General features: G+C 48.0%; 3 protein-coding genes across 3 annotated transcripts; 1 reads left to right on the top strand and 2 right to left on the bottom strand.

Annotated features, from left to right (window-relative positions):
• Positions 1-16771: 16771 nt before the first annotated feature.
• Positions 16772-20191, top strand: LOC123104432 (formin-like protein 15). The gene is made up of 4 exons (XM_044526273.1): positions 16772-18177; positions 18315-18514; positions 18639-18883; positions 19205-20191. The coding sequence occupies exons 1-4, from the start codon at positions 17066-17068 to the stop codon at positions 20009-20011; spliced, it is 2364 nt and encodes a 787-aa protein (XP_044382208.1). The 5' UTR covers positions 16772-17065; the 3' UTR covers positions 20012-20191.
• Positions 20192-20454: 263 nt separating this feature from the next.
• LOC123104433 (acyl-coenzyme A thioesterase 2, chloroplastic) lies at positions 20455-24332 on the bottom strand. The gene is made up of 5 exons (XM_044526274.1): positions 23696-24332; positions 22060-22237; positions 21462-21949; positions 21085-21213; positions 20455-20960 (listed from the first exon to the last, which is right to left on the bottom strand). Exons 1-5 carry the CDS (start codon positions 24260-24262, stop codon positions 20817-20819), a joined length of 1506 nt encoding a protein of 501 aa, XP_044382209.1. The 5' UTR covers positions 24263-24332; the 3' UTR covers positions 20455-20816.
• Positions 24333-44755: 20423 nt separating this feature from the next.
• LOC123107437 (UDP-glucosyltransferase UGT13248) lies at positions 44756-46557 on the bottom strand. Its single transcript, XM_044529424.1, has 2 exons — positions 45822-46557; positions 44756-45601 (listed from the first exon to the last, which is right to left on the bottom strand). The coding sequence occupies exons 1-2, from the start codon at positions 46479-46481 to the stop codon at positions 44882-44884; spliced, it is 1380 nt and encodes a 459-aa protein (XP_044385359.1). The 5' UTR covers positions 46482-46557; the 3' UTR covers positions 44756-44881.
• Positions 46558-71661: the final 25104 nt, after the last annotated feature.

The following is a 71661-nucleotide window of genomic DNA, read 5'->3' on the forward strand; positions in this document are numbered from 1 at the left end:
ATGTGTGAATACATAAACAAAACAAAGTGTCCCTAGTTTGCCTCTACTTGACTAGCTCGTTGAATCGATGATGGTTATGTTTCCTAACCATAGACATGAGCTGTCATTTGATTAACGGGATCACATCATTAGAGAATGATGTGATTGACTTGACCCATCCATTAGCTTAGCACGATGATCGTTTAGTTTGTTGCTATTGCTTTCTCCATAACTATACATGTTCCTATGACTATGAGATCATGCAACTCCCGAATACCGGAGGAACACTTTATGTCATGGAGTTGACACGGCAGATGTCCTAGAGCAAGGACTTAGTCGTAGGGCCATCGCACTAGGAAGCTTAAAGGGGTTAATCGGGACAAAGGACACACGAGAGAGTTTTTATACTAGTTCGGCCCCTTACGATGAAGGTAAAAGCCTACGTCTAGTTGGGATTGATATTGCTAAAATTTCAATCTCCGAGGGGCTCAACTCGCCGGCTTGGTTATCGATTTGGTTGTTTTTTGCCCTAAGCCGCCACCGGGTCGTCCCCTTATATACATGGGTTGACGCCTGGTGGCCTACAGAGTCCCGGCCGGCTCATAATCATGTCCGGCTCGGTGACTTCCTTTACATGCCTTTCCTTACAAGTCTTTCCTTACATACGGCAGTTTACAATATTGGGCCTTCTATATGTTTAATAAACTATCATCTTGAATGTATATTGGGCTTCTTATGTAACCCGCCATTAGGGCTGACCCGGCCCCTCCTGGGTGGGTCATACTGATAGTAATATCCCCAACATTAGGCCCCAGGTTGACTTTGAACTTTGTTCTTTGTCAATCTTCAATACTTAGATGAAATCCATCTTCTGTCTGAAAAACTCTGTAACCCGCCCTGACGTCATCTTTTGAAAACACAAAAAACTTTCATGACGTCATCTTCCAATGAACCTTTTATCTTTAATGCTTCCCGAGAATCGAGGCGTCTATATAGCTGGATAACCATTATTTGGTTCTCCCTTGATTTTCGTGCCCGTCTGTTCGCACCTGCCCTTATAAATAGGCACGCGGCCGGTTTTTCTCATTCTCCCCTCTTCTTCATCTTCTTCGTCTCACAATCTCCGGTGCTGCTCGAGCTCCGCCACCGCTGCAACACTCATCGTCGTCCTCGAGCTTGGCCGCTGCATCACCCTGAACTGTCCAGATAAACGGTGAAGACCCTCCGCAATGAATCCGCATCCGTAAGTCTTGCTTTCCCAAACCTTTTAGATCTGCATTAGGGCTTGCGAGTTCATCGGTGTTCTTCACCGTTCTTCATGAACCTTTCTAGTAGTTCTTCCTCCGCAGCCTCTCTTGATCCAAAGAGGAGATATAACTCGCGCGGTAGTTGTTTTGCGTCCATTTTGGAGATGCTTCGTTATAGCTGACGAACCCATCTGTACTAGGTTTTTAGGTCTAGAATATTTTTTCTTTTCAGAACGGCCATTTGATCCAAAATAATAAGGACAGCTTGGTAAAACTTGTTTATGCCAATACTTAGGTGAATCTGCTTTCTGAGAAAATCTGTAGTCATGGCGGCTTACCTCTCCGGCTTTCTTTTCCTTATATGTCATTAGCCCTTAGTTAAGCCACTATTACTTGTTTTACATCTCCAACCTTTAAATGTTAACCTGACCGTGAACTGAACCGCCATGTTTGTTATTTCTTTTTCAGTTCCTTGCACATCATGTCGTCAAAGACAACCACCATATGTAATTGGGTCCCCTCAACCATAACTGAGGATTGTTTAAAAGAGTTCTTCCTCATTGGGTTTCTGCCCTCAAAAAGCATCACGTCTTATCGTGCTCCTGACCCGGAAGAAGAACGACCCAATCCAAAAGATGGCGAAGTGATTGTCTTTACTGACCACATGAACCGTGGCTTCTCACCGCCCGGTTCAAAGTTTTTCAGAGAAGTTCTTCACTTTTTCAAACTCCATCCTCAGGACATTGGGCCCAATTCCATATCCAATATTTGAAACTTCCAAGTGCTCTGTGAGGTATATCTTCAGGAAGAGCCGACTGTGGAACTATTTAGAGAATACTTCTATCTGAACCGGCAGAACTAGTGCACCAACGGCCTTAGATTAGAGCTTGGAGGCATCTCAATTCAGCGCCGGCAGGGTGCTGTCTTCCCCCTCATAGTTTTACCAAGTCACCCAAAGGACTGGAACCAAACTTGGTTTTACTGTCAGGACATCTCACCAGCCAACGAGAAGCCACTGCCGGGTTACCGCCCCGATCGTCTTGACTCCAAGTTCGCACTGCCAGATAAACTTACCGTTGCTGAACGCAAGAAGCTGCTTCCATCTATCAGAACAATCAACGCTTTGTTGGGGAACGGTTTAACCGGAGTTGATCTGACCCGCTGCTGGATCTCATGGCGGGTTATTCCATTAAGCCGTCGTTCAAAATTGATGTATGAATATGGTGGAGGCCCGGACGACTCTCTCCGTCATACCCCGGTTCAACTAACCGAGGAAGACATTGTCTCAATGTCAAACCTTTTGGTGAATGGGAAGTATGAAGATTGCAGTATTGTTGGGTTAAATCCCTTCTGTAAACTTAACCCGGTACCAGAAGTAAGGATATTCTGATCTTTTTTCCTTTGTATTTTGTCCAGCCGTATTGTTTATCACTGATCCTTCCTCTTGTCTTTGTAGGCCAATTCTGACTTTTGGAAAGTGAAATATGATCACGAAGCTGCCAAGAAGGCGAAACTCGCCGCCATGAACGCTAAGAAAACGACCCGGAGATCGAAGAAGAAAAAGAAGACCACTGCTGAAGATTTGATGAAACTTGATGACACATCTGACTCGGAGGTAGCTCTTGATTCCCTTGGCCAATTTTTTAACAATCTTATTGACACTGATCCTTACCAGGATGACACTGGGGCCAGTCAGGCCGGGGAAGCTGAGGTAACTATTATTTCCTCCGACTCAGAGCCCTTACCAAGACCCAAAGTTCGACGAGTGATCCGTAAAGTAAGGTTTTCTAACCCTTTAGCTCACTTGGATCCCAACTTTCATTTGAAAAAGCAATAACATGAAAGCCGCCGTGAAGTTGGGATTGAAGATGAACCAGATGTCGTCCTTCAATAGACCCCTCAGAAACGCCCGAACGAGGCTTACTTATTGCTATCTTTAACTCGTTTTAATGAATCCTGCTCCTTGTATTTCTTTTAACTCTTTTCTTTTATCCTTTCAGGAGGTGTCTCGTTCCTCAGGCGACTCTTCACAAACACAATTCCCGGCTTTCAAGACTGCTCCTGGGTAATCATAAATCCTCCTTTCTTCCGGGTTGCCCAATTGTATCTTTATGCTGACAATCCTGCAATAGTTTTCCTTAGCGGCCAGGCTAAATCCAAGAAGGCGAAGGCAGAAAAACCGACGGAAGACCCGCCAGTGCTGGCATCTGACCCGGCTAGGCCGTCTTCTCCATTAACTGACGCTCCAGAAGACCCCGCTTATTGTCAATGAACCAAATCCTCTAGAGCTGTCTTTTGACGAAGCCACTAAGAATCCTTCTACAGCTGGACCGTCAAGACCAACCGACCCGCCGGTCCACCTGCTCAAGATGTTCAAATTACTGGGAGCCGCTTTGTTGAGCCAGGGAACCCAATGGTGTTGGCTTGGTGCACAGCAAAGCAAGAGGCATTGGAGAGGCAGAAGGTTCGTTTTGACGTTACCAACTATGACCGTCTCAATGTCAGTGACATTTTATCCGGCTATCTCAGTCATGTACACTCCAGCCGCGAGTCTGAGATCGAGATGGTCAAGAAGCTTCAGTTGAAGTATGAGGTACGTTGTTTCCGGTTTACTAGTATTCCTTCAGCCCCCAAGTCTTCAGATTATGAGAGAAACGGAATAACCTGTAGACTTAAAATATAGGCCGAGACTTTTACCTCTGAATCTTTGCCTAATATTGATAGAACAAAACTTCACCTATAGTCCCCATGGACCGGTTCATTTTGATCATTAATGAATCGGTACTTTAGAATTTAAAACCGTCTTCAAAGTACTTAACACTCCGGCTTAACCTTGATAAACTCGCTGAACGGCATACATTAGCCCCCAAGTGCCAAGTGCTGTTACTTTGTAAGGGACTTGGGACTTTAAATATGTTTGTAGAGTCATAAAAATTTGATTTGGCATACATTAGCCCCCAAGTGTCAAGTGGTTTAGTCGTAAAGTACTTGAGACTTGAATCTTGAATTTGGATTTTTGAATTTGAAAACGAGTCTTGACTTATCTGAACGTTTCACAAAATGCCTTGTCTGAACTGAACTCTCAATTGATTGACGCAAAGACCCGGCTAGCGAGTCAGGAGTCAGAAATCAAGTCTTCCACCTCCAAACTGCAAATAAGCCTTTCTACAACGGAAAATTTGAAGACCAGCTTTGCTGCCAAGGAGAAGACTTGGGAAAATGAGAAAACACTTCTGACCGGACGAGCTGAGACAGTTGAAACAGCTCTGACAGAAATTTCAACAGAGCTGAACGGGTTAAAGGGCCGGGTGTCTCAGATGGTCGCTGCTACCTTTGGTAAGCTGCCTGATTTGAGCTTTTGTATATTTTTTGCCAAACCGGAGTATAATCCACCAACTGACTCTGTAAAAAATTTATGCAGGTCTGTGAAGTAAGAATCTGAGCCAAGACCCGTTGATTAAGCTGAAGGCAGTATACACTTTGGTTGAACAATTGTATATTGGCGCACAACGGGCTCTGGCTGCCATCTCTCCTGCTAATCAAGGACCCAACCGGCTCAGCGACGTCCTGAAGAAGCTGTCCATCCTTCCTGCCAGGTTCCAAGAAGTAAAACGCTCCTACGCATGAGCCGGAGCTTTGACTGCCCTAAGCCGCTCCAAGGCTTGGGTGCCGGACCTAGACCCGGTGGACGTAGCAAGGGGCTATCCTACCGTGAAGGAGGACGGGTCTCCTTTTGATCAGGATGACTTCATAGCCTGCGTCCGTGAAGTCCGGCCTCAGGCAACTAGTCTTGGATATGACACCAATGTGGACAAGTACCAGCCGGGTTTTGATAGTGAGAATAAGAAGATGGCCCCTCCCTCATATAAAGTAACAGACTTGATCCCACCAGTGAGAGAAAATACATTTACCTCGGAGGTTGACCCGGTCGGCCTGATTGATGATGAAGCCGAATTTGTCGCCGTGAACGGCTTTGATTGGTCAAAGCCCAACTTCCAGCAGACTCAAGATGGTGAACCAGCGAGGGCGGGACAATGATCATCTTCATGGGCTTATAAAGCCTTGTAATAACTTTAGTTGTTAAAACACCACATATTTGCTTATGCCATCGCGCATAAAATACTTATATCTGTGTTTCCAGCTGCCAATGTTTAATGCTTGCTTATGCATCGTTTAATTCTTGTCTCTGCAATGTTTGAACTCCGTTCCTGTAAATACAAGGAAAAGACTGGCACGGCAGTTTCGAACCAAACGGGTTTAAACACCTAATGTAGAGCCAATATATTTACCTCGATAAGAGCAGAGACAAATATAAATAAAGGATATGGGCTAATACAACCTTTTAGTTAACACATCAGGTAAGCGTGTATAAGTAATAACCATACCTTGTCCCTTTTGATCCTTAGATCGCCCAATTAAATAATCCGGGTGATTGAATTTGATAACTCAATGTTTATGAAAAGTTAATGCTTCTTGAATACTCAACGATCATTATACCTTAGTAGCTCATACCTTTTGATCCTTGAACCACCGGCTTGAATGACCCGGGCGGTTGTGTTGTCCAATAATTGAGCCGGTGAAGAAGACCATGCTAATTTATTTGTGATATTGAAACGACAACAAACTAAAAGGCAAGCGACAGATGACAAGCATAATTTTAATCTTCTATTCAAAAGGTTGGGGGTTTTCTGATTTGAATACAACCAATAAACCGGACCAAAGGGGTTAAGCTAAGGTTCGAATACGACCATATAGCCCCCAGTGGCTTTGGCGTTGCGCTGATCAAGAGGGTCCCGACAACTATGTTCTCTTTGGTTCGAATACGACCTATGTTTGAACAGGAAGCCCCCAAATGACCTTGAGAGGTTTTTAACGACCTTGATTCGAATACGATCCAAGTCGGACTCAAAGGGGTTAAGCTATGATTCGGATACGATCAAGAAGCCCCCAGTGAGTTTTGGCCTTGAGCCGATCAAAATGGTTACGACAGCTATGTTCTCTTTGGTTCGAATACGACCTATGTTTTAACAGGAAGCCCCCAAGTGACCATGAGATTTGTAGCTAGATTCGGATACGATCATGAGCTGGACCAAAAAGGTTAAACTTGATTCAAATATGATCAGCTCCTTAATAGTCTTTTATAAATAAGAAATAATAAAAATGCATAGTCTTTGAAAAGAAAAGAGACCGACGGTCTTACTTTATTGCTTATCATAGTATATACAACGTGAACGTATGTACATGATGAGAGCCGGTGGCTCAGGTGTAATATGGCCGAAGTTGAGCAATGTTCCATGGCCGGCGGGTCTCCTCTTCCGACTTACGTGAGTCTGCATGCTCTCGAACGTCAATGAGGTAATATGACCCGTTGTTTAAATTTTTACTGACCACAAAGGGTTCTTCCCAAGGTGGGGATAACTTGTGTGCATCTGAAAGATCCTGGATGAGCCGGAGCACCAAGTCGCCTTCCTGAAAAGTCCTGGATTTAACCCGGCGGCTGTGATAATGATGCAGGTCCTGTTGATAAATTGCTGACCGGGCAGCTGCTAAGTCTCTTTCTTCATCCAACAAGTCAAGTGTGTCCTGTCTGGCTTTTTCATTGTTAGCCTGAACATAAGCTGCCACACGGGGCGAGTCATGACAGATGTCACTAGGTAACACTGCTTCCGCTCCATAAACCATGAAGAAAGGTGTGTAACCCGTAGACCTATTGGGTGTAGTATTGATACTCCATAGCACTGAAGGTAATTCCTCTACCCAACAACCCCGTGTTCATTGTAAAGGAACCATAAGCCGGGGTTTGATCCCTTTCAAAATTTCCTGATTGGCTCTCTCAGCTTGACCACTGGATTGAGGGTGAGCTACAGAAGAAACATCGAGCCGGATGTGTTCTCGTTGACAAAATTCTTCCATAGCTCCTTGGGACAGATTAGTGCCATTGTCAGTGATAATGTTGTGTGGAAAACCGAAACGGAAAATCATTTTTTTCATGAACTGAACCGCCGTGGCTGCGTCACATTTACTCACAGGATCCGCCTCAACCCACTTGGTGAATTTATCAACTGCCACCAGGAGATGTGTCTTTTTATCCTTAGACCTTTTGAAAGGTCCCACCATGTCAAGTCCCCAGACCGCAAACGGCCAAGTGATTGGAATCATCCGAAGCTCTTGAGCCGGCACATGCGCTCGTCGTGCAAATTTCTGACATCCATCACATCTACTGACCAGATCTTCTGCATCAGCGTGACCTGTCAACCAGTAAAAACCATGATGAAACGCCTTGGCCACTAAAGATTTTGACCCGGCGTGATGACCACAATCGCCTTCATGGATCTCACGAAGGATTTCCTGACCTTCTTCGGGGGAAACACACCGCTGAAACGCTCAGGAAACACTGCGATGATACAACTCTCCATCTGAAATCGTCATAGACTTAGATCGCCGGGTTATCTGTCGAGGCAGGGTCTCATCCGCTGGCAACTCTCCCCGGGTCATGTAAGCCAAGAATGGCAACGTCCAATCTGGGATGGCATGAAGAGCCGCTACCAACTGCGCCTCCGGGTCAGGAATAGTTAAATCTTCTTCTGTGGGCAACTTGACAGAGGGGTTATGCAAAACATCCAAAAAGGTGTTAGGTGGCACCGGCTTACGCTGAGACCCCAGTCGGCTTAAAGCATCAGCCGCTTCATTCTTTCGATGGTCAATGTGTTCCACCTGATAACCTTTAAAATATCCTGCAATGGCATCAACCTCTCGGCGATAAGCCGCCATGAGAGGGTCCTTGGAATCCCACTTGCCAGATACCTGTTGAGTCACTAGATCCGAGTTACCAAGACATCGGACCCGGCTCAAGCTCATCTCTTTTGCCACTCGAAGACCATGGAGCAAGGATTCATACTCTGTTGCGTTGTTAGTGTAAGGAAACATTAACCGTAACACATAACAAAATTTGTCACCTCGTGGGGAAGTTAGCATGACTACAACCCCCGAGCCTTCCAACTGCCTGGACCCATCAAAATGAATAGTCCAATACGTGTTGTCTGGCTTCTCTTCTGGCATCTGCATCTCTGTCCAGTCATTGATGAAGTCAACCAGGGCTTGAGACTTAATTGTAGTACCCGGAACATACTTCAACCCATGAGACCCAAGCTCAATTGCCCACTTGGCGACTCGCCCAGTGGCTTCTCTGTTTTGAATAATGTCACCCAAAGGAGCAGAACTAACCACAGTGATTGGATGTCCCTGAAAGTAATGCTTAAGCTTCCGGCTCGCCATGAACACCCCATAAACAAGCTTCTGCCAATGTGGATATAGTTGCTTAGACTCAATTAGCACTTCACTGACATAATAAACCGGCCGTTGAACCAGATGCTCTTTGCCAGCCTCCTTGCGCTCTACCACAATAGCCACACTAACAGCTCGTGAGTTGGTAGCCACGTATAACAACAGCGGCTCCTTCTCAATTGGAGCAGCTAGGACCGGCGGCTCAGCCAGCTGTGTCTTCAGATCCTCAAAAGCAGCGTTTGCAACATCGCTCCAAATAAAAACATCTGTTTTATTCATCAACTGATACAGAGGCATAGCCTTTTCCCCTAACCGGCTTATGAACTGGCTCAAAGCAGCCACACGACCCGCCAGCCGCTGAACATCATTGATGCATGTTGGTTTGGCTAAGGATGTAATTGCCTTGATTTTCTCCGGGTTAGCTTCAATGCCTCGATTAGACACCAAAAAACCCAAAACCTTGCCGGCTTGCACTCCGAAAACACACTTGGCCGAGTTAAGCATCATTTTGTAAACCCGGAGATTATCAAAAGTCTCTTTCAGGTCTGTGACCAAGGTTTCCTCTTCCCTGGATTTCACCACTATATCATCCACATAAGCATGAACATTGCGCCCAATTTGATTGTGAAGACAATTCTACACACACTGTTGGTAAGTCGCCTGGGCACTCTTAAGCCCAAAAGGCATAGACACATAGCAGAAAGCTCCAAAAGGAGTTATAAAAGTTGTCTTCTCTTGATCCTTGACTGCCATCTTAATCTGATGATAACTGGAATAAGCATCCAAGAAACTCAACCGTGCGCAACCCGCCGTAGCACCAATGATTTGATCAATACGGGGTGGAGCAAAAGGATCAGCCGGACAAGCCTTGTTCAGATCGGTGTAATCCACACACATACACCAGGTGCCATTCTTTTTGAGTACAAGCACCGGGTTAGCTAACCATTCGGGGTGAAAGACCTCCACAATGAACTCGGCTGCCAAGAGCCGGGCCACCTCTTCTCCAATGGCCTTGCGCCTTTATTCATTGAACCGTCGGAGAAACTGTCTGACAGGTTTGAACTTTGGATCGATATGAAGAGTATGCTCAGCGAGTTCCCTCGGGACACCCGGCATGTGTGAAGGTTTCCATGCAAAAATGTCCCGGTTCTCACAGATGAACTCGATGAGCGCGCTTTCCTATTTCGGATCCAAGTTTGCGCTGATAATGAACTGCTTGGATGAGTCGCCAGGTACATAGTCAACCATCTTAGTGTCATCAGCTGATTTGAATTTCAACTCCGGCTCATGCTCTGTTGTTGGTTTCTTTAGTGACGTCATATCTGCCGGGTCAACATGATCCTTGTAAAATTTTAACTCCTCTGTTGCACAAATAGATTCAGCATAGGCAGCATCACCTTCTTCACATTCCAAGGCTATCTTCCGGCTCCCATGTACTGTAATGGTGCCTTTATGACCCGGCATCTTGAGCTGCAAATATATGTAACACGGCCGAGCCATGAACTTGGCATAAGCCGGCCGCCCAAACAGAGCATGATATGGGCTCTTGATCTTAACCACCTCAAAGGTTATTTTTTCTGCTCCAGAGTCATACTCATCCCCAAAGGAAACTTCCAGCTCAATCTTACCAACTGGGTTTGCCGACTTACCAGGCACCACATCGTGAAAAACAGTCTTGGATTGTTTAAGATTTTTGTCAGTCAATCCCATCCGGCAGAACGTCTCATAGTAGAGGATGTTGATGCTGCTGCCTCCATCCATGAGTACCTTAGTAAACTTGTATCCACCAACCTGAGGTGCCACTACCAAAGCCAAGTGACCCGAGTTATCAACCCGGGGCGGGTGATCCTCTCTGCTCCATGCAATAGGCTGCTCTGACCAACGTAGATAACGTGGAATCGCTGGCTCGACGGCATTGACGGCCCTCTTGTGAAGTTTCTGCTCCCTCTTGCATAAATTGGTGGTAAATACATGATACTGCCCACTACTTAGCTGCTTCGGGTTGCTCTGATAACTGGATTGCTGCTGCTGATTTCCTTGGCCGGGTTGCTGATTATATCCTCCTTGGTGACCAGGATAACCTTGACCTTGAAAACCTCCTCCGCCTGAACCGGCGCCCGGGCCCTGAAAGCCGCCTCCACCTGAACCGCCACCTGGGCCGTGACCCCGATCAAATGCATTTGAATTTTTAAATGCCTTCATGATCGTGCAATCTTTCCATAGATGAGTGGTTGGCTTCTCTCGAGTGTCGTGCTTTGGACAAGGTTCATTCAACAATTGCTCAAGAGTGGGACCTGACCCGCCTGACCGAGGGGGTTGTCTCCCCTTGCGCCGTCGATTTCCATCCTATGCATTAGTGTTAGCAACAAATTCATCAGCCTTACATTTATTACCTCCCTGATTCACCGGGTTATGCTGGTGACCCTTGCCGTTGCTGTTCTTCTTTCCCTTCGTTGCCTTTTCTTCATCAGACACCGGGTCCTTGGTAGTATCAGAATCAGCATACTTGACGAGAGCCGCCATCAATGTCCCCATGTCATTACAGTCACGCTTAAGCCACCCCAGCTTCTGCTTCAGAGGTTCAAAACGACAATTTTTCTCCAACATCAAAACTGCTGAGCCGGCATCGATCTTATCAGATAAATGTATTATCTCCTTGACCCGGCGCACCCAATGGGTTGTAGATTCACCATCCTCTTGCTTGCAATTGGTCAGGTCCACAATCGACATTGGCTGCTTACACGTGTCCTTAAAGTTCTGGATGAACGGCGCTTTCAACTCTGCCCATGAGCCGATAGAATTGGGTGGTAATCCCTTCAACCAAGTCCGAGCTGTTCCGTCCAACATCATGGTAAAATACTTGGCCATTGTAGCGTCACTAACCTCCAACAGTTCCATAGACATCTCATAACTCTCAATCCAAGCCCCCGGCTGTAGGTCAGCCGTGTAATTAGGCACCTTATGAGGCCCCTTGAAATCCTTTGGCAACCGCTCATTGCGTATGGCCGGTACCAAGCAAGGCACGCCTCCGGTTCTTGTGGCCACTCCTGCCTCAACCGAGGTTGCTGGATAAGCCGGAAAGGTTTGATGAGCCGCCTGCTCTGCCGCTATTTGAGCCGCTCGCTCCGCCTCTTGATGAATCCTCTCTTGATCCGCCAAGTTAAGGGCTCCAGCCTGCACCGGCTCATGCCTATATGGCCGATTGTGGCGTTGAGCATTACTTGACATCTCTGCGGACTCCATGTGCCTACTGTAACTCGGGCTCCGGCTTGGGCGAGGAGTTGAATGAATCCTATCTCGACTGTAGGAGTATGCATCCTGCTGGGCCAGAGGTGTCTGAAGTAGTTCTCTTACCCTCCGGGTTTCAATTGCTGCTGGCGAGTCGCCTTCCATTGGGAGAGCCACCAAATGAGCCGCCACTGTGATGAGGTTTTTCAAGGGGTTGGAGAAGTGACCCGGAGGTGTTGACACATAACGAGGAGGAGCTGTATTTACACAAGGCGGCTCCATGGCGCGTGGCTGAACTGGTGCGCCGGGTGTTGTGACCCGGTTTGCCTCCGGCGGGTGGCTCCCCCCAGCCTCGGGTGTATGGAACATGTTCCTCGGATCCAGCGTTAGAGGCAGACACGACTGATGCCTCCTCCTCATGACCTCGTTTGATGCGTTAAGATCCACCGAGAGCCGGAAAGTTTCTACTTGAAGTTGCTAAGCATGAGCATCCAGAGCTACTCGTTCTGCTGCCATCCGGGTTTCCTCCGCGGCTAGATTTTCCTTAGCTTGCACCATCTCCTCCCGCACGCGTGCCACTTCTGTGTCGTGCTGGGCTTTATCCGCCGGCTCTACCACAACGGTTAACAGAGTCGTCAGCCGATCCATGAGGTCCATTAGAATCTGAGCCGGGGGGCGCGCGGGGTCTCCTGACCCGGCTGCTGCCGACCCGGTAGCTGCTGCTGCCGATGCGTTAGAGTTCTGCCCGGGCTACGTCCCCGCCATGAAGACTCCGGCCCAGTTCGGCAGCTCAAGGGGGTACGGAATACTGCTACCATCAGAATAGCCCCCGAGCATGCAGTCTTGCAGTTGGTACAACGAGTCCGTCTCGCCGGTTGATGATGCAGTATCAGAGCAGATGGCCGTCTCCCCGCCTTCCACCGATCCTTCGGAGTATTCACTGTCGTGGATGCATCCTACGAAGGCATGTTTCATGACAGATTGAACACGGGTGGTCCTGGCGCGCTGAGCCGTTTCGATGAGGTTGGTGTGGACGTCCGGCTCAGGGCCTGACTCGCCAATCCGGCCGATGAAGATGTGAATTCCGCCGAAGGGGACCCGGTACCCATACTCGATTGAGCCGGCCTCAGGGCCCCAGCCTTCATCGTCGATGTAGAGCTTGCCGCGACGACTCTTAGTCATCCGGCCCACAGCGTATCCCTTGAGCCCTTCGAAGTGGCCCAAGAACTCAAATCCATCGTGCGTTGGCCCCACGGTGGGCGCCAACTGTCGTGGAGTTGACACGGCAGATGTCCTAGAGTAAGGACTTAGTCATAGGGCCATCGCACTAGGAAGCTTAAAGGGGTTAATCGGGACAAAGGACACACGAGAGAGTTTTTATACTAGTTCGGCCCCTTACGATGAAGGTAAAAGCCTACGTCTAGTTGGGATTGATATTGCTAAAATTTCAATCTCCGAGGGGCTCAACTCGCCGGCTTGGTTATCGATTTGGTTGTTTTTTGCCCTAAGCCGCCACCGGGTCGTCCCCTTATATACATGGGTTGACGCCTGGTGGCCTACAGAGTCCTGGCCGGCTCATAATCGTGTCCGGCTCGGTGACTTCCTTTACATGCCTTTCCTTACAAGTCTTTCCTTACATACGGCGGTTTACAATATTGGGCCTTAAGCCGACCCCAGGCCTTTGGGCCTTCTATATGTTTAATAAACTATCATCTTGAATGTATATTGGGCTTCTTATGTAACCCGCCATTAGGGCTGACCTGGCCCCTCCCGGGAGGGTCATACTGATAGTAATATCCCCAACACTTTGTGTGATACCAAAAGTCACAACGTAACTGGGTGATTATAAAGGTGCTCTACAGGTGTATCCGATGGTGTTTGTTGAGTTGGCATGTATCAAGATTAGGATTTGTCACTCCGATTGTCGGAGAGCTATCTCTGGGCCCTCTCGGTAATGTACATCACAATAAGCCTTGCAAGCAATGTAGCTAATGAGTTAGTTACGGGATGTAGCATTATGGAACGAGTAAAGAGACTTGCCAGTAACAAGATTGAACTAGGTATTGAGATACCGACAATCAAATATCGGGCAAGTAACATACGGATGACAAAGGGAACAACGTATACCGTTATGCGGTTTGACCGATGAAGATCTTTGTAGAATATGTAGGAGCCAATATGAGCATCCAGGTTCCGCTATTGGTTATTGACCGGAGACATGTCTCGGTCATGTCTACATAGTTCTCGAACCCGTAGGGTCCGCACGCTTAACGTTCAGTGACGATCGGTATTACGAGTTTATGTGTTTTGATGTACCAAAGGTAGTTTGGAGTCCTGGATTTGATCACGGACATGACGAGGAGTCTAGAAATGGTCGAGACGTAAAGAATGATATATTGGAAGCTTATGTTTGGACATCGGAATGGTTCCGGGTGAAATCGGGAGTATACTGGAGCATCGGGAGGTTACCAGACCCCCCCCCCCCGGAGGTGTATGGGGCTTATTGGGCCTTAGTGAAAGAGAGGGAGAAGAAGCAAAGGAGGGGGCGTGCCCCCAAGCCCAATCCGAATTGGGAAGGGGGCCGGCCGCCCCTTTCCTTCCTTCTTCCTCCTCCTTCCTTCTCTCCTAAAACCAAACAAGGGAAGGGGGAATCCTACTCCCGGTGGGAGTAGGACTCCCTTGGGCGCGCCTAGAGAGGCCGCCCCTCCCCCTCCTCGACTCCTTTATATACGGGGGAGGGGGCACCCCATGGACATACAAGTTGATCATTGATCTTTTAGCCGTGTGCGGTGCCCCCCTCCACCATAATCCACCTCGGTCATATTGTAGCGGTGCTTAGGCGAAACCCTGTTCCGGTAGCATCATCATAACTGTCATCACGCCGTCGTGCTGACGAAACTCTTCCTTGAAGCTCTACTGGATCGTGAGTTCGTGGGATGTCACCGAGCCGAACGTGTGCAGATTGCGGAGGTGTCGTACCTTCGGTGCTAGATCGGTCGATCGTGAAGACGTACGACTACATCAACCGCGTTGTCATAATGCTTCCGCTTACGGTCTACGAGGGTACATAGATGATACTCTCCCCTCTCGTTGCTATGCATCACCATGATCGTGCGTGTGCGTAGGATTTTTTTTTGAAATTACTATGTTCCCCAACACTCGAATAGTATCATACATATAGCATCGCTAATACAACTAGAACCGTAGCGAATGACGGGTATCGGTGCGGGCGGTGGACACCGAAAGAGAAGGAACCATCACAGGATCATAGCTCCAATGAGATCCCTGAAGAACCTGACAGGTATTGTCCAACCTGCCCTACAACGCAACCATGTAGCGATGGAGATGCTCGTCCTCCTTGCTGACACGGTGACGTACCACCTCCGCGGTGTTCGAAAGCCTTGGCACCGTCACTGGCCCACGCGACCGCCACCAAACAAGGTTCGAGTCAACGACAGGCTGACTCCTCACTAACCTGCGCCCCTCAGAAGGTAGAACCTCCCAGTACCAGCCCGACGAAGCCCAGTCTCGGACATGGCCCCTCTGATCAAGCAGGCCTCCTCCGCCGAGTCGACGACGAGGATGCGGGATAAGCATCATCGACGTCGAAGCGGGAATAAATGCTTGAACTAAAAAAATAACAACAAATTTCACATGTTCAAAATAAACCAGAAACTTAACTTAAAGTAAACTAAACTAAACCTAAACTAAACCTATACTAAACTAACTAAACTAAACCAGAAACTTGACCTAAACTAAACTAAACCTAAAGTAAACTAACTAAACTAAACAAAACCTAAACTAAATTATACTAAACCTAATTAAACTAAATCTAAAAAACAGAAACAAATAAAAATGTCTCACCTTGGAGCGGTCCGGCGGCGTAGCCGGGGCGGGGTGGCGGCGCGGCCGGGGCGAGGCGGTCCGGCGAGGCCTGTCGGGGCGGCCGAGGCAGCGGGGCGACCGAGGCAGGGCGACCGGGGCGGCGTGGCGAGGGGGGCGGCCGGGGTGGGGCGGCGACGAGGGGGGCGGCCAGGGCGAGGCGGCGACGCGGGGTTGGGATGAGGGGAGAGGGAGAGAGAGGGGCAGGGCGCGAGGGCGTTTTCATACATATAGTGCTAGGCTCTTTGTCGTCCGCTAGCTGATGGCAAAGAGCATAGCTAACGGATGTTAGAACGACTACTTTCTTTGCCGTCTGCTAGCGGACGGCAAAGTTTCTTTGCCATCAGTTGGCGGGCGGCAAAGAAAAGTGGTTGTTAGCTACCCCTCACTATCGGCTCACCCTGCCTCTCGAACGGCAAAGGTTCTATGTCGTCAGCTAGCTGACGGTAAAGATGGAGCTGACGGAAAACACTTTCTTTGTTGTTAGCTGCTTTTTTGCCATCAGGTTTCTTCAAGCTGATGGCAAAAAGGGTCAGCTAGGTGACGGCAAAGAAACGGCTGGCGAGAAAGTTCCTGAATCCAGTAATGGGCTAGGGTTGTAGTGCTGTCTTCGACTTAAATAGATGGGCTTGCTTCCTCGAGCAGCACGCCGGAGCGGCGCCACGCAATGCCATGAATGCATCCGCACCGAGAAACGAAGGAGACGTTCGTCGGACCCTCGATCTCTGCGTGTGACTGCATTGGCCCTTGCAGTCAGCCCGACATGACGGTGGTGCCTGAGTGCGACTGTGCCTCGTTATATCCGTCCCACGTATAGGCCGGATATGAGAAATGTCGGTCAGACCGGTCATTTGGTGTGCGAAGAGGTCGGTGGGTATGGGTCCGGTTGTAGATGCTCTGAGATGATCATCGGATACCGGTCCAGACGGAGGCTCTTGTCACAGTGACTGGCGAGTAAAACAATGTCACGTAGTACCACCGGCGGCCGTCTCCATGGGAACCAGCTCGAAAGCGCAGGCAGCGCACGGCAAAGCAACGACGAGGCAGTGCAACGCGACGCGATGCACCACATCCATCGTTTCCGTGTGTCACAGCGAAAGGCGCAAGAATCCAAAGCACACATTCCCACCAGTGACACCGCTCCGTGGCAGTGCACCACTACCCAGGCACCCATGCTCCCCGCCACCCTCCCCGTCTCTTCTTCCTGCGTTCACAGCGAGCCCGTTCACGAGCGTTCACTCCTCTCTCTCACTGACTCACTCCCCTCTCTCTTCTTCCCCAATCCCCACACGCTAGCGTGAGCTCAGCCCAGCTCCCTTCAGTCTCGCCGAGCTTGCGTTGCGTGGGTGATGGCGTGGTAGGTGGTAGGTGGCGAGCGAGCGAGCGGGCGGGGCTTGTCGTCTCGTCGACCCAGGGCGTGCGCCGGCCGTTTGTTTGCACGCGCGATGCCAATGCCAATGCCCGCGCGGCGGCGGCGGCTGCTCGTGCTCGTGCTCCTGCACCTCCTCTTCCTCCTCCCTTCTTCTGCCTCCGCCTCCCTCCATCGCCGGCGCGACGGCAGCCATCACAAGGGGTATGGCGGGAGGAGGGCGCTGCACGAGCCGCTCTTCCCTCTCGAGAGCGCGCCGGCGCTGCCGCCGCCGCCCCCCGCGCCCTTCTTCCCGTTCCTGCCCGACGCGGCGCCCCCGCAGCCGCCGACGGTGGCCAACCCCGCGCCAGCCGCCGTCGGCGTCGGCGATGTGGGCGCCGGCGGCGACCCGGCGTCCTCCTCGCTGCCGAACCCCACGGCGCCGGCCAACATGTCCTCCCTGGCTCTGCCGGTCCCCCGCAGCGCGCCGGCGCCGCTCCGCGCGTTCCTCTCCTCCCACCGCCTGCTCACCGTCCTCCTCCTCGTCGCGGCCGCGGCCTCCGCCGTGCTGGCCGCCGCGCTCGTCTACCTCCTCGCCCGCCGCCGCCGCGGCCGGCCCGAGCCGGAACCCGAAGCTTATAAGAAGCCCGCCTTGCCTAAGCCTTCGCCGGCCAAGCCCGCGCTCCACGATGACGACCAGCACCCCCGGGGCTCCACCGCCACCATCTCCAGCACCAGCTCACCGGAGCTCAGGCCCATGCCGCCCCTGCCTCGCCAGTTCCAACCGCAGCCAGGGATGAGCCCGCTGTCAAGCCCTGTCCATCAGGACAGAATAGGGGACAGCCGGGCGCCGCCGGCGGGTGTTCCACCGCCCGCGCCGCCCCCACCACCTCCTCCGCCAATGCCACCGAGCAAAGGCAACGGGAGCGCGCAAGCGGCACCTGCACCTCCAACGCCTCCCCCTCTGCTGCCACGGGCAGGCAACGGCAGCGGCTGGCTGCCTCGGCGGCTCTCCGAGCGCCCCGCGCCCACGGTGATCCGGGCCTCGGCGGGGGCAGTCCACCCCGAGGAGTCGCCGCAGTCGGAGGAGAAGGACGTGGACGCCGGCGCGGCTGCTCTACCAAAACTGAAGCCGCTGCACTGGGACAAGTTCCGCGCGAGCTCCGGCCGGCCGACGGTGTGGGACCAGCTCAAGGCAAGCTCATTCCGGTGAGCCCTCTCCACTGCCTCTGGAGTATACTTCATTTATCATACTCTGCATCATAGCTGCTGCCATGTACTTACAGGATTCGTTTCGTTCTGAAACTGACTATGTCCATTTGTGCCACTGCCGTGTACCGAAACAGAGTGAACGAGGAGATGATCGAGACATTGTTCGTCTCCAACTCGACGAGGAGGATGCCCAAGAACGGATTCAAGGAGGCAAACGGGGCACCCTTCAACCAGGAGAACAAGGTGCTCGACGCGAAGAAATCGCAGAACATCGCGATCATGCTGCGGGCGCTCGACGCCACCAAGGAAGAAGTGTGCAAGGCCCTGCTTGATGGTGAGATGAGATGACGCCATACCCACACACATTTCATTTTATGAACCTGCATTCAGAGAATGCTTTCAACGATCACCCGGCTCCATGAACATTTTGCTTGTGTTGCCATTTCTTGCAAGTGCAGGCCAGGCAGAGAGCCTTGGGACTGAGCTGCTGGAGATGCTGCTGAAGATGGCCCCTACCAGAGAAGAAGAGCTCAAGCTCAGAGAGTACAGGGAGGATGCTCAGTCGAAGCTCGGCCCCGCCGAGAGCTTCCTCAAGGCGGTGCTCGGGATACCGTTCGCCTTCAAGAGAGCGGAGGCGATGCTCTACATCGCCAACTTCGATTTGGAGGTCGATTACCTCAAGACCGCCTTCAGAACCCTCGAGGTACTAATCATGTCCTAACTTGTACTGTAAACAGTTTTAGATGACAAAAGGGGACCGGCGTGCCATGACAGTGTCTCTGAATCGAGTAAAAGGACTCTTGTTTCTGTAAAGGTGTGTTTGGAGATCTAAAGCGCCGTATGTGCCATGTTCCTATGATCATTGGCCGCTTTTGTGATCTTTACCATTTACTGTCATCATGTAGGCATCCTTGGGCACAATCATGTACTATTGTTCAAAATCTCAAATTATTGATTCAGGTGTTCTTTGCAGCATATAGTGGCAAATAATCACTTACCAACTCACCATCCATTACCATTTCAGGCAGCGTGTGAAGAACTCAGGGGCAGCAGGCTGTTCCACAAGATCTTGGATGCCGTCCTGAAGACCGGTAACCGGATGAACACCGGCACGAACCGAGGTAACGCGCACGCCTTCAAGCTCGACTCGCTCCTCAAGTTGGTCGATATAAAGGGCACAGATGGCAAGACAACGCTCCTGCACTTTGTCATCGAGGAGATCACCAAGTCTGAGGGTGCCAACATTGTAGTCACGAGCCCAAAGAAAGACAAGGTGAGCGCCGTTGCAGATGATTTCCAGTGCAAGAAGGTTGGCCTGAAGATCGTGGCTAGCCTCGGCGGTGAGCTCGGCAACGTCAAGAAGGCGGCAGGAATGGACTCCGACTCGCTGGCCAGTTGCGTCTCGAAGCTCTCAGCCGGCGTAAGCAAGATCAGCGATGTTTTGCAGCTGAACCAGCAGCTCAGTTCGGACGAGCGCTGCAAGAGGTTTCGCGCCTCCATCGGCGAGTTCCTGCAGAAGGCCGAAGCGGAGATCACAGCGGTGCAGGCTCAGGAGGGGCTCGCCCTCTCCCTCGTTAGGGAGACGACCGAGTTCTTCCACGGCAACTCTGCCAAGGAGGAAGGCCACCCACTGAGGATCTTCATGGTGGTCCGCGACTTCCTCGCCGTTCTGGACCGCGTCTGCAAGGACGTCAGCAGGATGAATGAACGGACGGCGCCAGGGGGCTTCAGCACGTCACGCCGGGTGGAGACCGCGGCCGTTCCTCCACGGTTCAACGCCGCGCCGCAGTCCAGCAGCTCCGAGGAGGAGAGCTCCTCGTCATCGTCGTAGTCGCCGCCAGTAGCCATGATACCGAATGTCTCAGCTTGGAACCTGCATCTTAGCTACTGTCTAGAGGAGCAGGCAATGCAGAGGGCCCAACCTATAATTATCACTAGTATTTTGTAACTTGAGCAGATAAGTGTAGATCACCTATAATTATCGTAGTAGTACATGATTCCGCATGCTAAAGCATCATCCAGCAGCCAATGGCCTACCAACAAAGGTGAAAGTGGCATCTGTACATGATGATTCAGACATGCTAAGAATGAATCACTGGCACTAGTAGATCAAATCTTTTGGCAAATTGACCGTTCTGAATCTCATGATAAAAGTCCAGTCTAAAAGAACCATCACATGATCAAAGTAGAAGTGGCCAGTAGCCACATTTATATTTACTCACTGCAGCTACAACCTTTCAGGATCTGCTAGGATTCGTCTTTTGCTCCCCATGCTGACAAGAGAATTATCCCTGCATTCTTTCACTCTGACCTGAAGGCAGTGACCTAATGGCCTCTATCTTTGTTTACATGCTGAAACAAAAAAAAAGCAATTATACATATATAATCAATGGACAGTGCCCTCACAAAAGGCACATTTTTTGGGTCTCGAGGCTGGGGTTATTATATATCCCACTACTATACTCCAAATAATTTCCCAAAAGAAACGCCAAAAAGCTACACTTTCGCCGGTCTTCTGCCAGCATGCTGCTTATCTGCTGCTGATGTTCAAATCATGGGGTACATCTCCCACTAGTTAACATGGCCAGTAAAAAGTTGCTAAAATTATGGCTGGAACCAGTGACTCCGCCGAAGGATCAATCGAACAAACCCTCGGCATCCATGCGGTTTAATATACGGCGTGCCTCTTCTTCGGTTGAGGGAACAACGTTGCGGATGTTCACTCCATTCTTCAGAGCGTCGCTGCCGACTGAGAAGGTGAAGTGGAATGTGTTGGAGATCTGTTTGTTGGACAACACTATCAGCAATGTGGTATGGTGAATGGAAGCATTCAACGAGATACAAAGACTAGAGTATAGCTGCTGCAGTTAAAACAGTTTGTCCTGGGCAGCACTGTGAGATTACCTCGCTTTTTCGGAGCTCGGGCCTTGTCACATGAGCGACGACTTCGACATTTACCAGGGGCTGCCATTTATTCTCAAGCTGGGTAAACAAGACACATGATTTGAATCGAAGAAAGTCTCCAACATCCACCTGTGCAATCACAATTTGACATTGTTATTCCTCACATTATGGGAAAACCAATTTATAGTTTCTGAAACAGATTTCACAACTGCTACCATGATCCAGTCATACATAACATCTTCAGTGATAACTTGAGGTAATCACCAAGAAGCAACCATGGAACAGTACTTCTTAAATTAGAAATGCTGACTTGATTGTCTGAAGATACGAGCTTAATTACTCAGAGATGCACCCAAAAAAATAGCCTAGTTACTTACCGGCTTTAAGAAGTCGACATGGTCGACCTCAAGAAAACACGGTCTCTGTCCAACAAAGGCATAGGCAGTCGAGAAAGCAAGCTCAAATGCTCGGTGCATCAAGAAACCTCCAAATATCCGTCCATACAAGTTTCGCTGTTGAGGTTGGCAGATCATAGAGGTCTCCAGGCGAGTATCCTTCATCAATATGCTATCCCTATCAGCCAAAGCAGGAAAATCAGAGAAAACACGACCCTCTGCCAGTAAAGCCTTCAGCCTCTCAGCCTCAGCACCAAGCTTATGCACCCCCTTTTCAAGCACTCCCTTCTGTTCTTCTCTTTTCCTTCTTTTCACCTTTTCCAGTGCTTCTGTCTCTGCATATAACTGCTTCTCTCTCTCGGTTTCTGGTGAAAGGCGGTTCACTGGAGCGGATTTTCCGGTCACCGAGTCTCGTGCAACAAATGTGAAGTTAGCCGTCAATGCAATTGGGTCTGACTGCACATCACCGTCTGTTGCAAGTTGTGAAATGTCAGACAAGAGAGTAGAAAGATCTATCATACATGACAGTTGTTCAAAATCAAATAAATAAAGAGATCGATAATTTCTTTAGCAACAATACCTTGATCAACCTGAGTCACTTCAATCTGTATATCAATCGAAGAGCGACCAACGTAAGTAACAGCCCCTGTAATCTTTACTTCAGTGTCCAGACGAAGTGGCTTCATTAAGACCATCTTATCCACAGAAGCAGTAACTAACAAAAGGGGTCTTGTTGTGCTATCGTCATCAGAACAGTGCTGCGTGTCACATAAGATTTGTCAACAAAGATTCCGGCTGGATGTTAAAAATACCATAAAATGAACAGATATCGGTTATCTGTCGTACATAAGTATCATTGTTATAGTATATACTCCCTCCGTCCGGAAATACTTGTCAGAGAAATGGATGTATCTAGATGTATTTTAGTTCTAGATAGATCCATTTTTATCCATTTCTCCGACAAGTATTTTCGAACGGAGGGAGTATGTTTAACTGACAGCCTTATTAGAGTTATCTGTCATCCATAGGTAATCAGGTATCATTGCATAGTATATGTTTCCCTGCCGTTAATTTCCTGCTGAGGCAACCCCTTTGCCGTTCCTCCGCAAGCTTTACTTTCCAAATAAGTTGTATCAGACATATTCGGCTTCGTTGTTATGCAATGGAGCCGGGGCTGGAGCACTTTCCCTATTAAAATTGTATCGTATATGTTGAACTGACAGCCTGGAAAGAATGCTTATGCCGCTGTTCAAAAGAAAAGGAGAAAGCGATCTTTAAAAAAAAGGAACAGAAAGCTACTAAAGGCCTTACTTATTTAACAGTATGTACCATTGAGCTAGTTAAAAGGTGTGCCCGCAATGCAACCTCTGCTGCTTCCATTACCAAACTGACGCAATCCTGATCCAGCATGGTTAATTACTCGTTCGGGTTTCAAACGTGTGACACAGTGATATTTTCTGGATGTAGTGAGTAGTGAATACATTCGGATGAATCATGCATCTCAGTTGTTAATATCTGAACCTTTATGAGAGGAATCAGATTCATGAAATCCGAACATTTCCATGAGCACATAGAAACAACAGATACCCCAAATCCTGGCGTCTACTTAGTATACTTACGTATAATATACAGCCAGTTCCAGTTCAGTTGTCAAGCCAACTAATTGTAAGTTGTGACAATGAGTGAACAAGCTATATCATTACAAAGCACAACTTCGTCATTTCTATGGGCACCTAAAATATCTGACCAACACGACTGCAAAATACTACAGATGATCTCAAAAGCAAGGTGGTCGAGTGTGCGTGGCGTCAATCCCATGCCAAGGAGAAGGTAAAAACAGTTGGAAAATGTTTTGTATATCTGGTATAGTTGCAATATTATGATGGCAATGGAATACCCTGTTTTAAATGGAAGGTTGTTCTGCAATATGGGTGTTGTTCACTTTCTGCTAGAGTTAGCTGCGAAATGGTTAATCTTGCAATAGATGATCATGCTTTTTTTCTTGCTTTCTGACAAAGCTAGATCATGATGCAACCTTTCCTCTAAAATAAAAGGGATTTACATTTACTCTCGCATTCACATCGAAACGTCCCCAATGCCTGAAGTTCTATGAAACAGGACAGATTCTGAAACATCTAGGGGATTTTGTTTCGACCGGTATTCCTAATTTGATGAGAAATGAGTAGCAAACAGAGGGAGGATCGCGATTACAATACCTTGACGGCGATGGTGCCGGCGAGGGCGTCGAGGTCCTCGAGCAGCTTGCCGACGCGCACCTCGTTCCAGGGGTCGCGGTACTGCTCGCGGAGGATGTCGTCGGAGGCGAACTTGTAGACGATGGAGGTCCGGCTCTGCGCGGGCCTCTTGGTGAGCAGCTCCGTCTGCGGGCCGGCGTCGGCGTTGCCCCCGGCGTCCATCTTGCGCTCGAAGATGCTGGACCGCGCCTCCCACAGCGCGTTGGTGACCGGCGAGTGGTACATCCCGGGCCACAGGCTGAGCGGCTTCCGCGCCGACCCGCCCGCGTCGATCGCCGCGCCCCCGCCGCGGCCGCCCCCTCCGCCGCGGAGGTCGGAGAACACCTTGATCGGGGAGTCCATGGGCGCCGGCGCCGGCTCCTGGCCCGACGGATCCCCTCCGCCCGACGACGACGACGACGACGCGGCTCTCGATTCGACACGGGGGAGGCGGTGCGCGGACGGTTCGAGGAGGGGCGGGGAGGAGGTGGCGCGGAGGCGGAGGGTTCTGGAGAGCAGCGACGTCGCTGTCGAGGATCTCATGGCCATGGCGATCCCGAGGCGGCTCCGGCCATGTGGGAGGATGACGGGGGTTTGATGGCGAGTGGGTGCGGTGGAAAGTAGGACGGACACGCCTAAAGCGGAGCGAGAGGTCGTCGGATCTATCCTGGCCGTCCGATCTAGAGTGCTGTGTGGACTAACTGCGGAGAACCGTTGGATCTCCCACGTTTAGCTGTGGCGGGCGATCCAGAAAGCACCGGTGCCTTTCATGGTGGAATAATTTATATATATAGTCGAATCCGGTGAAATATGAGTTCTCTCTTGGAAGATCCAACAGATCGAGGAAATTCAAATAGCAACATGAACAACCAACTCTTTCATTTTGTTCCCCAAAAAGACTCCTTTTTTGTGTGAATTTTTTGCACCAACTCTTGGGCAACCATGGAAAAGATTGACCATGTTTTTTGCACCAACTCTTGGGAAGACATGTACCCTAACAACCTCCTTACGGCGCTGAGCACGACAGTTTCCGATCATTGCCCCATGTTGCTGAACCTTGATGCGGAGTTGAGCATGGGACGGAGGTTCAAGTTCGAGTCTTTTTGGACGAAGGCAGACGGATTCTTTGACACGGTCAGGGACGCTTGGGCATCGATCCCACAAGGTGGAAACCCGTACGATGTGCTCGATCAAAAACTTAGGGCCACGGCCAAGGCTCTAAAGAAGTGGAGTGACCGGTGGGTGGGCAACATCAAGATGCAGATTGCAATAGCCCTAGAAGTCATTTTTCGCCTAGACACGGCCATGGATGCAAGGAAGCTTTCTTCTCCGGAGCGGGAGTTGCGCAAAATTCTAAAAAGGAAGCTGCTTGGGCTATCCTCCCTTGAGCGCACAATTGCACGGCTGCGTTCCCGTCTCCTCTTCCTTCATGAGGGGGACGCGAACACCAAGTTTTTTCATAGCCATGCCCGTCACCGCCAACGGCGCAACTTGATCACCGCTCTCAAGGAAGGGGAGGCTATCGCCTCGGGCCAGGATGAGCTTTCCTGCTTGGTGGATGGCTTCTACGCCCGCTTGTTGGGGGCGGCACCACTACGGGCACAGACTCTTAACCTGGAAGCCCTGAACCTGCCGCATAGAGACCTGGCACACCTCGAGGTGCCTTTTACGGTGGATGAGATTGAGCTGGTAGTCAAGTCCATGCCCATGGACAAGGCTCCGGGACCGGACGGCTTCACTGGAAGATTCTATGCATCTTGCTGGCCCATAATCAAGGATGACATCATGCGCGCCATGGACCTCTTCCACCAAGGTGACATGCGCGGGCTGCCGGCGATCAACAAAGCTATTGTTACTCTCCTCCCCAAAATCGATGGGGCGGAGGACATCAAGGACTACCGGCAGGTCAGCCTCATGCATGGGGCTGTGAAGATTTTTGACAAAGCAATGACAGTTAGGTTGTCGCTAGAGCTGCCTGAGTTGGTGGGCATCCACCAGAGTGCCTTCATCAAAGGTCGGTCCATCCACGACAATTTCATGTTGGTCCAATGCATGGCGCGTCGATTGCATGCCCTCCGAGAACCCACGGTGATGCTCAAGCTGGATATCACGAAAGCATTCGGCACGATTCAATGGCCTTTTCTTCTCGAGGTGCTGCGGGCAATGGGCTTTGGTGCGAGGTGGATTGAGTGGGTTTGTGGACTTTTGGACACCTCTTCGACACAGATCATGGTAAACGGACACCCCGGCAGGCCAATCTTCAATGCCAGGGGCATGCGACAGGGCGCGCCCCTCTTGCCAATACTCTTCATCCTAGCTATGGAGCCGCTGCACAAGATGTTCCAGATGGCCACATCTTGTGCCATCATGTCTCCGCTGGCCCGGATTGGGCTGCAGCAGCGACTCTCGCTATTTGCTGACGATGTGATGCTCTTTGTCAAACCGAAAGACGCTGACCTGCGGGCAAGTGATATGATCCTTCACAGCTTTGGAGAGGCTTCGGGCCTTATGGTGAACCTCTCCAAAAGCATGGCATTGCTCATACGATGCACTACAACTGACATGGAACGAGTGGAGCAAATCCTGGGATGCCCGACGGGTGTATATCCTTGCAAATACCCCGGCCTACCGCTTACAATCCGGATACAAACGTCGGCTCAGCTGATGGGGCTCGTGGATTGTCTTGCGCGCAAACTGCCAACTTGGAGGGCCACCTCCATGCCGAAGAGTGGCCGCCTTCTGCTGATCAAATCGGTCCTCTGTGCAACTCCGATCCACGCAATGATGGCGCTTGACATTCCTCAGAAGGTGCTCAAAGCCATGAGAAAAATTTGCAGGGGCTTCCTCTGGTGCGCTCGCACGAGCGCCAATGGTGGGCAGTGCAGAGTTTCCTGGGAGGCCGTTTGCGCGCCCAAGTGGGCGGGCGGCTTGGGCCTTCCCAACCTCCGGTGGCTGAACATAGCTATTCAAGCCCGATGGCTCTGGCTCCAGCACACAGATCAGTCCAGACCATGGGCTGAATTCCAAATTACAGGTCCTGTGGAATTGGGGCAACTCTTCAGGGCAGCCACAAAAACTATGCTGGGCGATGGCAAGTGCTCCCGCTTCTGGGAAGATCGGTGGCTCGATGGCTTTACGGTCCAAGACCTTGCCCCATCCATATATGCAATTGTCGCTCCCAGTGCGCGGGGTTCTCGGACGGTCCATCGGGCGGTTTCAACGGGGGACTGGGCTTTAGACATCGACCCTGACCTCTCCAGCGAGCAGTTGAATGAATACATGAGCCTTTGGGACCGGGTAAGTAACATGGCGCTCAGACCGGCAGAACCGGACCGCATGACCTGGAGTTGGGAGGCCAATGTGGACTACTCCACTAAATCTGCTTACGAGGCCCGGTTTGTGGGGCGGGAAGTAGAGCCGACGGCAGAATTCACGTGGAAATCAAAGGCCCCGCTCCGTTGCCGTTTCTTTCTCTGGCTGGCGATGCACAACAGGTGCTAGACCTCGGACAGACTCGCGAGGCGAGGCTTGGACCACCAAGAGGTGTGCCCCTTCTGTGACCAGCATGAAGAGACCATCGATCATCTCTTTTTGGGTTGTGTCTTCGTGAGGGATGTTTGGCATGTCCTTTGTGGAGCTCTCGGTAGGCCACAGTGGACGCCGAGCCCGGACTCGAGGCTGCGGGACTGGGACGCCGTCACAGCTACTCTTGGGCCAGCGACGAAGGACACACGTGCATTGCTACTGCTAGTGTTGTGGGAAATTTGGAAGCACCGAAACGCGATCATCTTCGATGGCGCATCCCTCTCCTTGAAGACGCTCGTGAGTAGAATTGACACCGAAGGACGCGCATGGAAGCAAGCCGGCATCTTCAAAGGCAGCGTAGAACCTCTTCTGGAAGGTTTAGTTAGGTGGGCTGAGGGGAGAAGTTAGGCTTTGGTAGTACATGGTTAAGCCGGCGGTGTTGGTCCGCATGTAACATTGCAACATGTGAATGCCAACGTGGACGGGCTCTTGTCCCCACCCTCTTCCTTTAATATATAGTACGCACACTCGTGCGTATTCGAGAAAAAAAATTGTGAATTTTTTAAAAATGCTTTATTTGTTGTTTGAATGTCTTGTATCCTAATACTTATTTTGTATTGAAATGCTTAATTCATGCTATGTGCTTTATATTATAATAAAGTTGGGTGTTTCCTGCATCTTCGTTCTAAAAATTTGAACAATTAAATGTTTGACACAACTTCAAAATGTAAAGTGTGATACCACCTCCTCAAAACCTGCAGATGGAAAAGATGAAAATTGAGCGAAATTGTATAAAAAAAAGATATCATGTCAATCTAAAACAATTTATAGAAATGATTGACCCGAAACCACACATTCATATTAGAAGCTAATCTGAAGGCTTAAAATAGTTTTATGCTTATAAACCAAGATCGATAAAAATACAAAATAGAAGCAAATACTGTGAAAGTGCTCTTTTGATCTCAAGCTCACATGCTTCCCAATGACAGTAAAATCCTTCGTGCTTTTTTGGATTTTACTGTTCATCAGGGAGCATGTGAGCTCAGGTTCAAATACTCCGTGTCCCAAATATTGTTATTAAACTACGTGTTGATCTCCATGATCTTGCATAACATGTGCACACAACCTTAATCACACAACGATGCACAAGAGAAAAGGAGGTGGATAGATAACTGTTTCATCAACAGGAGACTCGGCTACATCTACACGCTGATAGCCTGATACCAACTAAAATGAGTGTTCAAAGAAAGTAACCTGAATAATAAGAAGTTGAAGATCATCAACGTCATCTTGCCACGGCGTTTAGGTTTTAGTGTTGCCTTGTTATCTTTTTATCTTTATACGGTGGTGGCTTGGTCCCTCTTCTCTATTAAAAAAAATTGTATGCCTTATTTGTTTGATATTTCATTTTATGGTATTTGTAGTTCCCGTAAGAATATCTTAGTTCCGTACGCACATCACATGTGGCATTGGCCTTGCCTCATCCCTATCACGTCGCCTAACCGTTGTACATGTTGGGGAACGTAGTAATTTTAAAAAATTTCCTACGCACACGCAAGATCATGGTGATGCATAGCAACGAGAGGGAAGAGTGTTGTCCACGTACCCTCGTAGACCGAAAGCGGAAGCGTTAGCACAACGCGGTTGATGTAGTAGTACGTCTTCACGATCTGACCGATCAAGTACCGAACGTACGACACCTCCGAGTTCAGCACACGTTCAGCCCGATGACGTCCCTCGAACACGTTCAACACAAGGGGGGAGAGGCGGCCGACCAGGAGCGGCGCGCCAGGAGGAGTCCTACTCCCGCCGGGAGTAGGACTCCTTCCCTTTTCCTTGTTGGATTAGGAGAGGAGAGGGAAGGAGAGAGAGGGGGAAAAGAAAGGGGGGAGGCGCCGCCCCCCTAACCCCTGGAACCATTCCGGTGTCCGAATATAGTCATCCAATATATCAATCTTCATGTCTCGACCATTTTGAGACTCCTCGCTATGTCCGTGATCACATCCGGGACTCCGAACAATCTTCGGTACATCAAAACATATAAACTCATAATATAACTGTCATCAAAACTTTAAGCGTGCGGACCCTACGGGTTCGAGAACTATGTAGACATGACCGAGACACGTCTCCGGTCAACAACCAATAGCTGAACCTGGATGCTCATATTGGCTCCCACATATTCTACGAAGATCTTTATCGGTCAAACCGCATAACAACATACGTTGTTCCCTTTGTCATCCGTATGTTACTTACCCGAGATTCGATCGTCGGTATCTCAATACCTAGTTCAATCTCGTTACTGGCAAGTCTCTTTACTCGTTCCGTAATATATAATCCCACAACTAACTCATTAGTTGTAATGCTTGCAAGGCTTAAGTGATGTGCATTACCGAGTGGGCCCAGAGATACCTCTTCGACGATCAGAGTGACAAATCCTAATCTCGAAATACGCCAACCCAACAAGTACCTTTGGAGACACCTGTAGAGCACTTTTATAATCACCCAGTTACGTTGTGACGTTTGGTAGCACACAAAGTGTGCCTCCGGTAAACGGGAGTTGCATAATCTCATAGTCATAGGAACATGTATGAGTCATGAAGAAAGCGATAGCAGAATACTAAACGATCGTGTGCTAAGCTAACGGAATGGGTCAAGTCAATCACATCATTCTCCTAATGATGTGATCCCGTTAATCAAATGACAACTCATGTCTATGGCTAGGAAACATAGTCATCTTTGATCAACGAGCTAGTCAAGTAGAAGCATACTAGTGACACTCTATTTGTCTATGTATTCACACAAGTATTATGTTTCCGGTTAATACAATTCTAGCATGAATAATAAACATTTATCATGACATAAGGAAATAAATAATAACTTTATTATTGCCTCTAGGCCATATTTCCTTCAGTACGAACGCATCAATCTCACCAAGTTGCACTACACTGTCAATATTTACCATTGTCTTCAATACATACGATCCGAAAAGGAGCGCTCCTCTCGGGAGCGTGACAAGGTGGCATGGATGTGGATGCTTATAGAGAGCAGTGACGTCGTTATCAAGGATCACATGGACATGGTTCATCGCGGGTTAATCCCAAGTCTGTTTAACCCATGTGGTAAAAGAAGGTTTGATGAAGAGTGAGTGTGACAAGAGCGCATTGAAAAGTAGATCATCCTTTTCCAAATATGTCCATGATTGGCTGGAAGTGCTCATCTTTCATTCGTCCTTCTGGCATCGAGAGCCCTAGGTATTTGCTCTCGAAGGATGATGACACAGCACCCAACGTTTCCTTTATACCCTCTCTTATCACCTCTGGGCATTTCTCGTTGAAGAAGATAGAGCACTTGCTTTCACTTAACAATTGCTCTGTGCATCTCGGAAAAACTGTCAACACCCTTTTCACAGTCTCAGCTTGGTCCACAATAGCCTTGAGAAAAGAGCAAACTGTCATTTGCAAACAAGATGTTCGAAATCCCAGGGCTATTCCTTGCAATTTTTAGCGGTGTCAGGTTGCCTTGGTTTATCTCATGGTCAATCAGTTTTACTAACTCGTTTGCCATGAAAAGAAACATATACGAACTGAGTATCTCACAGATCGAACACACCGCATAACCCATGCACTCCACTTTGCGCAGAAACCAGTTTTCAACAACACCCCTTCAAGGAACTCCCAGTCCATCCGGTCATACGCTTTGGCCAGGTTAAGCTTTGGTCAGGCTTTCTTTCCAAATGAAACACACACACACACGTTGACCGAGACAACCAAACCGATTAATGTAGGTGCCATCGATGTGCATGGATTGGGTCAATTTGCACGTGCTCATTTCAATTGATAATAAAGATAATGAGGTGAACACTAAAGTGCACAGTGAAGTCAGTGATGGTGATAGAGCATACGGTTGGTCACTATTTTTTGATGAGAACATCACAACCAAGTCAGTACCTCCTGCAATTGATGTGGTGGGTAATTAGCGGCTCAACCATACACTCTATGAGCATTACTGACTAACTGTATGCGATGCTCTCATAAATATGTAGGCAAAAAGAAGAGGCTTTATCACGGGAAGTGGAGTATTTGGTCCCGAACTCATATGCTGATGAACAGTAGAATAAAAAATAGTAAATTAAATAAAAAATGTTTTTATAAACTTCAAGAAAAGTTTGTGTGCTTGCAAATATTTATCATGAAATGACATTTGTGGAAGTCGTGGAAAGAAAATGATGCTCTAAAAATGCTATTTTTGATAGCATTTTGGAGTACTGCTTTTTTTTGCCGTGACTTCCATGAATGCCATTTCATGATGCAATTTTCAAGTATACAAAAAATTTGTTGAAGTTTTCAACAATTTTTTTTAGAATTTTTTGAATGTGTTTTCAATTTTTCCAATTTTACTATTCACACCGAGCTCATTTGAGCTCGAAGCAGAAGATGACTTTCGCTCTATCACCGTGTGCTACACCGTGAATTGTGCAACGAAAAGCGGCCACACGACACGATGTCACTCACATAATAACATCTATTATGTTCAATGATAATTAGATAAATGGAAAGGTGAACATTGCAAATATAATAGCTTATGAAGTTCAAATAAACGAACACGAACATCAAAGTTCTTGCCCAATTTGGAAAACGTGACTAAAATCGCAGCGCTTCAGTGTTACCGGTATGAATGAAAGCAAATCCTCGGGAATCAACGATACTACAATGAGTTAATTTGGCTAATCGATCTAAAAATGAAAGACACACACATATATATGTAGGATTGCTGAAGTTAATAAGGATGGGTAGCTGGTGGCTTGATCCTTCGCTGTTCTGGGGTTGGCGTCTCCTGCTGGGCGTTGGTTCAGCCGGAGTGGAGTACCTCGATGACTCCTTAGCCATTCGCAACAAAAACAGTCCGGCTTCGAGAGTGGAGTGCAGCGGCCCCGTAGAAGAAGAAAAAAAACATTCTTCCAAGAATCTGGATGTTTTTTTCTTGTTCGTGCAGTGGTTCTTTGTAGTGCTGGTGTTGACGGGCCCATTTGTAATTCCTTCGATATAAGGGGAAAAAATCCTCAAAACATCTAAAACAAGCCAGAAAACCGTGGTGTCTTTTTCTGCAGGGAAGAAACGTGGAGATATTTTTACAGCGTTCTAGGATCCGGGAGCATACAGACATAATTCAAAGCTGTTGTCGATTGAGTTGATCGAAAGCAAAAAAAGAAAACTCGGCCAGATAAATTAATGAGCTCACCACCATTTGTTTGGTTTAAACTATTTTTGCAGCTAGCCAACAATCGGCCGTTGCCATCTGCTAAAAAAAACAAATCAACTGTTGCATCAGAGATCATCAGACCACGAGTATTTAACCAAAAACTACCACATTTGCCGGAAACGTGACGGAAAACTACCACTCTACGTTTTTGTACGAAAAACTACCAAATTTTTCCTAAACCGTGACAAAAAAACTACCAACTCGCGAAAATGCTCGCTTCGCCCGCGCTAACCCCGTTTCTGACCGGTTGGGCCCGTGAACAGTTGCCACGCGGGATAACGGGCGGCCGGCGCGCGTTGACGGCCGTTAACGGCGCGTCCGCTGTCGGAACAGCGGCTGTCGGTCGGCTGATAAGTGAGCGAGCGAGCTCAGCCACTCACTTATTCTCTTCCTCCTCGCTCGCTCTCACTCATCCTCATCCTCTCCCCTCTCCCTGGTGCTGTGAGCTAGGTTAGCCTATCGCTGTCGCCCCGCGGCCATTGCTGTCGGTAGAAGTTGAGGATGCCATCCTGGAATGACGAGGAGAGCTCGGACGAGGACATCAACATGGTTTCAATGGATCCTCAGCTCTTTGTAAGTGCATAATGGTGGAACAGAGTTAGGGTTAGGGTTAGTTCATCCAAGTTGGAGATTCCAAGTTGCTTTTGGTTTGATTCGAAGTTTCTTTTGCAGGAAACCCCTGACACTGTGGTGGAACCATTTTTCTGTGGTTCTTACACTGAATCTGAGCCGACGTGCATGATGCATCATCAGAGGCCGAAGAAGATGGTGGCTTTTGAAGGTGCTTTGACTGGGAGGCGATTCCTGGGTTGTCCTGTGCAGCAGGTATTAAATCTTGAACGCTAACTTGTTTTGCTGGTGGAGATGTGTGATGTGTTTTGCTGCTGGAGATGTGTGGTGCAGCATGTGGTGCAGAGATGTGTGATGTGTACAGATGTGTGTTGTAGTTTAGAACTGAAACTTGAAAGTGCCATACAATGGAAGCTATATGTGAAAATAGATCTTTAGTTAACTGAATTCAATACATGACTGAACCTGAGAACACCTACATGCAGAGATCTTTAGTGTACTGTGAACTGAATATATTAGTTAGGTGTTTACTGAATATAGTTGTTAACTAAAAGAACAGAGTTAAATGAATTTATATTTACTGCTTAATATAGCTATTAACTGAATTTATCTCTGATGCCAAGTCAGGTGTTGTGTGCTTACTATGAAAGAATTATGTTTGCATAATTCAGAGAGCATATTGATGTAGGTGTGAACTTTGGTTATCTGTACTTAGTTTGTTACTAAGTGATTTGTGCTTAATTATAAATAATTGCTTCTGTAGGATGTAGGTGTGAACTGTGGGGTTGTGGAGTGGGTGGATGGTCCTTGGCCAGAGATTCTACAAAGGTGCCTAACAAGGATTTGGGACATGTACCATGAGCAGAACTTGGGGAGGGTGAAGGACAAACAAGCCCATGAGAAAGAGGTGGCCAGGCTACAGAAGGAAATTGATTTCCTGTCAAACAACTACAGCCAGTTGGTGGAAGATGTATCCAAGCTTTTTGACTATCAAGATGGCAAGATGTCTCATGACATGGACTATACCAGTCAGGCAATCAATGATCTAAATGCAAAGAAGAAACAACTTGAGGATCAAGCAAAGATTGAGATAAGTATGAAAAAGATGAAGCTTGCCAAGGAGAAAAGGTGCATTCTTCAAAGCCAAGCAGATATCATTCAGAACATGAGGAAGGCCATGAAGGAAGTGGAGGGGGACAGGGACCTACTTAAGAAAGAGAAGAAGAAGCTAGAGTATCTGATTGCTGATATGGTCAATGCTGGGCATGCCAGCAAAGATAAGCTGGAGAGGATCAAGGCAATTATGAATGAGTGAAGTGCTTGGTGTGTGGGTTAAGTAATTAGTAGGCCTATATATATAGCTGGCATTGGAATGTCATGCATGTTAGGTGTATATTTTGGGAAAGTTTTATGTGCTTTCAGAATGGTATGAGGGAGGGAGGTACTCTTATGGTTTAAGAACTAGTTGGTTTTATCTATGATGTAATGACTTTTATGTTAAGACCTACTATGCTAAGTGAGTACTCATGCTAAGTTAATTAAGTAAGAATGTTTTATCTATGATGAGTCTGTTTTACTCTGCATATATCATGTGTGGATAACTGACAGTAGTGACATAGTTGGAAGTAGAAAGCAGCAAGTAACATATATAGCAAGTAGCTTAGATAGTCTGACAAATAACTTAACATATGTAGCAAGTAGCAACTAACATATATAGATAATCTGACATAGATAGATAGTACTACCATTCATAGTCTGACATAGATAGCAACTAGTAGTAGATAGTGCCTGACATAGATAGCAAGTAGATAGTGCTGACGAAACTGAACCTAGGAACTTACTGAACTTACGAAAGTTCAGGACTGAAGAAACTGAATCTTTTTGCACTGAACTAACTGAAGGCAGCACTTCACTCCTCCTTCTTCAGCATCTTCAGGCGCTGGGAGCGACGCACTGCAGTCACGGCCGCCCTCTTCTTCTTGCCCGGCACCGGCTCCACCACATCTTCCTCGCCGCCATCTTGTTCTTGCTTTACCACGACGCCGTCTGGGAGATCGACCTCTGGCAGCACATCCACGTGGATTGGGAGGTTCCTGTCCCCCTCCACGGCGTCGAGGACGGGAGCCAGCAGCTGCACTTCAGGCTCGTCATCGGAGAGGACGATGACCTCATCCACCTCGTCGTCACATTCGTCAGATGACTCCTCCTCATCATATTCACTGGACTCGTCGTCAGAGAACTCGTCGTCTGACGACTCGCTGTCAGAGTCGTCAGAGGGCCCAAGGACCCATGGATTGCGCCTCTCCCAGTAGGCGTTGTTGATTGGGGCTGGGAGCGCAAGGACGGCGTCGGTGACGTGGTCCGTGGCGGCCGGCGGCGTGGTGGATGAGCGGTACATCCACCATCGGGCGCGTTGCCTGGGGTCGGGGGAGTGCTGCACCTCGCGCATCGCCCACAGCAGAAGGGACGGCGGCGGGATGGTGCGGCCGGCAGGGAAGGCACGCTGCTTTTCAGCAGCTGTCATCACCTTCACGAGGCCGCGGGCGTGGTTCCTCATCATCGCTAGACTGGGGAACCAGCGCGCGATCTTCCTGTACTGCGCGCGCATCTCCTGGTTGTTGCCGGCGAGAGCTTCGATGGCCGGCTGCCAGTCCATGGCGACGGCGGTGGCAGTGGTTGTAGGCGGCGATTTCGACAGGAGAGAGGGGGAAGCGGAGTGGGCGGTGCGAGCGGCGAGTGGGCGAGTGAGCAGAGAGCGTGGTGGGTGGACACGTAATAAATTCGTAGAATCCGAAACGGCTGGGTTTACTCAACGCACGCTCACCACGATGGCGGCTGCAACGCACGCTGAACAGACGACGTGGTGGGCAACATATAATAAGTTTGGCCGATGCTAGTCAAACAAATGACTAGCACTAGCCCATTGGTATTGAACGCATGATTACAACCAACTGGTCCTGGGTTCGAGCCCCAGGCTAGACATTTTTTTGTGCATATTTTTTTTAAAAAATGAATTTGGCAGTCACTTCTGAACTATAGAAACGGCAAAGTAAAACAAAAAAGAAATTAAAACAATTAAAACATGCACCTAAACTGCACAAATGGCAAAGTAAAACAAATAAAACAAAACACTAGCACTTAACCCATTGGTATTGGGCACAAATAAGTAGCAACCATACATTCAACATTGCACACAAGTTCACATGTCTGAATTTAAGCAGTCTAATAGCAGAGCACAAACTTAGTACCATACAATCAAACTAAGTAGCAGAACACAAACTTAGTAACAGAGTTTCAATGGTTTCCACTAGCACTAAAATATAGTGCAAACTTGCTAGGGGGTTTCCTCTTCCTCTTGCCTGCTAATATCCCTGGTTCTGCAGTGGATGCTCTTGGTGCATTGAATGTTCTTGTTGATGCTGATCCTCTTGGAGCTCTTGTTGATGCTGATCCTGGTGGAGGTGCTGGTGAAGACCTGGCTGCTCCTGCAGAAACAGTTGATGCTGAAGCTCTCTTATCTGATGCTATTTTTCTGTTCCTCACTGCTTTAGGAGGTGGAGCAGATGAGGCTGGCATCTGTGAAGTTTGGTGTTGATGTGGTGGTTCTGGAGGTGGGTGACTAGCACTAGAGGAACCCCTAAAAATTTCTCTATTCTCCTGCATGACAGAATTAAGATAGTTAGTACATAGAGCAGACCTAAAATAATTAAACAACTATTAACTAAACAAAGAATGCAACATTTTTGAATGACCTGGTGTAAGTTCTTTCTCATCTGAAGACTTGGGTTTAGAGCTTTCCCACAGTAAGTAAATCTATGGCCCTGTAGACCACAATTGCTGCATGTAATTGTTCCCATCCTGCTTGTGTCTTTTGGTGCAGGCACCTCAAACTGGCCCTTTCTCCTGGCTGTTTGTTTCTTTCCTGTTTTTTCTTTGAACACTGGTGGCTCAATATCCTGAGTATGGGTGTCAGGACAGAATTTAGGACCAGGGACAGGGTACACTATGTCTTTGTATGCTTCAATATATAGTGATTTTTTGAAAAATTCATGCACATAGTCCTCTGGGTGCATGTGAATCTTGCTCATTGCTGCTATTGCATGACTGCATGTCACACCTGTCATGTCCGACCTCCTGCAGTCACATGAGTTAGTAGCTAGGTTGACACAGTACTGATTTTCCTTACTAGACACTTGCCAAATGTCAGGACCAGCCTTATGTGCCTCACAAAATTTGGCATACTTCTTATTCTCCTCTAGTTTCTCTGAATAGTTGGGTGTGATCATCCACCTGTTGTTCTCTGTTTTTTCCCTGGTCTTCTGCTTTTTGATCATCTGCTTAGTCCTTATGTGACGTCCGGATAATTAAGCTACAGTAAACCCATGTTAATGGTGCCATGTCATCACTCTTACTATTACTAATCCCCCTTTGCATTCAAACACAGTTCAAATTCCAAATTCAAATTAAAGTCAAAATTTAAAATTCTCAAACATGCAAACTAAAATGTGCAAAGTGTGGCAAATATTGCATAACTAATTATGGCCGTGAACCAACATCTTTGCGAAGTGGTTTAATGCCCTTAACTAATTAAAACAGGGGCTAAAAGCAATTATTAAATGCCTTTAATAATAAAGCAAATACAAATCTATTTTATTATAGTGTTAAACTTTTGTGGCAGTGGCCTAATTATTACTACTAATTTAGATGCTAAAAATTATGTTTTACAAAACTAAAATAAGTAAATAAAATGAAACTAAAAGGAAAATAGAAATGTAATTAAAAAAAGACAAGAGATCCAAAAGGTTAAATAAATAAGAGAAGCCCCTGGGCCTCGGCCCAGCTCAGCCAGCTGGCCCACCTAGCCCCCACCGGTCGCCTACTCCCCATGTTCCCCTGGCGTGGTCGCAACAGGAGCGACGCCCCGCCGAACCACCTCGTCGGCGTCGGCGAGGGGATAAGGCAGGCGCCCTGCCCCTCTCGGCCTTGTCAGCTCCACTTTCCCTGCGCAGATATTTTTCCCACGCCCCCTCTCTCCCTCGTCACTCCCTCGCGGTCCAGATCCACCTCGTAGTGCGCCCGCGTCGCCGGCCATCTTGTCCTACTGCGGCTACCATGCCCTCCCCCCACACCGCCTAGGACCGCGTCCGTCCGCTTCGTCGTCTTTCGCTGCATCAACTGGTGCCACCCGTTGGAGCTCCTCACGCTGCAGCGCCGGATCGAAGCTTCTTCCTCCTCGGGTCGCCGACGAACCACGACGACGCCGGCCACCTCTGCTGCTCCTAAGCCACTCGATGGGCCTCCTTGCGCCTGCTCGGTGAGCACCACCTCGTTCCCCCTTTCCCTCGTCGCCGTAGTCGCCGTAGCACCGTTACCCGCGAGCTTCGGCTCCGCAGTCCGCCGTGGCCGGAGCTCTCCTCCCGCACGCGCTCGCACACCGTCCGCCCCTGCGTCCACGCTGAAGTACGCGCCCTGCAGCGCCTCTTCCGCGGCCCGTCTCTGACGCCCCGTGCCCGCCCACTGTTGCCTACTGCCGCTGCGTTGTGGTCGGCGCCGGAGCCGTGGCCGCGCTCACCCCGTGCCACTGCTCGCGCCGCGGCCGTCCACGCCTCGCGTCCGTCCCACCTTGCGCCCAGCATGCGCGGCCGTGTGCATGCCGCTTGCTTCGCTGCTCCCGCGCCGCTCCTCGCTGACCAGCGCCGTGGCCGGCCTCTGCCGTGCTCACGCGCATGTGCACCCGTCTGCCCGCTGTCTTTTGTGCACGCCTGCACTGCTCCCTGCTAGCTCCGCTGTTGTTGCTGATTTGCTGATGCTGCTGCCACTTCCCGCGCCGGCGTACGCCTCCGCCCGCCTGCGTGTGTGCCCCGTCGTAGGCTCGTAGCCAGGCCACGCCCACGCGCGGCTGCCGCCGCTTGTCACCATGCAACGCCGCGCCCCGCGCCCAGCTCGTATGCATGCCGCTGCTGCTCTACTGAATCTACTATTGCTACTACCTACTGTAGCTATTACTAGTAAGCTTTTCTATTTCTACACTGACTAGCCCTCTAAACAGCCCCTAAACTGTGGCTAAACACTGTTAACAGGAGCAAGAATAATATTTCTAGGTAGTACACTTGTCAAAGCTCAAATGTTTTCATTGGACCAAATCAATTTGATGCATGGATCAATTCCTATAAAAATCACAAAATGCTATCTTTTCTAAATAGAGAACAGAATTAACCCCTAGCACTATGTATGCATGTGTTGTGTGTACAGCGCGCGTGTGTGTAGTGCATGTGTGGTGTGTGTGTGCGCGCGCGCGAGCGCGCGTGCGTGAGTGTGTGTGGTGTGTGTGGCCAGCTGTGCCACAGCCGTGTGTGGCCGGTCCTGCTAGTTAGGAGTAGTTTAATTAGTAGGAGTAGTAGTTAATTAGTCTAATAGTAGATGACATGTGGATCCCCACTTCTAAATTAACTAGTTAAATAAACCTATTAAAATACTAGTCAATGATAGGTGGACCCCCTCTAATTATCCGCTTAAAAGAAAATGTTGAATATGTGTCAATGACGCCTGGGCCCGATCTGCAGTTTTGACCAATCAACAGTCAAATAATTGACTGTTGACTAGAGTGTTGACTGAGTCAACTGGACCCTTTGGTCCCACCTGTCATTCACTATGGCTAGCTCACGATGGGTATAGAAAGTATATCCTGTTTTTATTTTCGAATTATAATAAATTCAGAATTAAAAAATCATTTAAAGCTTAATTTAATATAAAGTAAACTGTACCTCAGATGAAAAAACTTTGTACATGAAAGTTGCTCAGAACGACGAGACGAATCCGGATACGCAGTATGTTCGTCCGTCACATATCCCTAACATAGCGAACACACGACTTTCCCTCTCCGGTTCATCTGCCCGAAAACGCGAAACACCGGGAATACTTTCCCGGATGTTTCCCCCCTTCGCCGGTATCGTCTATCCCTACGTTAGGTCACCCCTAGCACAACGTATTGCCGCGTCTTGCTTTGTGTTACATTTGATTGCTCTGTTATTTATTGTGTTCCCCCTCCGTTACTCATTTTTGGTAGACTCCGAGACCGCTGCCGATGTCCGTGTGTTCGACTACATCGAAGATGACCCCTCCTTCTTGCCAGAGCAACCAGGCAAGCCCTCCCTTGATCACCAGATATCGCCTACTCTCTTTCTACTGCTTGCATTAGAGTAGCGTAGCATGTTACTGCTTTCCGTTAATCCTATTCTGATGCATAGCCTGTCCTTGCTACTACTGTTGTTACCTTTACCTGCAATCCCAATGCTTAGTATAGGATGCTAGTGTTCCATCAGTGGCCCTACACTCTTGTCTGTCTGCCATGCTATACTACTGGACCGTGATCACTTCGGGAGGTGATCACGGGCATATACTATATACTTTACACCGTTACATTACCGGTGATACTGTCTGGAGATGGGGGCTGAAGGGGCAGGTGGCTCCATCCAGGTAGTGGTGGGCCTGAGTTCCCGACGGCCCCCGACTGTTACTTTGTGGCGGAGCGGCAGGGCAGGTTGAGACCACCTAGGAGAGAGGTGGGCCTGGCCCTGATCGGCGTTCGCGAATACTTAAACACGCTTAACGAGATCTTGGTATTTGATCTGAGTCTGGCCACTGGCTTATATGCACTAACCATCTACGTGGGGACAGTTATGGGCACTCGACGTCGTGGTATCAGCCGAAGCCTTCGTGACGTCAGCGACTGAGTGGCGCGCGCCGGATTGGACCGTAAGCCTGCTCTTGTATTAAGGGGGCTAGTTTTGCTTCCGGTCGCGTACGCAACGTGCAGGTGTGCAATGGGCGATGGGCCCAGACCCTTGCGCCATAGGATTTAGACCGGCGTGCTGACCTTTCTGTTGTGCCTAGGTAGGGCTACGACGTGTTGATCTTCCGAGGCCGGGCATGACTCAGGAAAGTGTGTCCGGCCAAATGGGATCGAGCGTGTTGGGTTATGTGGTGCACCCCTGCAGGGAAGTTAATCTATTCGAATAACCGTGATCTTCGGTAACAGGATGACTTAGAGTTGTACCTTGACCTTATGACAACTAGAACCGGATACTTAATAAAATACAACCTTCAAAGTGCCAGATACAACCGGTGGTCGCTCTCTCACAGGGCGACGAGGGGAGGATCATCGGTTAGGATTATGCTATGCGATGCTACTTGGAGGACTTCAGTCTACTCTCTTCTACATGCTGCAAGATGGAGGTGGCCAGAAGTGTAGTCTTCGACAGGATTAGCTATCCCCCTCTTATTCTGGCTTTCTGCAGTTCAGTCCACCGATATGGTCCTTTACACTTTTACCCATGCATATGTAGTGTAGCTCCTTGCTTGCGAGTACTTTGGATGAGTACTCACGGTTGCTTTCTCCCTCTTTTCCCCCTATCCCTTCTACCTGGTTTTCGCAACCAGATGTTGGAGCCCAGGAGCCAGACGCCACCTTCGACGATGACTCCTACTACACCGGAGGTGCCTACTACTACGTGCTGCCCGCTGACGACGATCAGGAGTAGTTTAGGAGGATCCCAGGCAGGAGGCATGCGCTTCTTTCGATCTGTATCCCCGTTTGTGCTAGCCTTCTTAAGGCAAACTTGTTTAACTTATGTCTGTACTCAGGTATTGTTGCTTCCACTGACTCTTGTGCCTTCGAGCATTTGTATTCGAGCCTTCGAGGCCCCTGGCTTGTAATATAAAGCTTGTATTATTTTAATTTGTGTCTAGAGTTGTGTTGTGATATCTTCCCGTGAGTTCCTGATCTTGGTCGTACACATTTGCGTGCATGATTAGTGTACGGTCAAATCGGGGACGTCACACCTTATTCCTTCAAACATAGTTCTAATTGGTTTGGCCCTAACATCAAGGATCATTTTGTTGAAAACCTCACTAAGGTTGTTCACAACAAGATCAGTTTTGCAATTGTAATCCATTGAAGACCTACACCAAGTCTCCTTTTGAATTTTTGTAAGCCACTTCCAGGCATCCTCACACTCTACTTTAAGCTCTGCCATTGCTAATTCATGGCCATGTTTGGTGAATGAGTAGCTAGCCTTATCTACTAGCTTTTTTAGTTCTGCTCCTCTGAAACCAGCTGACTGAAAATTTGCATAGATGTGCCTGAGGCAGTATCTCTGAGGGGAATCAGGGAACACCTCATTTATAGCCTTAAGAAGACCCTGATTGTAAATTAATAACCATGGTCATGAACAAAAACAAATAAAGCCAGTAATAACTATATTTATCTGAACTACTGGCTAAGATAGGTTGCATACCTTTTGCCTGTCAGAAATAATGGTGTAGGTTCCAAATTTGCTTCCACTTCCAATGCAACATCTTAGCTGGGTTAAGAACCATGTCCAACTTTCTGAATCTTCCTTACCAACCACACCAAAGGCTATGGGGTAGATGTTGTTGTTGCCATCTCTTCCTGTGGCTGCAAGAATTTGCTGTCCAGTGGTTAGCTTGATGAAGCAACCATCAAGCCCTGCATCCATACCCAAATTAGCTACCAAAAAATTACAACAAGATATTTTGAACAAAATGCAGTTATATATTTACCTATAAAGGGCCTGCAACCATTAAAAAATCCTTGCTTTGATGCATGCAAGCAGTAGAACATGTACTTAAATCTAGGAGTTGGGGCAGGGTTTTCTGGGTCCTCAAATGTTGTAACTACACACCTGCTACCAGGGTTTGTGTCAAGAACTGCTTGTAGGTAGTCCCTCAGTCTATAGTAGTGCTCCTTCTGGTCACCTTGTACAACCTTAATAGCCTTCCTCCTTGCCCTATAGGCCACACTCTTTGATACATCAACTGAAAACTTGACTTTGCTGTTTTTAATTAGTGAATCCACAGGTGCTCTAGGATCTGCTCTAAGAGAAGGCTCAACTGCTTTGGAAAGCCACTTTGTAGTAACCTTTGTGTTCTCTGCTGATGCTGGACAAGTGTGCTCCATGTTACACTTCTTAATGCAAAATGTTCTTTCATGAGCTATCCTGGAGGCACACATGTAAAATTCACATCCATGCTCTCTCTGTGAACACCAAACAATAATTCTTGTTGGAGTGTTCCTGTGGTAGTGAAAAGACCTCAAAGTCCTTATATAAAAATCTCTTAATGCTTCTCTGAACTGGCAAACAGAATCAAAACACAAGCTCTTGCACAAGAGTAAATGTGAATTGGGAATTGAAGGGTCAAAATATACCCTTTCCTTCATCTTTTTCTTACTACTCTTTGTCTTTGGCTTCTTCATGATGTATGATAGTTCAACTTCATCTTCTTCTTCCTCATCACTTATGCCTGCATCACCAGCAAAACAAAACTCATCTGCTTCAGGAAACCAATCTTCAAAACGTTTTTTCTCTACCTCATTGTGACATCTGCTAGTTGGCCCAGGGTTCTTCACATGTTTCACAATAGCAGTACTTTGCAATGTTGTTTCCTCTTGAGAGGCACACTCTATTTCCATTTGTTGAATAGCTTCAGCACTCCCATCTGAATGAACTGAATCAGCAGAACAAAATTCAGACACTTCAGTGTCTCCTTCAAAGTGGTTCAAATCTGCCTCTCTTTGAATCCTGCTCCGCTCAAGCTGAGCCTTTCTATCATCTATCTCATTCTGAAGCTCAGATTGCTCCACAACCTTTTGCACACAGTAACTCTCTTGAGTGTTCATGTAATTCTGAATAGCCTGTGTGCTTATTCCAGGTTCAACATCTCTCACAACCTTTATGTTCACAACATTAACATAATTAACAAACTCCAACATTTCATGAACACTAGCTTCATTACCTAAATACTTTACTCTTTCAGATCCAATTTCCTCCTCCTTCACATAGTACATGTAATCACTCTGTCCATACCCTTCACTAGCAATGAGTGATTGTAGAGTAACAAAAGATATATCTGACTCATATATACCCCTTTTCACAGGGTTTCTTCCTTCTAAATGAAACCATATCTTTCACTTCTTGTCAGCAAAACTGCAGAAATAGGTGCTCATGAATTGAATTGAAAATGATAGAGCTACAAGTGCAATACAGTTTACTACACAACAATCTGTAACAAACACATCTTACTAATTTGCCAGATTGAAGCAGCTAACCAATTCATGAGCAGCTAACCAAATTGACAGATTGAAGCAGCTAACCTAGCAGATGATATTTCCATACCTGCAACCCATTGGCGATGACTGGGCGAGCTGTGCCTCCTGCTGCTGCGAGCCGGCCTGCGTCGAGAAGCTGGTGCTCCCCAACCAATTGTCGACTGAGCCCGCAGCGTCCAAACTTGTGCCGCCACCGCCAGCGTCGCCGCCGCCGCCGCCACCACCCATATCGCCGACGCCCCCCTCCGGAACCACCGCCGCCATCGTCGTCGTCGCCGCCGCCACCTAGTTCAGAGAGAGGGAGAGGACGGAGAGAGTACAACGAGAGGGGAGAGGATCAGATCTTGACCCATTGGCCGACCGACAGTCGCCGTTCCGACAGCGGACACGCCGTTAACAGCCGTCAACGTGCGCCGGCCGCCCGTTAGCCCGCGTGGCAACTGTTCGCGGGCCCAACCGGTCAGAAACGGGGTTAGCGCGGGCGAAGCGAGCGTTTTCGCGAGTTGGTAGTTTTTTGTCACGGTTTAGGAAAAATTTGATAGTTTTTCGCACAAAAAGTAGAGTGGTAGTTTTCCGTCACGTTTCCGGCAAATGTGGTAGTTTTTGGTTAAATACTCTCAGACCACAGATCCCAATAGTCTCGAGTTCTCGAGATCTTTTCTTCTTCTTCTGAAAAGTGTTCGAGATCATTTTGCCACGCGATATTTCGAGAGGAAATCGGCGATGTTGCGGTCGGAGGTGCCGCCCTCGCTCACGGCGGCCTTGGCCTTCTCCCGCCACTCCGACGCCCTCCTCTTGTACTCCTTGCCGCCCATCACCTCCTTGATGCATCTCTCCACCTCCCCCTTCCTCACCAGCCCGCCGGCGTCCGGCCGCGCGCGCACGCCAACGCGCCACACGTCCTCGATGTACTTGGCGTTGGTCGGCTGGTCCGACCACTGCGGCACCGCCACCATCGGCACGCCGGCGCTCAGCGCCTCCACGGTGGAGTTCCACCCGCAGTGCGTCACGAAGCACCCCACGGCGCCGTGCGCCAGCACCTCCAGCTGCGGGCACCACGGCACGATCAGGTCCCCCCGCGCCGCCGCCCTCGCCGCGAAGCCCTCGGGCAGCTTGGCCGTCTCCGTGGCGCGCACCACCCACAGGAATTGGCTGCCGGCGTTGCGGAGGCCCTCGGCCACCTCGGCCATCTGGTCCGGCCCCGGCGCCACGATGCTGCCGAAGGAGGCGTACACGACGGAGCGCGGCGGGCGCGCGTCCAGCCACGCCTTGGTCACGGCCGTCATCGGGGTGTGCAGGTGGAAGCCGTAGGACGCGTCGTCGGGCAGGCGGTCGTCCAGGTACGCCGACGGCACCGTCGGCCCGATCGTCCTGGCCCCCAGCGTCGACGCCAGGTACTCGGCTTCCTGCACATACGTAAGCACACAGTGTAGCCGGTGTCGTCAGTGCAAATGCTCGGAATCCATTAATGGCAGTAAACGTCAATTGGTTGCACGTTGCGAGCGACGTGTTTGCACGTATGCTGCATTGCTGCATGCGACGCGCGCCCTGGCATTGAACGCACGTACGCTCTGCTTGGGACACACGCGGCATATGATGCCAAGGGCGGATTCGCGTGGCGCTCACCTGAGGCTCCAGGTCGAAGAAGGAGTTGACGAACACGTGATCCACGGCGCCGAGCCCGGCGAACTGGTTCATTAGCATGTCGCGTAGGGACGGGTGGTGCGCGTCGGAGTCGGTCAGGAACGTCGGCACGTCGGCGGCGCCGAGCCGGCACGACAGTCCAGGGAGCTCGAGTGGGGAGTCCCCCTTGCGCACCGGCACCGGCACGCGCCCGGCCCGTGCGTGCGTGTACACGACGTCCACGGTGCACGTCTGGGTGAGCACCGCCGCGCACGCCGCCCCGTACCGCCGCGCCAGGGGCGCCACCCACGGCATGAACGTGTCGTACACCACCACGCGCACTGGGCGGCCACTCGCCGCCTCGGTCCGGAGGAGCTCGTCCAGCGCCTCGGACCCGGCCGACTCCAGCTGCTCGAAGTAGGGGCCCTTGTGCCCGCCCAGCTCAGCGGGCCCGCCGGCGTCGCAGCCGTCGGAGAAAACGGCGACGTGCACCGAGCCCGGGGACGGCTTCGTGGAGCCGACGACGAACTTGGTCGCCGCGACGGTGCACCGGACGCCGCCGTGGCCGGCGAGCCGCTTGCCGAACTGGAGGATCGGGTTGAGGTGGCCCTGGGCCGGGTACGGGACGAGGAGGATGTGTGTGGTTTCGTCGGCGTGCACCATGGCTACGGACGTGTTGTTAACCAGCGAGCTCTGGGGAGAACGTTTCTTGGCTTATGAGCGAGTTTGTGTGGGAGGACGTGATGGACGCTGGGTATATATGGAGGATGGACAAGAGCTCCACTCTAATTATAAGAAAAACCGTAGAACGGCTCACAAACTGCAGCCTACAACAGCTTGCAGGTCACAAGTACGCCAAATTAGCGAACCAATATGTGGTTGGATGGTTAGAGCCACTGTGGTATTCCCAACCCATCAGAGTTCAAATCCTGATGCTCGCATCTATTCCTGTATTTATTTCCGGATTTCCGGCTCAGTATTTCGAAGATGCTCATAGGGATAGAGTGTGCGTTTGTACCGTGTTAAAAAAATGTACGCCAAATTAGAAAGTACTCAATCCGTCTTATAATATAAGAGCGTTTTTGACACCCTTCGATTCATACTATTTATGGCTCAATAGATGTATCTAGTATTGAAATATGTCTAAATACATCCGAGCGATAAATGATATGGATCGAAGGGAGATGAGGTGTATTTCCTTGCCAATCAACCTACACAGGTGGGTTTCCAAAAGAAAACTTGTACACTAGCCGAGAGTGTAGGTGCAGTTGCAACGTCTCTTCATTCTTAGAGACGGTTGTTTACTTTCCTAAACAAGGAGCTTTTGCTGATTTAGACTCCACCTTCGTCTTTTTCCCTGGCTCTAACCAGAAAACGGACAAACGCAATTTTGTGGGGGGAAATGCTTCTCACAAGCTTCCAATACCCGTTGCCATTGCTCCAAAATGCTTGGGCTCCATCGGCTTGTATCCTTGCTTCACAATAGTGCCTCTTGCTTATCGTCTCTAAATTGCTAGCTTATCTTCATCTTTTTTCCCTTTTTTTACGAGAAGAGGTGGCAACAACATTGTGATGGGCAAAGAGATGTGGTAGTGGTAGGAGATGATGGCGCGAAATAGGGATTGTGAGAACATCGAAAGCCATTGAGCAACAGGTTGGTATCGTGGGGGGCTCTGGGGGCGATAAAACCCTAAGGACGTAGAGAAGTAAGTCGGGGCTAGGGTTAAACTTGGATAGCCGACATTTAAAAAGATGGTGAAGATGGCCAGATTGTGTGATCTTGATCACAAGATCCACAAAATATCTTGAATGGCCTTTATTTTTTAGTCGAAAAAAGTTTAAGGACCTTCTTATTTGCACATTCTTGTATTGTATATAGGCTAGTCGGTGGCGGGGCTTGGGAACAATTTCAGCAAGATCTAGATGAACTTGAACTCCGAGTTATTCCTAGACGGTCATCTAATGACTTTCTTATTTGAAAAAATACCATAATTAATCGATATTGTAGACTTTTGGTTATTAGTATGAAATGGCATTAATGTACCCTTGGAAAATGTATTGATTGTTCTGATAGAAATTGCAGTTCATTTCATAATCATAGCTACCATGTTTTTTTCCAAATAAGCTGAAATAGTTTATCACTTTTTTGCGAAGTAAAATAGCTTATCACTGTCCACACTAGAGTAATGCATGTAGCCAAATTATTACTGCAATCCTATGTACTCTCTCCATTTCACAATACACCATATTTTAGTTTTATCGTAAGTCAAACTTTGTGAAGTTTGACTAAGTTTTTTTTTCTAACACATAGGTTTGACAAAGTACGAATGAACTACTAATGATGCAATGTATCTTGAAATGGAGGGACATACTTTTCACTGATATCCTTTTTGCAAAAAACAGCACATGTAATACTACTACCTCCGTCACGGTTTAGACTAGCCACAATGGAGAGTAACATACACTAGTAACATACACGTATTCCTAGACTATGTTACTATCTTCACAGTGGGTAGTAACTTAAAGTGTGGTAACATGCAAGGATTCATTTATTAGGTTATAGACTCATATTGCATTGGGACATGTGATGTACAGTAACTAGTTAAGTTACTACAACTACCTCTCTCCTCATTAACTCATTGCCACATAAGCAAATTTGCTGAGTTGGGCTCGATGTTACTGCTGAAGTTACTTCCACTGTGGCTAGTCTTAGAAGACGCGCTTGGAAATTCTCTGGGACCTAGGTGGTTGTCTATTGATTGTGAGATGGGCTAAAAAATAGCATCCACACTACGCATGCATATAGAAATAGTATATCGAAGTACTAATTAGCTACTAGAAATAAATGCAATGCGTCCTAAACCTTGTCTATTGTGGAAACGCACGCAAATTTAACTGTGTCTTCTAAACTGTGACGGAGGGAGTAATATTTTTGGCAGTTCATTTTTATAATCAAAATTCTAAGGGCCCATGCATGTTGTACGATAATACGTTTTTCACATGCATCGGCATGTGTGCTGATCCCGAGATACTACATTGACCAAGCTTTTTTAGACAATGGTTGAATCATGCTCCAAGAATCCAAGATGGCCAGAGAACCAACTACATTGACTATTTTTTGCTCTGCCGGAAGGACATTGACTGTTGACGAGAATAGATGGATGACTCGGTCACTGGGAAGCATAAAAGTAAAATGCAGTTAACTCTGGAAATTAAAACTCTCCGTCCCACAAATAAGATCGTTTTTCAAGCTGAGGGGCAGAGAAAATTAAAACTCTCCATGGAGCCTTTGGCCGCCACTCCCGTACGTGCCAGCAGCGACGTGACCAGTCGAGGAAACACGAGGACACACCAGGGTGTGCATGTGATGTCGTACGGTACTTGGAGATAGACACTAATTAATTCACACGCTGCATGCATGAATGCATTATGCATGAGATGAACGACGTCGACATGTCGGAACGCCCATGTCGATGTTTCAACGATGAGGCCAAGCATGCCGTACCCCATGCCAATTATATATGTGATGTACGCATGCACGTGAATTCAGCCGGTGGCATGCGTCCAGTTGCTACAGGAACGTTCCTGGCACTACAGGTACAGGATCGTAACCCAACTGTGTCAATCCTAGGACCTACTACCTCCGTACGGGTTTACAAGGCCGTTCAGCAGCACAGCCGCGTCCTATTTTTACTAGGCCGCTTCTCTCGGTTGCTGTTCAACTGATTAAAGGAAATTAATTCCTAGCCGCTGCATGCGAAGGAGGCTGGCTGCATGCACGCATTTGTCTCGGGCCTAGTACTCTGCCCGCTGCATGCGTGAAGCTAGCCAATGCAAGGGATATGCGTAGAAGCCAGCAGATGCATGCAGTAATTAATAACAACGTGTGAATCGAGGAGTTTGCATGCGTGTTTGTTTTGCCTTGGTCCTGCGGATTCGGTCGGCCGGACTAGTAATCCCGGACGGAGGTAGTAGTCCGTACGTGCCACTGTGCCAACTTACAATTGGCTAAACTAATGAGGCATTGCTACGTCAAGTCGATCCGGCCGGGCACATGTGTACAGCCTAAGACTAGGTAGCAGCATGTGTCGGTGCAGGTTTCGTCCTCGGCCCTGTTTGGATACTTTAACTAGTTAGAGGCTAGAGTTATATTTTAATCCTGAACTAACCCTAAACTAACTCTAACCAAAGAGCTGTTTGGATGGTAGGGTTAGATTGACAATAAATATTTTTTCTCAATCATTTGACAATTTTAAACCCTATTTGAATGGGAGAGGTAACTTTTTTTACTATTTTTTAAGTGGGCCTAGAAGAACTAACCCAAATAAGCTCCTCTAGTTTGGGCTAGTTTTTTGGGTGGGTTAGATCCAACTAACCCAAACTAACCCATCATATTTAAATACTTTTGGGTTATTTGAGCCCCAACTAACTAAAACTAACTTTAACTTAGGGATCCAAACAGGGCCCTCGAGGAATATCATGCGGTAGAGGGTCCGATTTCGACCAGGGCGTTCGAAGATCTTTTTAGACTTTATTTACTCATTTGCCGCCGGACTGGCTATTCGATTCAAACGGTGAGACAGAGAGAGAGCGCCACACAGCCTCAGACAAAAAGGCATCGTTAACCTACGATGAATCAGGATCACCGGCGTAGACGAAACCTAGCTACCTACGGCCGTTTCCTTGGGCGCCGCGAGCTCGACACCTTGGCTTTTTGTTTGGTTCTGGCTCTGCCAGTCACCGATGACGTCGCCTCGTTGCTGTCAGCAGTGACATGCACGGCGCTGCGTCATCGGCATCCTTGACATTTCCGCTCACCGGCCGGTTCAACGGAGACTGCCGCTTGCATAGGAGTGCATGCATGCATGCGCCGAGTCGCTCATCGGTTTCCGGATCTCGAGGCGTAGGTTTTCCCCAAATCGACCGGATCCCAGTCCTCCGTTTGACTTTTTTTCACCTTTGACGTGGCATGCATCGTAGTAGTACATAGTGAAAACAGAATATTGATTTTTTTCTTCTTTTCAGGGTAAAACAGAAGAGTGAATATATATTTTTTTGTCTTTCTAGAGGTTTCAAATGGTGATTACATACGGAGCAAAATGAGTGAATCTACACTCTAAAATATGTCTATATACATCCGTATGTGGTAACCATTTGAAATCTCTAGAAAGACAAATATTTAGGAACGGAGGGAGTAAAAGTTAGTAACAATGAAGAGTGACCATACTCCAGTTATAGATGAAAATATCAACATCTATCTCCAATATCTAATAGATAAAATAAAAAAGGTACTTTTCATGATGGATCAAGTGATATAAATTTGAAACTGTAGACATTTGATATCTAGAAACTTGATCAAACATGTGAAAAGACCAACAGTCCATATATTATGTATCACATGTCCTCACAAACATATCCTCATGGGTTGATGTAGGATCAATGGGTTGAGCAGCCCTAGTCTCTACTGCTCGGGTGTTCATTGTTCGCCGCGTTGCGTGTACGTCTCTCCAATGTAACACCATAACCTTGTACTCTCCCTTCGACCTATCAATGAAACACCACAAGCTTTGCGTATTCATGGGAATAACATACCAATACATAAAAAATATCACATTCAAAACCATGAGAGTATTGATGTCTTGTTCCTCCTTGATCCACCGGTGTGCCGTCATGAGCATAACACGGTGCTGCCTCTGGAGCTCCGTTGAATGGAGATTTTCTGAACTTCAAAACTTGTAGAAGGGGCGAAAGGAAAATCATCATTGCAAACCAGGAGACGCTAGTTGTCGCAACCTATGAAGAAAATCACCATCCAAGAGGCCAAGAGGGGAAAAACATCGATAAGAGCCTCTAGAAACTCCAAAGGCCACGAAAGCTGGTAAGCGGAAACTTGAACTGGCCAGATATAGGAAGACCCGCTTGAGGCACACACACGCCCTCCGCCGGCGATAAGCTCACACACGAAGAGGGGATCATGAGGGAAGGACAACATTGCTACAACGGGGTGCCATTGTCTGCTGTCCCAAACCAAACACGAAGACTCCCTAAAGAAAACCTAAGACAAATTGTCCATGCCGATGCACAACAAATATGGATCTGAGATCGATCTCACCACCGTCTAAGAGCATGCACCCGCGGCTCCTATCCATTATACTAGCTAGGCTAGGCCGACATTGACGATCCCGGGCTAGATATCTCCGACCACCTCCGGCTTCTGTTGGGTTTCGTAGTAATTTCAAAAAAATTCCTACGCACACGCAAGATCATGTGATGCATAGCAACGAGAGGGGAGAGTGTTGTCTACGTACCCACGCAGACCGACTGCGGAAGCGTTGACACGACGTAGAGGAAGTAGTCGTACGTCTTCACGATCCAACCGATCAAGCACCGAAACTACGGCACCTCCGAGTTCGAGCACACGTTCAGCCCGATGACGATCCCCGGACTCGATCCAGCAAAGTGTCGGGGAAGAGTTCCGTCAGCACGACGTCGTGGTGACGATCTTGATGCACTACAGCAACAGGGCTTCACCTAAACTCCGCTACAGTATTATCGAGGATTATGGTGGCAGGGGGCACCGCACACGGCTAAGGAATAGATCACGTGGATCAACTTGTGTGTTCTAGGGTGCCTCTACCTCAGTATATAAAGGACCAAAGGAGGGAGGCTGGCCGGCCACAAGGGGCGCGCCAGGAGAGTCCTACTCCCTCCGGGAGTAGGATCCCCCCCCCCCCAATCCTAGTTGGAATAGGATTCCTCGGGGGGGGGGGAGAGAGAGGGGGCCGGCCACCTCTCCTAGTCCTAATAGGACTAGGGGAAGGGGGGAGGCGCGCGGCCACCTTGGGCTGCCCCTTTCTCCTTTCCACTAAGGCCCACTAAGGTCCATATGGTTCCCGGGGGGTTCCGGTAACCTCCCGGTACTCCGGTAAAATCCCGATTTCACCCGGAACACTTCCGATATCCAAACATGGGCTTCCAATATATCAATCTTTTACGTCTCGACCATTTCGAGACTCCTCGTCATGTCCGTGATCACATCCGGGACTCCGAACAACCTTCGGTATATCAAAATGCATAAACTCATAATATAACTGTCATTGTAACCTTAAGCGTGCGGACCCTACGGGTTCGAGAACAATGTAGACATGACCGAGACACGTATCCGGTCAATAACCAATAGCGGGACCTGGATGCCCATATTGGCTCCTACATATTCTACGAAGATCTTTATCGGTCAGACCGCATAACAACATACGTTGTTCCCTTTGTCATCGGTATGTTACTTGCCCGAGATTCGATCGTCGGTATCCAATACCTAGTTCAATCTCGTTACCGGCAAGTCTCTTTACTCGTTCCCTAATACATCATCTCACAACTAACATATTAGTTGTAATGCTTGCAAGGCTTATGTGATGTGTATTACCGAGAGGGCCCAGAGATACCTCTCCGACAATCGGAGTGACAAATCCTAATCTCGAAATACGCCAACCCAACATGTACCTTTGGAGACACCTGTAGTACTCCTTTATAATCACCCAGTTACGTTGTGACGTTTGATAGTACCCAAAGTGTTCCTCCGGTAAACGGGAGTTGCATAATCTCATAGTTATAGGAACATGTATAAGTCATGAAGAAAGCAATAGCAACATACTAAACGATCGGGTGCTAAGCTAATGGAATGGGTCATGTCAATCAGATCATTCTCTTAATGATGTGATCCCGTTAATCAAATAACAACTCATTGTTCATGGTTAGGAAACATAACCATCTTTGATTAACGAGCTAGTCAAGTAGAGGCATACTAGTGACACTTTGTTTGTCTATGTATTCACACATGTATTATGTTTCCGGTTAATACAATTCTAGCATGAATAATAAACATTTATCATGATCATAAGAAAATAAATAATAACTTTATTATTGCCTCTAGGGCATATTTCCTTCAGCTTCACCAATGCCGCCATCGAGCACCGCATGCCGAAGACCTCCACTCGAGCTCTCATCTCCTTCGGCGTGAACAACAACCCTCCAATACCCCCTCAGTAGGCATCCCCAATTAGGACCTCCCCGCGGTGGCCGCGCCGCATGGGCTTTGCCCCGCGATGCACTTTGGCGATGGTGAGAGGGGTAGGCATCGGGTGGCGGCTAGGGTTTCTCGGTCGTCCACCTTGACGCTCCCCTCTCCCACGAAGCATGGGTTATATGTAGTATGACACTTGGTTTCTCACATTAGTTATTTGGAGTTTCTTTACGAGCATTTCCTCTTCAATCATCCTACACAACTAGGTTTCTAAAAATATGTCCAAAGATAATTCCTATACAACTAGCTAGTGTGTGTGTGTGTGTGTTTTCTCACCATTTTTACAGATAGTTGCAACTTTCTAACGAAGTAGGACTTGCAAGTTTTAGATTTTACCTTTCTTTTCATCTAGTGTGACCATAAAAGCCAAACACAATTCTACATGTACATAAGGTTAGATTTAAGAGCATGCCTCTCTTTGGGCTCCTCCATCCGTCATCATTATGCCTAAGCTAATATCTCTTGCTTCCTTTCTTCGTTGTCGTTCAGTGGCTGGCTTTTCAGCTTTTATGACGCTAGAGGTCACCGAACAATTCATCAGGGGTAAAACTAGGAAGGTCTTACCTATAAGGAGGTGAGGAAGGCAACCTTGAAAGTGAGACCGCCAGGGTGTAACAACAGGACGATAATGAAAGCATATTAGGCATGTTGAGGTTAAGCCTAGAAAGACCTTTATATCAAAGATATGGATAGCTTGGTTGTTGGATCATGATCTGACGATCCCCAAATCATCTGCAGTGTGTAAAAGCTTGAGCAAAGTGTAAAGCGGGGCCAAAGCTAAACTCGGTATCTTAGAGAGACCACACCTCTCCAAGATCCGCTTTTGTGAGAAATCTGTGGCTTCAAAGTTAAGCAATCACATCTCTTGCATCGCTTCGTTGATCCTCCTTAGAGATATCTTCTTGGAGTCGATAATTTGTTTGCTGCTCATTTGCGAAAATGCTAAGGCAACAATTCATATTTTCTATATTTTTTAAAAAAAATCTTTGTAGTAGACCGAGCATGCTAAGTTCGTTAGGTTCCTCGTCATGGAATATGTCCAACTGGGTTCACTATAAAGATCAATCGACTCAATGTCTTGGAGGTGCTCATATGAGTGCGTGCATTCACAAAGGTGAGAGTACGTTTGTATATTTGAGTATCTATGTTTGTGCTATGGTTCTACAAAAGGATGATATATGAGTATATGACGTGTTTTCCTTTTGCGGCATTGGCCACATAATCAATGTTGTATTGTGCTCCCTCCATTTCAAAATGTAGTGAATATAGATTTTAAAAAAGTCAAACTTCAGAAAATTTGACCAAGTTTTCAAAATGTAGTGAATATACATTTAAAATGGCACTAGATATGTCATGAGACATATTTTATATTGTATATATTTGATATTTTCCGATAGTAATATTTTTTCGGTATAGTTGGTCAAAGCATATGAGGTTTGACTTTTGAAAATTAAAACGCACAGTACTACATTATGAAATGAGGTGTACGTTTTGTGTATACTATTGTGTGTGTGTGGGGGGGGGGGGGGGGGGGCGGAAACATGTTGTAGAGGCCACTGCCTCAGACGTACGGAAGCTCCAAGGGGCAAATACGATCCTTGCTTGATCGTCTCGCCCTTGTCGTCCTTGCATTGCACATCCGTGTGTACATCTCTATTCAAAAGCCGTATATATGCTGCTCAGCCGGCCATGGCGTCCAAACTATAGACGGCCTAAAAGACTTTTCAGTCTGGCCACACATGACACGCGTTCTGACAGTACACTACACATACAAGTCTGGACATGCATGCCATTTTCGATAGAGCGGCATGCAGTGCGTTGGTACGTGGTGTCGGTGGCTTGGTCCTCAAGGAGAGAGGGAAAACGTACGTTTCGATCGGACGATGGTGTGATGTGCAAGAGGGATGCGACGAGGATCGGATCGGAGTCCCGTGGCTGTCATGCACGCGTGGCTGGATGCGGTCGCCTCCTTCCTTCGCCGCCGTGCCGTTAATTACGCCGCTGAAAGTTTTACGAGCTGAGAACGCCAGCTTACCGACTGACTGATCAGTGAACCTGCGACAGGGAACAATATTGATTGTTCCGATAGAAATTGCAGTTCATTTCACGATCATAAGTACCATGTTTTTTTTTCAAATAAGTTGAAATAGTTTATCACCTTTTTTCTAACGTAAAATAGTTTATCACTGTCCACACTAGAGTGATGCATGTAGTCAAATTATTACTGCGACCCTATGTATGTACACTCTGCATTTCACAACACACCATTTTTAACACATAAGTTTGACAAAGTAGGATGGAACTACTAATATGCAATGTATCTTGAAATATGGAGGGAAATACTTTTCACTGATATCCTTTTCTCAAAAAACAGCACATGTAATAGTATTTTTGGCAGTTCATTTTTATAATCCAATTTCCAAGAGCCCATGCATGTTGTATGACAATACGTTTTCACATGCATCGTCATGCGTGGTGATCCTGAGGTACTACATTGACCAAGCTTTTTTGGACAATGGTTGAATCATGCTCCAAGATGCCCAGAGCCAGAGAACCAACTACATTGACTATTTTTTTTTGTTCTGCCAGAATGACATTGAATGTTGACGAGAATAGATGGATGACTCGGTCACAGGGAAACATAGAACTAAAATGTACTCCCTCCATTTCACAATATAAGATCGTTTTTCAAGCAAAGGAACGGAGAAAATCAAAACTGTCCATGGAGCCTTTGGTCGCTACTCCCGTACTACGTGCCCGCCGCGACGTGGCCAGTCGAGGAAGCACGAGGACACACCAGGGTCTGCATGTGATGTCGTACGTACTTGAACTCAGACACTAATTAATTTACACGGCGCATGCATGCATGCATGAGATGCCGACGTCGACATGTCGGAACGCCCATGTCGATGATCCAACGACGAGGCCAAGCATGCCATGCCCCATGTCAATTATGTGATGCGCGTATAGCAGAAGAAGAAGGCATGGGTAATTAACCTCAATGGACAAGAAGGTCGATGAAGGGTCATATCTTCTCATCCTCGCGTACGCACGTGAATTCAGCCGGTGGCATCCGTCCAGCTGCTACAGGAACGTTCTGGGTACTACAGGATCTTAACCCAACCGTGTCAACCGTAGGACCTAGTCCGTACGTGGCTACGTGCCACTGTACCAACTTACAATTGGCTAAACTAATGAGGCATTGCTAGTTTGCTACGTCAAGTCGATCCGGCCGGGCACATGTGTATAGCCTAAGACTAGGTAGCATGTGTCGGTGCAGGCTTCATCCTCGAGGAATATCATGCGGTAGAGGGTCCGATTTCGACCGGGGCGTACGAAGATCTTTTTAGACTTTATTACTCTTTTGCCGCCGGACTGGTTGTTCGTTTCAAACGCGCGAGCGAGAGAGAGCCTCAGACAAAAAGGCATCGTCAACCTACGATGAATCAGCATCACCGGCGTAGACGGAACCTAGCTACCTACGGCCGTTTTCTTGGGTGCCGAGGGCCGGATACCTTGGCCTTTTGTTTTGTTCTCGCTGTGCCTGCCACCGATGACGTCGCCTCGTTGGTGTCAGCAGTGACATCCACGGCGCTGCGTCATCACCGTCCTTGACATTTCCGCTCACCGGCCGTTTCAACGGAGACTGCCGGTTGCATAGGAGTGCATGCGCTCATCGGTTTCCGGATATAGAGGCGTAGGTTTCTCCCAAGTTGACCCGGTCCCAATCCTCCCGTTTGACATTTTTCCCGACCTCTCCCTCTCCTTTGACGTGCCATGCATCGTACATAACCAAAAGGGACAAGTTTTTGTTGTTGTTGTTGTTGAGTATAATTACGAAAACAGACAAGTGAGTTATATGTAAATTCTTTTACGCAAAGGCCCAAGACCATATAAAGTATCAAGGACATACCTTTACATAATTATTATTTTTACAATAAACACCATGAGAGTGCAGAAAGTCGCCTTCTTCTTCTTGCATCCACCAGCAGCGTGCCATGAGCATAGCTCGATGCTGTCTTTGGGCCTCCACCTCGGCGGAGAAACCTTTTTTAAATCCAAAATCTTGTAGAAGCGGCGTTAAACATCGTCGGGTTGGATCCCTCCGGCTTCACCAATGACATCAAGCACCACCTCACAAATACCTCCACTTGAGCCGCCATCGCCTTCAACGACAACAACTGCCCTCCAACACCTCCTTAGTAGGGCGCGCCCCAATAAGGACATCCCTATCATCGTTGGCACTGCACGGGTTTTGCCTGCGACACGCCCTGGCGTAGGCGCGAGGGTCAGGCGTTGGATGGAGGCTAGGGTTTCTCGGTCGTCCGCCTTGACCTTCCCTCCTCTCTCTCTCTCTCTCTCTCTCTCTCTCTCTTTCTCTCTCTCTCTCTCTCTCTCTGAGCATGGATTGTATGTAGTATGACACTTAGTTTCTCACATTGCTGATTTGGATAGTTTCTTTACAATCATTTCCTCGTCAACAAACCTATACAACTAGGTTTCTAAAAAGATTTCCAAAGACAACTCCTACACAACTAGCTACGTGTGTGTACAATTGCAAATTTCTCGCCATTTTGACAAACAGTTGCAACTTTTCTAACCAAGCAAGATTTGAAGGTTACCTTTCTTTTCATCTAGTTTGACCATAAAAGCCAACCACAATTCGACACGTACATAAGGTTAGGCTTAAGAGCATACCTCTCTTTGCTCTCCTCGACCAGTCATCATTATGCCAAAGCTAATATCTCTTGCTTCCTTTCTTCGTTGCCATTCATTGGCTCGCTTTTCAGCTTTTATGACCCTAAAGATCGCGCGTAACACTGCACCAGGGGTCAGGCTAGGAATTCCTTAGTGGTAGGGAGGCGAGGAAGGTAATGATGGAAGTGACATCACGAGGGAGCAACAACAGGGCGATAATGAAAGCAGATGAAGCGTGTTGGGGGCAAGGGTTAAGCCTAAAAAGAACTTTATATGTTGGACCTTGATCTGACGATCCACAGACCATTTGCATATCTCCCTTAATTTTTGACCAAGAAAAACACAAGTCATTTATTATGAATGTTTGTAGTGCGCAAAAGCTTGAGCAAAGTCTAAGCGGGGCCGAAGCCGAACTGAGTATCTTAGAGAGACCACCTTCTCCGAGGTCTACTTTTGTGAGAAATCCTTGATATGTGTTTTCAAAGCTAAACGGTGGCATCTCTTGTATCAATCCGTTGATCCTCCTTAGAATGTTTCCTTGGAGGCAAGGATTGGTTTGCTGCTTATTCACAAAAATACTAAGGCAAAATTTTGTACTGTCTATAAAGTTTAAAAAAAATCTTTGTAGTAGACTGAGTATGCTAAGGGCTATTTGGATCTAGGCCTAGGAGTGCCACACTTTGCCATACCAATGTTGTCAAACTTGCCTAAGGTTAGTTCTTCAAAACGAGAGCCTCAAGTTGGCAAGCCTGCGGCGATCTTGCCATACTTTTAAGTGTATGTGATGTGGGACCCTAGTGTGGCTTACCTAAGATATGGCTTGAACCAAACACACACCTAAGTTGGTCAAACTTGCCTTAGCTTAGGTGTGGCAACCTTTGGCAACCCCTAAGTTTGTTAGGTCCCTTGTCGTGGAATATGTCCACCTAGGTTCACCATAAAGATCAATCGACTCAATGTCTTGGAGGTTCTCATATGGGTGTGTGCATTCACAAAGGTGAAAGTGCGTTTGTATATTTGAGTGTCTATGTTTGTATTATGGTTCTAAAAAAGGATGATATATGAGTATATGACCGTGTTTTCTTTTTGCAGCACTGGCAACATAATCAATGTTGTATTATGCTCACTCCATTTCATAATGTAGTGAATATAGATTAAAAGAAGTCAAACTTCACAAAATTTAACCAAGTTTGTAAAGAAAATATATACATTTAAAAATGGCATTAGATATGTCATGAGACATATTTCTATATTGTATGTGTTTGATATTTTTCCATAATAATTTTTTTCTCAGCATATTTGGTCAAAGTATATGATGTTTAACTTTTGAAAAAATTAAAATGTACAGTACTACATTATGAAATGGAGGCGTATGTTGGTCAATACGTACTAATGTATTGTATATTTGAACGGGTTATTGTTCTAAGGAAAAAAATACAACATGCTGTAGAGGCCACTGCCTGAGACGCATGGAAGCTGCGTTGCCTTTGATGAGCGCGAGCGCACCTGCATGCGGCTACGATGACACGTACGTGGGTATTTACGGTGCGACGTTGATGCTTCAAAGCAACAATCACTGCGTACGGTGCAGCTTGTGCTGCTGGCGACGTACGTACGTTGATGTGTTGGACTGTTGGTATGACGGCCGCGCGGGAGTGATGCATGCGTGTATCAATCAGAAGAAGAAAAATAATCTGAACAAAGCTAGCTAGCTTCTGAACAAAGTTAATCAGAAGAACGAAGAGTTCAACTTGATTGTCTCGCCCTTGTCGTCCTTGCATATCCGTGTGTACGTCTCGATTCAGAAGCCGTATATATGCTGCTCAGCCGGCCGTGGCGTCCAAACTATAAGTGGCCTACAAAACTTTTCATCCTGGCCACACATGACACACGTTCTGACGGCACACAACACATACAAGTCTGGACATGCATGCCATTTACTGCCATAGAGCGGCATGCATGCATTTGGAATCGGTACGCTGGTGTCGGTGGCTTGGTGCTCAAGGATGGAATCGTGCAAGAGGGGAAACGTACGTTCGATCGGACGGTGATGCGATGTGCAAGAGCGACGCGACGAGGATCGGATCGGATCGGAGTCCCGTGGCTGTCATGCACGCGTGGGTGGACGCGGTCGCCTCCTTCCTTCGCCGCGTCGTTCATTACGCCGCTGAAAACAGCACGAGCTGAGAACACCAGTTTACTGACTGATCGGTGAACCTGCGAGAGGGAATGAATAATCAGTCGGCAAGAGAACCTTTAGTTTAGTTGGAAAGGTGCATGCCCGGACAGGACAGAACCTCTCTCTCGCGCGCGCGTCAACCCTCCGAATCATCACCGGCCGCGGCCGGCGTTGCATGAGATGACATGACAGCCACGGAACCTTAACCTGCGGCCGTTTTCTGCCGTCCGGCCGACGGAACGTCACTGGCCGATGACGTCGCCTCGCTGCCGTCAGCGGCGACACGCATCATCGTCCCCGTTTCCGTTTGGACCAGCCGTTTTAAATGGCCTCGCCCAACTAAATAGCCGTTTCCTCCGTCGGTCGGCCGGCCTGCAGTTATCTCAGGTGAATGAATGCGAGGGATAACGTTTTTTTTTGTGCGGGTGGCGGGTGATATCGTTGGCGTGGTGAATGAATGCGTTTCCGAGCTCCTGGTGCCGTCTGTAACCGGCAACCTGCCACGCCCCGCCTCCATCAATCGACGGATCTCGTCTACCGGACAGACAACAGTTGTTGCGCGAAACAACCCGTGGTTGAATGGTTAGAGGGACTATGGCATTCCCGGCCCATCAGAGTTCAAATCTTGATGCTCGCAATTAGTGGGAAGAAAATCGTGTCAGGCTGCGGTTGGGCAACGACTTCTCTCTCCAAATGCGAAATTACCAAAACCCTGAAGAGTTATCTTTTTTTTTTCCATCAAGTTTGTATTGCTCACCACTTATGCAACATGGTGGTAGTTCCTTTTCACTTTTACTAAAAATCCAGCCATATGTTTTTCATGGTGGTAGTTCTTTCTCCTCCCCGCCGGAGGAGAAGCGCCGTCGAGCAGCAGTGGGTGGAAAGCGGCAGCGGAGGCAAGCAGCAGCGACAACGGCGGCAAGCGGGAGCGACGGCAAGCAGCAGCAGCGAGCTACGACGGCTTAGATCCGGCTGGTGTGGCTGCGATCGCGCATGGCTAGCTAGCTAGCAGGGCCGGGCCCATAGTTGTGCAAAACATGCGGCCCGCACAGGGCCCATAAAATTTAGGGGCCCCAAATTCTTTTATAGACCAAAAAGATACCGCTGCAGCGCTGCTTGATAGGAATTAGGAAACGGAGATCGTCAACCCTAAAAAAAAGGAAACTGAATCATCGGATCGATCAACGGATCGCAACCCGTGGTTGAATGGTTAGAGGGACTATGGCATTCCCGGCCCATCAGATTTCAAATCCTGATGCTTGCAATTAGTGGGAAGAAAATCGTGTCAGGCTGCGGTTGGGCAACGACTTCTCTCTCCAAATGCGAAATTACCAAAACCCTGAAGAGTTATCTTTTTTTCCATCAAGTTTGTATTGCTCACCACCTATGCAACATGGTGGTAGTTCCTTTTCACTTTTACTAAAAATCCAGCCATATGTTTTTTATGGTGGTAGTTCTTTCTCCTCCCCGCCGGAGGAGAAGCGCCGTCGAGCAGCAGTGGGTGGAAAGCGGCGGCGGAGGTAAGCATCAGCGACAACGGCGGCAAGCGGAAGCGACGGCAAGCAGCAGCAGCGAGCTACAACGGCTTAGATCCGGCTGGTGTGGCTGCGGTCGCGCATGGCTAGCTAGCTAGCAGGGCCAGGCCCATAGTTGTGCAAAACATGCGGCCCGCACAGGGCCCATAAAATTTAGGGGCCCCAAATTCTTTTATAGACCAAAAAATACCGATGCAGCGCTGCTTGATAGGAATTAGGAAACGGAGATCGTCAACCCTAAAAAAAAGGGAAACTGAATCATCGGATCGATCAACGGATCGCAACCCGTGGTTGAATGGTTAGAGGGACTATGGCATTCCCGGCCCATCAGAGTTCAAATGCTGATGCTCGCAATTAGTGGGAAGAAAATCGTGTCAGGCTGCGGTTGGGCAACGACTTCTCTCTCCAAATGCGAAATTACCAAAACCCTGAAGAGTTATCTTTTTTTTTCATCAAGTTTGTATTGCTCACCACCTATGCAACATGGTGGTAGTTCCTTTTCACTTTTACTAAAAATCCAGCCATATGTTTTTCATGGTGGTAGTTCTTTCTCCTCCCCGCCGGAGGAGAAGCGCCGTCGAGCAGCAGTGGGTGGAAAGCGGCGGCGGAGGTAAGCAGCAGCGACAACGGCGGCAAGCGGGAGCGACGGCAAGCAGCAGCAACGAGCTACGACGGCTTAGATCCGGCTGGTGTGGCTGCGGTCGCGCATGGCTAGCTAGCTAGCAGGGTCGGGCCCATAGTTGTGCAAAACATGCGGCCCGCACAGGGCCCATAAAATTTAGGGGCCCCAAATTCTTTTATAGACCAAAAAAATACCACTGCAGCGCTGCTTGATAGGAATTAGGAAACGGAGATCGTCAACCCTAAAAAAAAGGGAAACTGAATCATCGGATCGATCAACAGATCGCAACCCGTGGTTGAATGGTTAGAGGGACTATGGCATTCCCGGCCCATCAGAGTTCAAATCTTGATGCTCGCAATTAGTGGGAAGAAAATCGTGTCAGGCTGCGGTTGGGCAGCGACTTCTCTCTCCAAATGCGAAATTACCAAAACCCTGAAGAGTTATCTTTTTTTCCATCAAGTTTGTATTGCTCACCACCTATGCAACATGGTGGTAGTTCCTTTTCACTTTTACTAAAAATCCAGCCATATGTTTTTCATGGTGGTAGTTCTTTCTCCTCCCCGCCGGAGGAGAAGCACCGTCGAGCAGCAGTGGGTGGAAAGCGGCAGCGGAGGCAAGCAGCAGCGACAACGGCGGCAAGCGGGAGCGACGGCAAGCAGCAGCAGCGAGCTACGACGGCTTAGATCCGGCTGGTGTGGCTGCGGTCGCGCATGGCTAGCTAGCTAGCAGGGCCGGGCCCATTGTTGTGCAAAACATGCGGCCCGCACAGGGCCCATAAAATTTAGGGGCCCCAAATTCTTTTATAGACCAAAAAAATACCGCTGCAGCGCTGCTTGATAGGAATTAGGAAACGGAGATTGTCAATCCTAAAAAAAAGGGAAACTGAATCATCGGATCGATCAACGGATCGCAAACAAGCAAAAACACTTGCGTCGCTACAGGCTACGGCCTATAGGAAACATGATCATCCATTGTCGGATCGATCGGCCTCGGCGACAGTTCTGGCGAGTTACGACGCTGCTCGATCGGATCATTGGAAACTGAATCATCGGATTGATCGGCAACAGTTCCGGACTCAAGAACGCCGGCGAGGGGCGGCAGGGTGACAGCTCCAGACTCCAGAACACTGGCGACGGGCGGCATGCACGAGGACAATTCCTCTGATCCTCTCGCCAAAACAGGTAGCCTCCCATTGGAGAGTCCTTCTTCCTGATTAACTTTGGCTCCTACTCCTAATTTCTAATTAGAGACTAGATGAGTTAAATGGTTTGTCTAATTGCCAAACATTCACGCGTATCCTTCAATTAGTATCTACTGTGGTATCAGTTTAATTTTGTTTTATTCATGTTTTGTATCTTGTGTTTCTATAATACTGATTTTAGTCATCACGAGGAAACATTAGTTTAATAAGACATATATCATATACTCCCTCCGTCTCAAAATAAGTGACTCAACTTTGTACTAACGATTAGTATAAAGTTGAGTCACTTACTTTAGGATTATGTATATTATAATTGCTTTTTTAGGGTTATATACATTATAATTGATCATTATCTTTTTTAATGAAATAGGGTCTTATTTTTTAGTTTCGCACGGGGCCTTAGATTTTGCCGGCCCGGCTCTGCTAGCTAGCTACAGCTGACCGCGGTATGCGTGTGGCTTCGGCTGCGTTCGTGCGTGATTTAGACTCCAACTTCGTCTTTTTTCCCGGTTTGACCATAAAACGCCAAATGCGATTTTGTGGGCAAAATGCTTCCCACAAGCCTCTACCCGTTGCCCTTGCACTGAAGTCGGTGTCGCGTGAATGCTTCGTCCCCGTCGGCTTGTGTCCTTGCTTCACTGTAGTGCTTGTAGCATCTAAGCCACCGGAGCACCTGATACTTTCCCCTTCACAACAGTACCTCTTGCTTCTTCTTTTTGTTGTCTATGGACCGCTAGCTATTCTTCGTATTTCTTTTTTGCAAGAAGCGGTGGCAACAACATTGTGATGGACAAGGAGGTGTGGTAGCGGTAGAAGAGGATGGAGCGGTAGAAGGATTGTCAGAGATCATCGAAAGCCATTGAGCACGTGATTGGTAGCGTGGGAGACTCTTGGGCGATAAAACCCTACGGAGGTAGAGAAGTAACCGGGGCTAGGGGTAACCCGAGAAGCCACCATACCTAGCGTAGACGCAGCAGACGCGGAACCTGAGCAGCCAATCACACCTAGCAGAAGCGCGACCCGCGTGGGTGCGTCAGCGCTCGAGCGATCCGGGCCTACGCGGTCGAGGACGCCGGCCATGCAGGACCGTGCAAGCGGCCGCATGTAGCGGCGGGCCATACGGTGCGAGCTAGCCAGCGATCCGGCGCAGGAAGATGCAAGCACGAAACGACAATGGGCGACGCAAACCGATCTTAGATCGAAAAACCAAAAAGTAGACGCCGATCAAAGTGACCGGCGAGAGAACGAAAAAACCCAGAGTGATGGCTCGGGAAAAAGACTCTCTAGGAAAGCCAGCCAACACGGCCCGCGGACAAACCCTAGGCACGGGCGGTGCGGCCCCCGGGGGCGGTCATGGAGGCCGACCGCCCCGGGCAGTGGCGGACCTAGCCCACTAGGCCAGGGTGGGCCGATAGTGCTAGTGTACATATACATTTATTTTTATTTTATTTTTTTAGCCTTTCTCCTATGGTATAAAAGCTATTTCCAAATCTCAGGGTGGGCCATGGCCCACCCTGGCTACCCTCTACCTCCGCCACTGGCCCCGGGGGCAGCGCGCAAGGGCGGAAGCGGCGGCGGCAAGGGTTTATGATCGACTTGCGATAGATATCATGTTAGAAGGGAGAGAGGGATTGGTGGAATAGTTCGTGGCATTGCTTGAGCCTCGTGGGCATATATATATATATACATACATATATATATATATATATATATATATATATATATATATATATATATGTGAGTACATGATCTATTTGAAGTACAAGGCAAGCCAGAATATTTCCTAGTCTAACTTATGTTTCCTAATACAATCACGTTACTCAACAGGTCCGAGCACTCGCAAAGCCCCCCTGTCGTGGAGTTGACACGACAGAGGTCCTAGAGCAAGGACTTAGTCGTAGGGCCATCGCACTAGGAAGCTTAAAGGGGTTAATCGGGACAAAGGATACGAGAGAGTTTTATACTAGTTCGCCCCCTTACGATGAAGGTAAAAGCCTATATTTAGTTGGGATTGGTATTGCTGGGGTTTCGACTTCCAAGAGGCTCAACTCGCCGGCTTGGTTATCGACTTGGTTGTTTCTTTTTCTAAACCGCCACCGGGTCGTCCCCTTATATACACGGGTTGACGTCATGTGGCTTACAGAGTCCCGGCTCGGTGACTTTCTTTACATGCCTTTCTGTACAAGTATTTCCTTATATATGGTGGTTTACTTACAATAGCGGGCCTTAAGACGGCCCCAGGCCTTTGGGCCTTCTATAAGACTTAATAAACTACAAACTTGGATGCTTACTGAGCTTCTTGCGTAACCCGCCATTGAAGCTGACCCGGCCCCTTCTGGACGGGTCTCAACTGATAGTAATATCCTCAACATTAGGCCTCAGATTGACCTTGATCCTTGTTCTTTGTCAATCTTCAATACTTAGATGAAATTCATCTTCTGCCTGAAAAAACTTTGTAACCTGCTGTGACGTCATCTTTTGAAAACACAAAAACTTTCATGAAGTCATCTTCTAACGGATCTTTGATTTTTAATGCTTCCCAAGAATCGAGGTGTCTATATAGCTGGATAATCATTATTTGGTTCTCCCTTGATTCTCGCGCCCGTCTGTTCGCATCTGCCCTTATAAATAGGCACGCGGCCGGTCCTTCTCATTCTCCTTTCTTCCTCATCTTCTTCCTCTCGCAACCTCCGTCACTGCTCGAGCTCCGCCGCCGCCGCAACTCTCATCGTCGTCGTCAAGCTTGGCCGCTGCATCACCCTGAGTCCGACCAGAGAACGCGACGACTCTTCGCGGCAGGCCTGCATCTTGTAAGTTTTCTTCTCTCTCACGCACCTAGATCTGTTCTAGGTTTGCGAGTTCTTCAGTGTTCTTCACCTGTTCGCCATGGATCATCTTGTAGATTTTCTCCGCAACTTCTTTTGATCCAAAGAAGAGATATAACTCGTGTGGTAGTTGTTTGGCATTCATTTTTGATATCAGTAGATCCTTTTTGCCTGTATAGATGCTTCTTTACAGTCGACGAACTCATCTGTACTAGGTTTTTAGGTCTAGAATATTTTCCTTTTTGAAACAGCCTTTTGATCCAAAATGATGATGATAGCTTGGTGAAACTTGTTTATGCCAACACTTAGCTAAATCTGCTTTCCGAAAAAATCTGTAGTCATGGCGGCTTACCATTCCGGCTTTCTTTTCCCTATATGTCATTAACCCTTAGTTAATCCGCCGTTACTTGTTTTATAATTTCAACCTTTAACTATTAATTGACCCGGCACTTTATTTTTCCTTTTCCAGTCCCTTGTTCATCATGCCGTCAAAGACACCCACCATCTGCAATTGGGTTCCCTCAACCATAACTGAGGAGCGTCTGAAAGAGTTCTTCCTTATTGGATTTCTGCCTTCAAGAAACGTCATGTCTTATCATGCTCCTGACCCGGAAGAAGAACGACCCAATCCGAAAGATGATGAAGTGATCGTCTTTACTAATCACATGAACCGGGGCTTCTCACCGCCCGGCTCAAAAAATTTCAGAGAAGTTCTTCACTTCTTCAAACTTCATCCTCAGGATATTGGGCCCAATTCCATATCCAATATCTATAACTTCGAGGTGTTCTGTGAGGTATATCTTCAGCAAGAGCCGACTGTGGAACTATTTAGAGAATACTTCTATCTGAACCGGCAAAACGAGTGCACCAATGGCCTTAGCTTAGAACTTGGAGGCATCTCGATTCAGCGCCGGCAGGGTGCAATTTTCCCTCTCATAGTTTTACCAAGTCACCCAAAGGACTGGAACCAAACTTGGTTTTACTGTCATGACATCTCACCCGCCAATGAGAAGCCACTGCCGGGTTACCGCCCCGATCGTCTTGACACCAAGTTCGCCCTACCAGACAAACTTACCGTTGCTGAACAAGAAACTGATTCCAACTATCAGAAGAATCAATGGTTTGTTGGGGAACGATTTAACTGGAGTCGATCTAACCCGATGCTGGATCTCATGGCGGATTATTCCATTAAGCCGTCATTCAAAGTTGATGTATGAATATGGTGGAGACCCGGATGACTCTCTCCGTCATACTCCGGCTCAACTAACCTAAGAAGATGTTGTCGCAATGTCAAATCTTCTGGTGAATGCGAAGTACGAAGATTGCAGTGTTGTTGGGTTAAATCCCTTCTGTAAATTTAACCCGGTACCAGAAGTAAGGGCATTATGATCTTTTTCCTTTTGTATTTTGCCCAGCCATATTGTTTATCACTGATCCTTCCTCTTGTCTTTGTAGGCCAACTCTGACTTTTGGAAAGTGAAGTACGACCATGAAGCTGCCAAGAAGGCGAAACTTGCCGCCATGAACGCCAAGAAATCAACCCGGAGAATGAAGAAGAAAAAGAAAACCACCGTTGAAGATTTGATGAAACTTGATGACTCGTCTGACTCGGAGGTAGCCCTTGATTCCCTTGGACAACTTTTTAACAATCTTATTGATACTGATCCTTACCAGGATGACACCGGGGCTAGTCAAGCCGGGGAAGCAGAGGTAACTATCATTTCCTCCGACTCAGAGCCCTTACCAAGACACAAAGTTCGACGAGTGATCCGTAAACTAAGGTTTTCTAACCCCTTAGCTCACTTGGATCCCAACTTTCATTTGAAAAAGCAGCAGCATGAAAGTCGTCGTGAAGTTGAGATTGAAGATGAGCCGGCTGTTGTCCCTGAATAGACCCCTCGGAAACGTCCGAACGAGGTTTACTTATTACTGTCCTTACCTTTGTTTTAATGAATCCTGCTCCTTGCATTTCCTTTAACTCCTTTCTTTTACCTTTTCAGGAGGTGTCTCGTTCCTCGGGCGACTCATCACAAACACAATTTCCGGCTTTCAAGACTATTCCCGGGTAATTAAAAAATCCTCTTTTCTTTCGAGTTTGATCAATTGTTATCTTAATGCTGACTATCCTGCAATATTTTTCTTTAGCGGTCAGGCTAATTCCAAGAAAGCGAAGGCAACAAAACCAGTGGAAGACCCGCCAGTACTGGCATCTGAGCCGGCTAGGCCACCTTCTCCATTAACTGTCGCCCCAGAAGACCCGCCTATTGTCCATGAAGCAAATCCTTCAGAGCCATCCCTTGTCAAGACCACTATTAACCCTTCTGCAACTGGTCCATCAAGCTCAACCGACCCACCGTCTCCCCGTGTTCAAGATGTTCAAATTACTGGGAGCCGCTTTGTTGAGCCGGGGAACCCGACGGTATTGGCACGGTGCACAACTAAGCAAGAAGCTTTGGAGAGGCGGAAGGTTCGTCTTGATGTTGCCAACTATGACTGTCTTAATGCCAGTGATATCTTATCCGGCTATCTCAGTCATGTACACTCCAGTCGTGATTCTGAGATTGAGATGGTCAAGCAGCTTCAATTGAAGTATGAGGTATGTAGTTTCCGGTTTACCAATATTCCTTCAGCCCCCAAGTCTGTAGATTATGAGAGGAACGGAATAACCTGTAGGCTTAGAATATAGGCCGAGACCTTTACTTCTGAATCTTTGCCTGATATTGATAGAACAAGACTTCACCCATAGTCCCCAAGGACCGGTTTATTTGATCATTAATGAATCGGTACTTCAGAATTGAACACCATCTGTAAAGTACCTAAAATTCTAGTTTATCCTTGATAAACTTGCTGAACTGCGTACATTAGCCCTCAAGTGCCAAGTGTTGTTACTTTGTAAAGGACTTGGGACTTCAAATATGCTGGTAGAGTCGTAAAAAATTTGATTTGGTATACATTAGCCCCCAAGTGCCAAGTGGTTTATTCGTAAAGTACTTGGGACTTGAATCTTGAATTTGGATGCTGGAATTTTAAAACCAAGTCTTGACTTATTTGAATGTTTCACAGAATGCCTTGTCTGAACTAAACTCTCAACTGACTGACGCAAAGACCCGGGTATCGAGCCAGGAGTCAGAAATCAAGTCTTCCACCTCCAAACTGCAAATAAGCCTTTCTAAAACGGAGAATTTGAAAGCCAGCTTTGCTGCTAAAGAGAAAACTTGGGAGGATGAGAAAACACTTCTGACCCGGCGAGCTGAGACAGCCGAAACAGCTCTGAAGGAAATATCAACCGAGTTGGACGGTTTAAAGGGCCGGGTGTCTCAAATGGTCGCTGCTATCTTTGGTAAGCTACCTTGTTTTGACCTTTCGTGTATTTTATGCCAGACCGGAATGTGACCCATCAACTTACTCTGTTAAATATATGCAGGTCCGCGAAGTAAAAACCTGAGCCAAGACCCGTTGATTAAACTGAAGGTTGTATACACCTTAGTTGAACAATTATACATTGGTGCACAACGGGCTCTGGCCGCTATCTCTCCTGCAAATCAAGGACCCAATCGGCTTAGCGATGTCCTAAAGAAGCTGTCCATCCTTCCGGCAAGATTCCAAGAAGTAAAACGCTCCTGCACGTGAGCCGGAGCTTTGACTGCCCTAAGCCGCTACAAGGCTTGGGTGCCAGACCTAGACCCGGCAGACGTGGCAAGAGGTTACCCTACTGTGAAGGAGGACGGGTCTCCATTTGATCAGGATGATTTCATAGCGTGTGTACGCGAAGTCCGGCCTCAGGCGACTAGCCTTGGAGAAGACACCAATGTTGACAAGTACCAGCCGGGTTTTGACAATGCAAATAAGAAGATGGCCACTCCTTCATACAAATTAGCAGACCTGATCCCACCTGTGAGAGAAGATACCTTTGCTCCGGAAATTGACCCGGTCGGCCTGATTGACGACGAAGCCGAATTTGTCGCCATGAACGGCTTTGATTGGTCAAAATCCAACTTCCAGCAGACTCAAGATGGTGAACCGGTGAGGGAAGGACAGTGACCATCTTCATGGGCTTATAAAGCCTTGTGATAGCTTAGCTGTTTAAAACACCGCATGTTTTCTTATGCCATCACGCATAAAACACTTCTACGTGAATCTGTGCTTCCAGATGCCAATGTTTAATGCTTTCTTATGCATCGTTTAATGCTTGTCTCTACAATGTTTGAACTCTGTTCCTGTGAAAATAAGGAAAAAACCAGGCAAGGCGGTTTAGAATCAACTAGGCTTAAACACCTAATATACAATCCATAAATTTACCTCAATAAGAAAAACAGAGATAAATGTAAATAAAGGATAAGGTTTAATACTAACTCTTGAGTTAACGTAGCAGGTAAGCACGTATAAGTAAAAACCATACCTTATCCTTGTTGATCCTTAGATCGCCAGCTTAAGTAACCCGGGTGATGAATTGATAACTCAATATGTATGAAAAGTTAATACTCCTTGAATACTCAATGATCATCATATCTTAGTAGCTCATACCTTTGGATCCTTGAACCACCGGCTTGAATAACTCGGGCGACTGTGTTGTTCAATAATTGAGCCGGCGAAGAAAACCAGGCTATCTCATTTGTAATATTGAAACAACAAAAACTTAAAGGCAATCAACAGATAACAAACATAATTTTAACTTTGTATTCAAAAGATTGGGGGTTTTTGAT

Source organism: Triticum aestivum, chromosome 5A, assembly GCF_018294505.1.
Source record: "Triticum aestivum cultivar Chinese Spring chromosome 5A, IWGSC CS RefSeq v2.1, whole genome shotgun sequence".
NCBI classification, from domain to species: Eukaryota; Viridiplantae; Streptophyta; class Magnoliopsida; order Poales; family Poaceae; genus Triticum; species Triticum aestivum.

Coding starts and splice junctions, on each gene's coding strand:
- LOC123107437 (XM_044529424.1), bottom strand. CDS start 46,481: ATGGTGCACGCCGACGAAACCACACACATCCTCCTCGTCCCGTACCCG. Junction 45,602..45,821: donor TCTTCGACCTGGAGCCTCAG/GTGAGCGCCACG, acceptor ACGTATGTGCAG/GAAGCCGAGTACCTGGCGTC.
- LOC123104432 (XM_044526273.1), top strand. CDS start 17,066: ATGCCAATGCCAATGCCCGCGCGGCGGCGGCGGCTGCTCGTGCTCGTG. Junction 18,178..18,314: donor CTCAAGGCAAGCTCATTCCG/GTGAGCCCTCTC, acceptor GTACCGAAACAG/AGTGAACGAGGAGATGATCG. Junction 18,884..19,204: donor CCGCCTTCAGAACCCTCGAG/GTACTAATCATG, acceptor TTACCATTTCAG/GCAGCGTGTGAAGAACTCAG.
- LOC123104433 (XM_044526274.1), bottom strand. CDS start 24,262: ATGGCCATGAGATCCTCGACAGCGACGTCGCTGCTCTCCAGAACCCTC. Junction 22,238..23,695: donor CCGGCACCATCGCCGTCAAG/GTATTGTAATCG, acceptor TGTGACACGCAG/CACTGTTCTGATGACGATAG. Junction 21,214..21,461: donor ATGTCGACTTCTTAAAGCCG/GTAAGTAACTAG, acceptor GTGATTGCACAG/GTGGATGTTGGAGACTTTCT.